Source organism: Euleptes europaea, chromosome 1, assembly GCF_029931775.1.
Source record: "Euleptes europaea isolate rEulEur1 chromosome 1, rEulEur1.hap1, whole genome shotgun sequence".
Classification (NCBI taxonomy): Eukaryota; Metazoa; Chordata; class Lepidosauria; order Squamata; family Sphaerodactylidae; genus Euleptes; species Euleptes europaea.
This window is the reverse complement of record NC_079312.1, coordinates 1,650,555-1,722,165: the sequence shown is the minus strand read 5'-3', so window position 1 is coordinate 1,722,165 and position 71,611 is coordinate 1,650,555. Positions and strand designations below refer to the sequence as shown.

At 47.8% G+C, this 71,611-nt stretch overlaps 2 protein-coding genes across 2 annotated transcripts; both read left to right on the top strand.

Moving 5' to 3' along the window:
- Nucleotides 1-15,736: 15,736 nt before the first annotated feature.
- Nucleotides 15,737-21,391, top strand: LOC130493315 (gastrula zinc finger protein XlCGF57.1-like; the record flags this gene model as incomplete). Its single annotated transcript, XM_056867029.1, has 4 exons — nt 15,737-15,934; nt 16,461-16,575; nt 17,047-17,117; nt 20,534-21,391. Coding segments are annotated over exons 1-4 (1,242 nt in total), but the record flags the coding sequence as incomplete, so codon positions are not given.
- Nucleotides 21,392-26,412: 5,021 nt separating this feature from the next.
- On the top strand, nt 26,413-63,224 carry LOC130493314 (gastrula zinc finger protein XlCGF57.1-like; the record flags this gene model as incomplete). The annotated part of the gene is made up of 7 exons (XM_056867027.1): nt 26,413-26,480; nt 26,566-26,692; nt 56,197-56,311; nt 56,785-56,855; nt 60,025-60,083; nt 62,051-62,358; nt 62,509-63,224. Coding segments are annotated over exons 1-7 (1,464 nt in total), but the record flags the coding sequence as incomplete, so codon positions are not given.
- Between the last annotated feature and the right edge of the window lie 8,387 nt (nt 63,225-71,611).

The window sequence follows — 71,611 nt, the reverse complement described above, 5'->3', positions numbered from 1 at the left end:
GGATCCAGAGACCTTAGGCAGATCATGAGAGGGAGGGCACCTTGCCCATCTTCTGCCCATGGAATATGGGTCACTGGGGGTGTAAGGGGGGGAGGTAATTTGGATTTCCTGCATTGTGCTGGGGGTTGGACTAGATGACTCTGGTGGTCCCTTCCAACTCTGATTCTCTAGAATCTGGAATCTTCCGTACATGAAGCCAACGCTTGACCACTGAGCCACAGGCTCACCCCTCCCTTGCCCTCCTAACCCAAGCGTTTTTGGTGCCCTTCCCTACTCTTTCAAGTCAGAAAAAGAATGAGGATTCAAGAACGAACCTTTATTTACTTCACATAACATAAGAAAAGCCATGCTGGATCAGGTCAATCAAGTCCAGCAGTCTGTTCACACCATGGCCAACCAGGTGCCTCTAGGAATGACTGCATTGTCCGGCCTGTGTTCCACAGCACCTAATATAATAGGCCTGCGCCTCTGATCCTGGAGATAACAGGTATGCGTCATGACTAGTATCCATTTCTACTAGTACCGTGAGATATCATTCAAAATGGAAAAAAAAATTAACTGACTTTTTAAAGTCAGGCTTAACTCCCATATACTGAACACAGTATACTGCACATTAGCTACGTTTTAATGGTTTTCAGCTGTTAAAAGTGTTTAAATGGATTCCTGCAAAGCAACTACTTTGGGGAAAGCTATAAAAGCCCACCCCCCACCCCGGATGAATAGGGTTGACTGAAGTCCTGCTCCAGCCTCCCAGTACGTGCAAGGCTACTGAGTCAGACAGTATGGCGATTTGACACAAGGTTATCTATATCCAGTTTGTGGTTTTTCACACACACGCCCTTGACTCCCACCTGCCTTGCTCAATTCAGCGGAAGGCCACAGTGGATGAAAAGTAAACCAATGGAAGATGGATCAGTAAGACTGTGATACAGATAGTCATTTGGCCTCGTAAACAGGGCAGGACGAAGGGAAAAAATATTTGTAAATGATTGTTAAGAGTCAGTCTACCAGTTCCATGGAAGATACTTCTTACAAGTGTAGATATGCATTACATACATGGATTTAAATCAAGCAGAGACCCTGGGACCCGCTTCTTCTCCAGTTGTCATGCCTGTGCAGACAGTTTGTCATTCTGAAATGACAGCAGGTTCCCATATTTTGAGTAAAAACAGTGCTTTGAGAAAGCCACCTTTCTTTACTGGTGCTGTTTTTGTTCCTGAGTCTCCATACTAAACAAACTGAAAAGTAGTTTGCAAACTTATCAATACAGAAAACATAATCATGAAGAAAATAATAAGAAGCTAGCATGTACAGGTCGCTGCCTTTTACAATCTCACAGGTGTGAAGCATTGACATGGTGATGTGTCCCCTCATTTACATAGAGTCCAATGGAGTAAATGAAGACAAGGAGGTTGGGTTGGGCTTCATGGTTGATTTATTGGGCCAATACGTCAGACCGGGTGATCCAAGAAGCAGACTGATGTTAGCCCTGCAATCTTGTCACACCGAGGGGGGTCAATACAAGAGGTTATATAGACATTTCACATTCCGATGACATTTGGTGTGGCTTGTCATTACCACGTCATTACTTTCTACAGAGTGGGTGGGCATTGCTACATTTCTGAACAGAACTCTATTGTTCCTAGCAGTGAGGAGAAATGAAACAAAGCAAGGGGATGGGGGGTGAAGGCTATCGGAGCTTTCCGTTAGCAGACAATGGCATCTGTGTGCATGTTTGGTTGCTATGCAAAAGGCAGGAAAGGAGGGGCCATTGGGAAGCTGCTTCTTGTAAGACTTCAGCACCTCGTTGTACACGTGTAGCCTGTGTGTCTGAACGTGGTTACTCAATCACAACAATGGTTCCCATGACCCCGCTTCCCTCGACTTCAGAGTGCTTCAGATGGGTGAATCTCTGTGTACAGCTGCAAGGAAAACTTTAGATACTATCATATTGGCCAGGGATCCTGGAGGTTTTTTGCCTTCCTCTGGGCACAGAGAGGAGTCACTGGGCAGGGGGGGGGAGAGGGGTGTGAATTTCCTGTGTTGTGCTGTGGGCTGGACTAGGTGACCTTGGAGGCCTCTTCCAACTCGATGTTTCTATTTGGTGTATGGCTATCACCTACTTGCCTAGTCCCTTTAACTGGAGATGCCGGGGATTGAACCTGGGACCTTCTGCATGCCAAGCAGATGCTCTACCACTGAGCTACGGCCCTTCCTCTACTCAGACTGGCAGTAGTTGTCCCAAGTTTTCTAACACAGATATTCTTTAATCCGGTTTGCAGCAATTCTTCTTGAACTGGAAATGCCAAAGGTTGAACCTTTGGTAGTATCTTGAACCGAGGGTGGGTGAGAATGGGTGAGAATGAACGTGAGTGCAATAATAATGGGAAGGTGGGGACGATGTGCCTTGTATACAGGAATGCAACTGCTGTCTTTTGAATTGGTTAGAAAGCTGCATGAAGCTTTGGTATTTGAAGAGGGATTTGACAAAAGGGACAGCAGCTTCCCAGAGAGATGCATTTGTGCATCTCCTGGGATTTCCCCTGCTTGTCTCTAATTTTTCCCAAATCTGCTTGGCCGCAAATTTGTGAGAAAGATCTCAGCAAACCCTGGATGGCTGTGATGTGAGTAGAATTTTGCCAGGCCCACCCACACAACAGCCATGTTATCTTCCCCTGTCCCCGGAAGCAGTAGTTCACTCCCTCTGGCACCATGACTCTTCTTATCAGCACATGGACATCGTTATACAAATCTCATATAACAATGTCTCTAGCTGATTCTCTGAATTTCCAGTTTCATTTTTAACAAGTCTCTAGCCCGTTTCACTGCAGAGATATAAGTGGAAAACATATTTCCAACAAAAGTGGCAGGACACTTTAAAAAAAAAAGACATCTGGGAATTTGGAGAATCAGAGAGACACACTGTCATATCATAATGATATATTCAACTGCTATTTTAAAAATGAAAGATGAACGTTCTAGGGGCATTTTGACCCAGAAAGGGTTAATAAATGCATAAAATTTCTGAGTATTAGTTTCTAAATATTGTTCTGGAGGGCTTTCAACACATCCCACAGTTTTTTGTGGTCCTGTTATTTGTTTAATGTCCGTTTTGGGCAGTTCCGGAGGCAATTTGGCTTGGAGAGGGTTAATAAATGTGCGCTCCCTCTCTCTCGCTCTCTCTCCACTTTTTGATTTCTAAAATATTGTTCTGGAGCCCCTGCAAGGCATGCCACTGTTTTTTGCTGTGGTAGGATTTATTTAATGCCCATTCCGGGCCGTTCCGGGCTGTTCTGAAGGCAATTTGGCTTGGAGAGGGTTAATAAATGTGCGCTCCCTCTCTCTCCCTGTTTGGATTTCTAAAATATTGTTTTGGAGCCCCTACAAGACATGCCACTGTTTTTTGCTGTGGTATTATTTGTTTAATGCCCGTTCTGGGCCATTTTGTGCCGTTCCAGAGGCATTTGGGGCCTTTCCGGAGGCATTTTGACCCGGAAAGGGCTAATAAATGTGCGCTCTCTCCGCGTTTTGATTTCTAAAATATTGTTCTGGAGCCCCTGCAAGGCTTGCCACTGTTTTTTGCTGTGGTATGATTTGTTTAATGCCCGTTCCGGGCTTTTACCCTGTCGCTCTGTGCTTTGCATCTGCGGTGGAGAGCTGATGCTTGGGCGGGGGGGGGGGTCTCTCTCTGCTGGCTGTCTCCGCCCCACAGAAACTACGGTTGTCGAGTGTGACGTCCTAGACTCAGAGAGTCCCACGTGAGAACGCGCCCTTCGTTGCCCTGGCGTGTAGAAAAGCAGCGGCGGCGCCTCCCGAGTGAGGCAAGGGTTCAGGGGCTCGAGGCTGAGGAATGCGGGGTGGGTGGAAGGGAGATGCCAGGGAGGTCAGAGGCGAGCCCGGCCTGGGCAAGGGAGGGCGAGACCCCCTGGGGGGGGCTGCTCTGTCTGGATCTCCTCTTTCCTCCCCCCTCTCTGCAGAAGGCTGGGGGGGGTGAGATGCAGCCCCCTCCCCTTGATTGCAAAGGCCTTGCGAGTGGTCCAGATTTGCAGGGAGGGTGGGAGGAGCGGAGGGCCTACATGGGTCATCTGCGGGGTGGGGGGACTGTGAGTCAAGGAAAGGCAGGGGGAAGAGGGGGCTGGATTTGTGTGTGGGGGGAGAGTGTTTGGGGTCAGACCCCCGGCAGGTTTTCTGCAGGGCGAGGGGCTGATTGGAGAGGAGGAGGAATTGGACTCTGGCCTGTTCCGGTTGTACCCTGAGCCAGTAATTGACACCCCCCCCCATAAGAATAAAACCCACATGCTTTTGCACGCAACTGAGGCATAGCATTTCCATAATCTTTCGGGCCCAATTCCTCTCTGTAGGACACCCAATAAGGTGGGGCTGGGGGGGCGGGGGGGAGAGAAGGGCAACATCTCGTCTTGCTGGAGGAAATTCAGGGGGGGTAGGCGAGGGGGGGCCTCCTTCCCTTTCCCCTTGCAGTGTCTCAGTCCTATTTCTGCCAGCCTCTGAAGCAGACTGGCTGTGAGTGGGTCTAACATGGGGGGGGGGGCTTCCCCTTAGCAGGAGAGAGTAAAGTCCTGAAGCAGCGAGGGGCCTCTGCTGCCAGCCCCCCCCCCCACCTCTGGGGATCTAAGAAGCCCAGGGAATCTGTGCGGGGGGGGGGACAGGTGAGCTGGATCTTGCATAAGGTGGGGTTTTGGGGGGGAAGAGAAGGGCAACATCTCGTCTTGCTGGAGGAAATTCAGGGGTGGGGGTGGGGGGGCTCCTTCCCCAAATGTCTCTGGTCTCTTCCAGCAATTCCCCCTCCCCCTCCCCCTCCCCCAGCAAATGCAAAGCCCGTTTTGCAGAGAGGAAGGAGGGGGGGTCTGGGCTTTGCACCCCCGGTGGAAGGGGGCGAGGCTTGGGCGGGGGTCTCCCCTGCTGGCTGTCTCCGCCCCACAGAAATGAAGGGCAGCGAGTCTAAACTCCTAGAGAGGCCTTTGTGGTTCTGACTCCTGGAAAATCAGCAGCAGCAGCAGCAGCTCCTCCTCCCCAGTGAGTCCGGGGGGGTCCCGGGGCTGGGAAGTGTGGGGTGGGGAGGAGGGAAATGCAAGGGGGGGGGGGTCAGAGGCGGGCCCCAATCCGGGGGAGGGAGCGATGCCCACCACACCCAAAAGCCTGGGGGGACCCCCCTGCTCCGTCGTGCTCTCCTCTGTCCTCCCCCCTCTCTGCATGAGGCTGGGGGGGAGATGCAGGCCCCCCTTCCCTTGCATCGCCTTTGCGAGGGGTCCAGGTTTGCAGGGAGGAGGGGGGGGAGGGAGGGGCGGAGAGCCTGGGTGGGTCATCAGCTGGGGGGGGATGGTGAGTCCTGGGAGGGGGGTCGTGAGTCAGGGAAAGGCAGGGGGGAGAGGGGGCTGGATTGGGGGGGCGGGGGTGTTTGGAGTGAGACCCCCAGACAGGTCCTCTGCAGGGCTGCTGCGGAGGCATTTTGGCCGGGAAAGGGTCAGCAGAGGCAGGCCGTTTCCACGGTGTGGTTTCCAAAATGTTGTTTGGGGGGGGGTTTTGGGAGGTTTGGGGTCTTTAATGCCTGCCCCTGCTTTCTGCAGCCCCGTTTTTTATTTAAGGCTTTTGCTCTGGCCCCTTCCAGCCGGTTGCAGCTTTTCCCCATCGTTGACCCTCCTCGGAATAAAACCCAGTTTATTTCCTGTCTCAGATTGGGGGTGGGGGGCAGGAGGACAGGATGCCCCCCGAGTGGTTAAACTAAAGGGTGTCCACAGTCCCAGAGAGGCACATGAGCATGGGGGGGGGCAGGTTTCCTGCCCCATCCAGAAGGGAGGATGAGGCTCTTCATGGCTACTAGTCCAGACGGAGACTAGGTATGAACACCTGTTCTCTCCAGCATCAGAGGGGCAGGCCGGATGTCTCAGGTGCTGCGGAGCGCAGGCAGGACGGTGCTGCTGCTGTTTGGGGGCACCTGGTGGGCCACTGCGTGGGAACAGACTGCTGGACTTGCTGGGCCTCCTGGGTCTGATCCGGCAGGGCTTTTCTTATAAGCCATGTTTTGGTGCCGTGGCAGTGCCACAAAGCGGTGGATGCCTGATGACTTTAGTGTGGCCTGACACAAAAGGATCCACGAGGATTCCTGCTTTGTTGGGAATTTCTTCTTTGTGCCGTGGCAGCACCATGCGGCAGTGGGTGCGGGATTTTTGTGGTGCTGCCTGTGGACTAAGACATGATCTACAACATGACAGTGGTTTTCTTTTCTTTCAGTGCAAAAATCACATGATTTAATGAGGATCCGTTGAAATTCTTTTACACGCAACTGCAACTCAGGTGTGGTATTTCTATAATCTTTTTCGTCCATTTCCTCTCTGTAGGGCACCCAAACAGGGTGTGGATTGGGTAGGGGGGCTACCTAGGTATGCAGAAGAGTTTGGGAATTGAAAGAAAAGGATCCTCCCCACCCCAAAGCACCCCAGCAATGAGGCCTGAGCATGCTTCTCACTCTCCAGGAGCTGTGGAAGATGGAAATCAGTTGAGCATTATTTAATGCGCACGGAAAAGACAAAGGAAGAAGTAGCACGGAGACAGTGGGCACCCTTGACCTCAACTCCCCACTCCAGAGGCTGACTCTCCCCCACACACAAACACATAAACACCAAGGATGCTTTGTGGCAAAGATGGCAGAGACCCCTGTGCTCCTTGTGTAACCCCGAATCCACTGGGGGAGGTGGGGGGCTAACAAACTGGGTACTTCACAGAAGGGGAAAAAGGCGCAATCTTCCCAGAGCGATTGGAGGGCCTGAAGTTGCAGGTAGCTTAACTCAGAAAGACTTCAGCCCTTTAAACTTATTTTTATGTATTGATTTGATTTGATTTCTCTTATAAAACTGCACATTAATATTCTAGGCATGAGAATTTCTTATACTGATTACTGGAAGGAGAGTTGTGTTAATGTTATTAATTGCCTATTAGTCTGTATGGTGGTGGTGGGGGTTGAGAATGTTTGCAATGGATGTTCTGTGAACCTTCCCAGAGTGGTTGGAGGGCCTGAAGCTGCCGGTCGCTCCCCTCAGAAGGACTCTGGCTTTTCAATAAAGCTGCACGTTGGTATTCGAGCTCAGCTCAGCTACTCCCTCAGTTCTTTCATTAGGGAAAAAAAGCAATTCTTTGATATCCTTCTTTGATTTAAATAGAAGCTATATTTGGCTGGGGGTGACCTCAGAGTTGGGAGGGTGGACATGGTGAAACACAATTCCTCACCCTCCCCAGAAATGCCCTCTTCCTTCCCCCCCACAAGCTTGGGGGTGTCATGGTCTCTGACATAATTATGGTATTTTGTGTACATGTGCAGAATTAATTCCATGTAGAGCTTGAACACAACATACAAACTGAACCACAAACTGCAGAGGTGTGAGGGTTCCCAACCTCTCTGTGCAAACTCCATAAAACCACTTGCTCAGACAGTCATGCAGAAACAAGGATCTTTATTGGAAGCTTCAGAAGGTATAAGCCATACACTGGTAAAGTTGCAAGTGACTACGATTACACAAAGACAGAATTATAACCCCTACAGGGCAGCAGATGTCAAACGTATGTTATGGGAAGCGTGCATGGTACAACTGTGCATGGTACAAACATCAAAGAGCCCAGGGAGCTTGTTAGTACTATCTACTGCCTCCAAGGAGGAGGAAGGGAGTCAGTAAAAGGTTGGGAGGGACGTGGGAAGGAGGGAGAGACATTCCGACCTGGGCCATGTCAGACGCCCCGCCTGAACCAAGGAACGGCCAGAGACCAGGACTGCTTTTACGAGTCCAGAGAGAGGGGGGGGGAAACCAGACAAGGCCAAGGCCTTACCCAAGACAAAGGCATACAGACCCTCACATTCTGCCCCCCTTAAGGCCCCCCTCCCCTGAGTCCGGGCGGATGAGGTTTGTCCGGATAGGCAGAGTGAAATTCTCAAACCAGGCGGGGAGCCGTCACATGGGGAGCGGCCACCCATTCATCCTGGGCGGACCCCAGGTGCTTCCAGCGGATCAAATAGAACAGTTTCCCCTTTTTCAGCTTAGAGTCTAACACTTTAGAAACCTCAAGATGTGATTCCCCTCCCACAACTGTAGGAACTTCAGACTTAGGGAGGGGGTGAAACTGAGGGGCAGCGACGTACGGTTTAAGTAAACTGATGTGGAACACCGGATGCACCCCTCGAAGAGACTTGGGAAGTTCCAACTCCACCGTGACGTCATTGATCACCCGGGTGATGGAGAAAGGACCTACATACCTGTCACTAAGCTTTTTGCAAGGCCGAAGTGACCGTAGGTTCTTGGTGGAAAGGTAAACCTGCCCTCCCACCTTGAGTTCCCACCCTGGAGACCGATGTTTATCGGCCTGGTCTTTGTATTTGCGCTTGGCCCTTTCCAGGTTTTTCTGCAGCTAGGGCCAAGTGGTCTGCACTACTTGTACCCAATCCTGGACCTCCTGCACCCCTTCGAGTTCAGGAGTGATGTTGGGGCAACCAAAGGGCCCAAAGTCCTTTCCATAAACCACACGAAACGGACTGAAACCTGTGGAGGAATGGGGGGCATTATTATAGGCATAGTCAGCAAAAGGCAACAGGTCTACCCAATCATCCTGGTGGTAATTGACATAACACCTGAGATAGCATTCTACAGCATTGACACGTTCGGTCTGGCCATCAGTCTGGGGGTGATAGGCTGAAGAAAGTCCTTGCTCTTCCACCCCCATGACTTTCAGGAAGGCTCTCCAGAATTTGGCTACGAATTGGGCCCCTCTGTCGGAGAGGACCTTCCTCGGGACCGAATGATGCTTCACCACGTGACTAATAAACAGTTTAGCCAATTTCTGGGCCGATGGTAGTCCTGCACAAGGAACAAAGTGAACCTGTTTAGAAAATAAATCTGTTATCACCCACAGTACAGTCTTTCCCCGACTTGGGGGTAAATCAGTGATAAAATCCATGGCGACCACTTCCCAGGGCATGGTTGGGGTCTGTAGAGGCTTTAAGAGTCCGGGGGGCTTTCCCATCCGTCTTTTGGCCGTGGCGCAGATGGGGCAGCTGCGCACATACAATTCCACATCGGCCCTCATACCTGGCCACCAAAATTGACGTCGCAATAGATGCAAAGTCTTGACAAACCCAAAATGCCCCGCAAGCTTGGCCCCGTGAACCAGTCCCAACACCTCTTTTCGGAGTGCTTCGGGGACATAAGGCTTACCCCCCTGCAGCCACAAGGAGCCCTGTTGATCGAGATTTACGGGGAGGACCTGCAAATCCGCCTCCCTCTGAGAAGTGTCCCGGAGCCGCTGTTGAAAAGCCTCCGGGATTCCTTTAAGGGGGGGAACCTCCTGGCGGTGGGACTGGGATCGGGTGGTCACTGCAAGTCCCGAGACCTCCCCTCTCTGTTCAGGGGTAAACAAGGAATCCACCGGACGGTCAAAGTCATTGCGGTATTGGGGAAGCCTAGAAAGAGCATCCGCTAACGCATTGTCCTTCCCTGGCACATGTTTCAGAACAAAGCGGAATTTGGCAAAAAACTGTGCCCAACGAATTTGTTTAGCGGTGAGCTTTCTAGCCCCTTTTAAAGCCTCTAGGTTCTTGTGATCGCTGCAAACCTCAAAAGGGATCTCTGCCCCTTCCAGGAAATGCCTCCAAATGGTGAGGGCATGTTTAACAGCAGTGGCCTCCTTCTCCCAAATGGCCCAGTTGATTTCGGATTGGGAGAATTTTTTTGAAAAATAGGCACAAGGTCTCAGCAGACCGTTTTCGTCCCGTTGCAAGAGGGCCCCTCCCATGGCAACGTCAGAGGCATCGACCTGAACCACGAAAGGCTTTTCACAATCAGGGTGCGCAAGAACGGGTTCGGACGAGAAAAGCAGCTTGAGCGTATCGAAAGCCTGCTGGCAGTCCGAACTCCATTGCAACCGAGGCGAGGGCAAGGCGGCTCCCTCCCCTTTCCCTTTCGTGCGCAGAAGCGAAGTGAGGGGGAGCGCTACTTGGGCAAAATTGGGGATGAAGTTTCGGTAAAAGTTAGCAAAGCCCAAAAATTGCTGTAAATGTCTGCGCGTGGTGGGGGGGTCCCATTCCATTACTGCCCGAACCTTTTCGGGATCCATTTCTAAGCCTTGATGGGAGATCACGTACCCCAAGAAGGTGATGGATGGTTGATGAAAATCACATTTAGAAACCTTAGCAAACAGTTTGTGCTCGCGCAGCCGCTGCAGCACTTCGCGCACCAATTGTACATGCTCCTTCCTGGTTTTCGTATAAATGAGAATGTCGTCCAAGAAAACCACCACCCCGCGGAACAATAAATCATGAAGCACTTCATTAATTAATTGCATGAACACACTCGGAGCCCCCGAAAGTCCGAACGGCATCACTAAATACTCAAACATTCCAAAACAACTGGAGAAGGCAGTCTTTGGCTCGTCCCCTTCTCGTATGCGAACTCGGTGGTAGGCCTCCACCAAATCCAATTTGGTGAAGATTCGGCCCTCTTTCAACTGTGCGAGAAGGTCTGGAATGAGAGGGAGGGGGTATGCATTAGACTGAGTGACTGCATTCAGTCTACGAAAATCAATACACAGTCTCAAGTCTCCCGTCTTTTTCTTGACAAAGAAGGCGGGGGCCGAGTATGGAGCTTTAGACGGGCGAATGAAACCCCGCGCCAAATTGGTGTCCAAATACTCCCGTAGCACTGCCTTTTCATTTGGACTCATGGGGTAGACCTTTCCCTTGGACAATTTGCCATCCCCCACTATCTCAATGGCACAGTCCGTTTCCTGGTGGGGGGGTAGCTCGTCGCATTCCCGCACGTCAAATACATCGGCAAACTGGGAATACTCACTGGGAAGCTGGGGCAGCGGAGTCCCAACAGAAGGGGCCCCTACGAGGGCGGCTGCGGGGGTGTGCAGTACCCGGTCTCTATCATGAAGTTCACATGGGTTGCGGGGAAAGGTGAGCGTCCGCTCAACCCAGTCTATGGAGGGATTGTGCCCCAGTAACCAATTCATCCCTAACACGATAGGTGCGACGATGGGGGCAATGGTAAAATAAAGGCGTTCCCAATGCTCCCCTATAGCCATGACGACTGCTGCGGTGCGGTGAGTTACAGGTCCCTTCTTAAAGTCACTGCCATCCATCTGAGAAAAGCGGATGGGTTCGGGTAACCGCTTCCGCTTAACGCGCAATAGTTGGGCAGCCTCTTCGCTTATCATGGTGCGGGCACAACCCGAGTCCACTAGGGCCGTAAATTCTAACGTGGGCCCCCCTTTAGGCAGTGAGAGTTTGACCTTTACATATACATTGTCTTCCTGAGCGCTTACCATTAGTGGAGCTCCTTGCACAACGTTCGGAGCGGTCTGCTGAGGAGCCCCCCTTACAGCAGACCGATGGCGTTTTTTGCCGGCAGGTCCCAGTCCTCCTCCTCGCTGGAGGAAGCAGTTGCGGTATTTGTAATCCGTGACTCCAATGAGTCAAAGGCTTCATTTGTAATCCGTGACCCCGATGGGCCGGTAGAATCCGAGGCTGCGACCTCGGTGCGTGCGTGCAAGGCCGAGGGTGCTCTTCGTCGGCTTGGTGCGCCACTCCGGCGGCGAGGTTGCCCCTCGGGAGGGGGCTTCTCAGGCTCGGTCGTTGCCGGACGAGGCGGTCCCGGACGTCCGGGTCGTGAAGGGCATTGAGAAGCAAAGTGTCCTTTTCCTCCGCAAACGAGATAGACCCCGCTCTCAAAGCGTTTGCGGCGTTCGGTCATGGAGGGTCCTCCCCCCGAGGGGGGACGAGAGTCCTTCGGACCGCCGGGCCTGTCTCCACGGGTCTTGGTCTCCCGTCCGGTGCGCTGTCGGGACAGAAGCAGCAGTTGCTTTCGGTTTTCGATGTCAGCGGCGTGGTGAACCCAGCCTTCAACATCAGGAGGGTTGCCCTGCATGAAGGCCCAGTGTTGCAAATCCGGGTTCAAACCTTCGCGGAAACACTGCACCCTGGTAGCTTCACTCCAGTCCAAGATACGGCTCGAGAGTGACTGGAATTCGCTTGCATACTGCGTGACAGATTTGGTCCCTTGGCGCAGTTGTTGCAAGGTGCTTTTTGCTCGCTCACCCAAATGCGGGTCCTCGAAACGGTGTCGAAGGGCGACCATGAAGTCATCGAGGCTTCGCAAGACCGGGGAGCGGAGCTCATACTGCTGTACCATCCAGGCGGCCGCCTCACCTAGCAGGAGGGACGCCACGTATTGGACCCGGGATTCCTCAGAGGTAAAAGTCCGGGCCTGTTCACGCATAAAAATGTCCACTTGCACCATGAAAAACGTCAGCTGGTCACTCGAGCCGTCATACGTGATCTTCAGATCTCGGCGGGCCGGCGGAGTGGGACGGACGGGAGGAGCGGGGACCACAGGCGGGCCTGGTGGTTGCTTTCTGTCCGCGGGATCTACGGGCGGGGCCTGCACCTTCAGGTCGTCCAAGGCCTGGGCCATCTCCAGCATCACTGCTTGCATAGTATCCATCCGTTGCTGTAACTCCTGGCGCTCTTCCTGCCAGCGCTGCCGCTCCTCATCCATCTGGTGAAGCAGCAGGGCTTCCTTGCGGGCGGGATCGTCCTCGAATCCCGACCCGTGAACCACAGTCCGTCTTGACTGCACGTCGCTCTGCGGGAGCGACCAATGCCGGGGAGTTTCCAGCCAGGTCTCCAAGCGGGTAGGCTTGGACTTTGCACCCAAACCCGATCCTGAGTTGGCTCCACTGGGCGTCTTCCCAGTCGACTTCCCTTCCGAAGGGGCCAGGTCGGGCTGTTTGGGTACAGCGTCGTCCTTCTTGTCGTCGTTATCCCCGTTGCCTGCCATAGCTGTCCAGGAACGGTACAGGAGCAGGACAACGAGGCAAAGACTTGCAACTTAATGTGAGGGTTCCCAACCTCTCTGTGCAAACTCCATAAAACCACTTGCTCAGACAGTCATGCAGAAACAAGGATCTTTATTGGAAGCTTCAGAAGTTATAAGCCATACACTGGTAAAGTTGCAAGTGACTACGATTACACAAAGACAGAATTATAACCCCTACAGGGCAGCAGATGTCAAACGTATGTTATGGGAAGCGTGCATGGTACAACTGTGCATGGTACAAACATCAAAGAGCCCAGGGAGCTTGTTAGTACTATCTACTGCCTCCAAGGCCAGACCCGGAGGAAGGGAGTCAGTAAAAGGTTGGGAGGGACGTGGGAAGGAGGGAGAGACATTCCGACCTGGGCCATGTCAGACGCCCCGCCTGAACCAAGGAACGGCCAGAGACCAGGACTGCTTTTACGAGTCCAGAGGGAGGGGGGGGGGAACCAGACAAGGCCAAGGCCTTACCCAAGACAAAGGCATACAGACCCTCACAAGAGGTTTGTGTAATGAAAAGCCTGTGTAATTCAAATGTCCTTAGAACAGGCTGACTGAATTCTCTCAAGGTCAGCTCTTTCAAGAGCTAACTAACTTGCCCTGGTCTTATCCTTGAAGGGAGAAGAGCAGAGTTCTTCTTCACTATCTGCCAGAAGGGTGTATCTGAAATTACCCTTTCTGACCCAGCTACCAGCTGTCAGCTGTTTATATCTCAAGAGCAGAAAAGTCCTGCCATCCTCAAGGTCTACTAAAAAGACCTTACTGCCCTGTAAGTGCAGTAATAACCTAAACCTTGCTTTTTATAACTTCCAAGGCAATAAGTTTCTTGCTTTCTGTGACCTTGCTGAAGGCTATGTTTCCTACTGACCAGATGGTTACATGTTACAATGTAAGCAATAATTGTGTTTTATGATTTATATAGTTATATATTGTATTTTAGATTTCTACACAGTCTCATTTAATGCTTATTGTACTGACGATGAGAATGGTATGAAAATTTAGTATATGGCGTGATCATGGAGCTCAGAAATGACCACGTGACCGTGGTCTTGGTATTTTCTTTCCTGACGTTTCGCCAGCAGCTGTGGCAGGCATCTTCCTTCAGTGTTACTCCTCTGAAGATGCCTGCCACAGCTGCTGGTGAAACATCAGGAAAGAGAATACCAAGACCACGGTCACACAGCCCGGATAACCTACAAGAACCAATGAACTCTGACCGTGAAAGCCTTTGACAATATTCAGAAATGATTGTTTATACTTCAAGCAAAATAGACTGAAAGGAAAGGAAGCCCATATTTGGTCATGGGGAGAAACTAATAACCTGAACAGCTGCAACGAAGACATTATTGCACTGCTCTTGTTATCTGAAAGTGGGGAGAAATATATCCCTCCTGATAGTAAAAGTGGGGCGAAATATATCCCTCCTGATGGTAAAAATAACACTCTTAATGAGTCTGAAACAGTATAAATATAGCTACAGTAAGCCCACAGAATCAGAACCTTCCAAAGGCTCTGAAGAAAAGGCTGACTGGTATGTATGGCTTAAATACATTACTCTAGAGTCTAGACTTTATGAATTAGATACTTTGAACTGAATCAGAATAATTTGACTGTTATATTTTAGAAGTTGGATTTTGAAACTGAATAGTATGTAAGACTTGCTTGCTTTTACTTCATACATTGTAAATACATACATTGTACTTTGACAAGAGTTTTTATAGAAGTGTTAAAGACTTGATAATCTGCATTTACACATATTATACTAGAAGTAAATCAATAAAAAGACTTGCTTTTAAAAAGTAGGTAAAGCTGTTGAGTCCTACTTACTCGATGACTGGCTGAATAAGATAACTTCACTTCTCAGTAAGTGATACCTTCTAAGAGCCTATCATCTAAACAGCACAACCCGCTTCAGGGGTTTCCGCCTTCTGATCTTCAGGTATAATTAATGATACAAGAGGTGCCCTTTCTTGAACCCCCAACTTTAAAATGGTCATTTTTATACCCTCAAAAGCCTCTGTGAGCAGAGAAGGCGGCCAAACCAAGATGCTGACCCTGCCACTCTAGGGAGAACAGTGACCCCCCCCCCAAAGTTCAATAAGAGGGCTCCTGAGTTCCAGGTGGGGCCTGGAGATTCTCCTGGGATTACAGCAGCTGATTTCCAGACCTCCGAGTTCAGTTCCCCTATGGAACACAGTAGCTTTGGAGGAGGGACATTATGATATACACTACAGAGTCTAGGAGAAGCTGAAGTCCCCTCAAGGCTCGGTCCCAAAAAGTCCAGGAATCCCCCGAGCAGGTGATGGCGACCCTCTCCAATAGGGCAGAGAATCACAAAGGAGTAATAGGGAGCGGTCTCGCTGGCATGTTGTTTAGAGGAACAGGGAAGATGCTACAGGAACACAGATGTTCAGTGCAGCCCTAAAACCATTTTGCTGGGAATGAGCACTATTGAATAGGAGGATTATGGGTGGGCCTGCTTTGGATTGCTTCAGGTGAGCTTGCTTTTTAGAGAGCCTGAGTTTTCTTCTCATCCCCAAAACCGTGTGGACGGATTGATGCAAAGTAGTCAGACACAAGCTTGTAGCATCTTTAAAGAGCCAGGGATACTTAACTTTCCCAGAGCACCTTACAGGCATCTCTAAAAAAAGCTTTCTATGTCACATAACAAAATGATATTACCAACCACAAGTGGCACTTTCATTCTGATCCATCATGTGTCTCCATTCTCTTTTGTTTTCCTTCTGTCACTTTGCTATCTGTCTCTCCCTCCTTCCCCGCAGGGAGAATCCTCTCTTCATAGCCAAGTGAGTAAAGGGACCTTTTCACAGTCGGAAGTGACCCGATAGAAGGGGAAGGAGATGGAAGGGCAGGACCCGGAAGGACCTGGACCTTCCAAGAGAGCAAGGAAAGGTCCCCTGCCCATCCAGGCTGGGAGTGGCATCAAATCCTGGGAGAGAGCTGTGCCAGAGATCCGGAATCAGGAGCCCCTGAACTCAGGAGTTTATTGCCAACGCTTCCGGCAGTTCCGCTATTGGGAGGCTGATGGGCCCCGGGAGGTCTGCAGCCAGCTCCATTTACTTGGCAAACAGTGGCTGAAGCCAGAGAAACACACCAAGAAGCAAATCCTGGACCTGGTGATCCTGGAGCAGTTCCTGACCATCCTGCCCCAGGAAATGCGGTGCTGGATAAGAGGATGCAGGCCGGAGACCACTTCCCAAGCAGTGGCCCTGGCCGAAGGTTTCCTCCTGAGTCAGGCAGAGGAGAAGAGGCGGGCAGAACAGGTGAGGGCTTTTCTTCCCAGGTATTCCAATTCAAGCAACAATGTAAGACATTACCCTAAATTTTCCCGCCCAATATTTGTCCAAGTGTTAATCATCCGAATGGAAGGTTTAGGTTTAACAACCTGATTCAGCAGCCACTTCTTCTAGGGAATTTCTTATCCATCCAGGTAATTCCACAGGGTCGGAGGAAAACCCTACCTGGTCTGCTGATAGAAAGGTGCCGAGTCTGGGAGTGGGGCAGGATCCATTCCTTGGTGTCTTCCATTCCATCTCTTACCTGTCTCTCTCACTGCTGTTTCAGAGATGGGCTCCATCCCTGAAGATGGAAGCTAAGTTCTGTGAGACGGAAAGAGCCCCTTCAGAGGAAGGGCAGTGGGCCCAATCCCAGGAGTATGCCCAAGGTGCCCTCTCATGCGGTAAGGACTCACTGTGCCTGGATGGGATTGGGGCATCCAGTGAATTTGATGGGTAGAGAGTTCTAGTCAGGAAAAAGAGAAACGGTCCTCCGTGCAACTTGTGGCACTCAGCGTTCACTAATTGTTATGCCAAGAAAAGGGGATTAGACAAATTCATGGAGGCCTTTGGTCTGATCCAGCAGAGATGCTGCCACGTTTTTGATCTCCACCATTCACAGAACAGGTTTCAAGGATCAGAGAAGTCTGAAACGTGTCAGCAGCTTCTTGAGTACCCGGAGAGGCTCATTGGTTCCTTGTGCTTCTCTACCTCTTCTCCCATAACTTACTACAAAGTGTTACCAATTTTTTGAGTATAGATAGGGTAAGGTTTCACATCCTTGGAAAAGGGAGGCATGAAGCATGCTTCACACAAGGAAAAAAAACAAGAAGTCAAGGCTAAAAACCTTTCTTCCACTTTTCTCTCCCTTGCAGGCAGCGAAGAGACAGTGTTGATCCGTCCTCTTTGCGGAAGTGTGGAGACAGCTGCTGCACTTCCAAACTGGGTAGGCGAGATGACTGGGGGGGGGGGAGCTAGGTCCCCCCTCCTTTTTCTGGGGTGGTTTTCTCCTGCAATTGTTGTTAAGGGGCCCAGAGAAGAGGCTCTGAACGCCACTCCTTTTATACAGGCCAAGCTCTCCATCCTGCACCCTCTCAGAATGCCCTCTTCCAGAGAGTTGCCTCTGCCTTGAATCATAGAATAGAATTGTAGAATCACAGAGTTGGAAGGGACCACCAGGGTCATCAAGTCCAACCCCCTGCACAATGCAGGAAATTCATAACTACCTGCCCCCCTCCACACCCCTAGTGACCAGAAAATGGCCAAGATGCCCTCCCTCTCATCATCCGCCCAAGGTCCCACAATCAGCATTGCTGACAGATGGCCATCCAACCTCTTCTTAAAAACCTCCAGGGAAGGAGAGCTTACCACCTCCCGAGGAAGCCTGTTCCACTGAGGAACCGCTCTAACTGTTAGAAAATTCTTCCTAATGTCTAGACGGAAACTCTTTTGACTTAATTTCAACCCGTTGGTTCTGGTCCGACCTTCTTGGGCAACAGAAAACAACTCGGCACCATCCTCTATATGGCCCTCAAGTACTTGAATGTGGTGATCATATCCCTCTCATTCTTCTCCTCTTCAGGCTAAACATACCCAGCTCCTTCAACCTTTTCTCAGAGGACTTGGTCTCCAGACCCCTCACCATCCTCTGGACACGTCCCAGTTTGTCTAAATCTTTCTTAAATTGTGGTGCCCAAAACTGAACACAGTACTCTAGTTGAGGTCTAACCAGAGCGGAGTAAAGCTATACCATCACTTCGCGTGATCTGGACACTATACTTCTGTTGATGCAGCCCAAGACTGCATTTGCCTTTTTAGCTACCCCATCACACTGCTGACTCATGTTCAGTGTTCGGTCTACCCCAAGATCCTTTTCACACACACTACTGCTCAGACAAGTCTCCCCAACCTATAATTGTACATTTGTCTTTGTTGAAGTGCATTTTATTAGTTCTAGCCCACTTCTCCAGCCTGTCAAGATCATCCTGCCTCTTGGCTTTGTCTTCTACCGTATTTGCTACCCCTCCCAATTTAGTATAATCTTCAAATTTAATAAGCATCCCCTCTATCCTTCATCCAAATCATTTATAAAGATGTTGAACAACACAGGGCCCAGCACAGATCCCTGAGGAACTCCACTAGTCACTTCTCTCCAAGTGGATGAGGCACCATTAACTAACACTCTTTGGGTACGATCTGTCAACCAGTTGCAGATCCACCTTGCATGATGTCTGACGAAGGAATCTGCTTTTTCTTTCAGTCTCCAGTTACCTTTGAGGAGGTCACCGTGTATTTCACTGAGGCAGAGTGGGCCCTGCTGGATCCAAGCCAAAGAGCTCTCTACAAGGAAGTCATGCTGGAGAACCACGGGAGCGTGGGGTTTCTGGGTAAGATGTCAAAGGTGCAAATTGCTGCCATTAGGATTGTGTCATGGGGCTGATGTGTGAATCAAAATCTTAACAGCAATACCTTGTTTTGAGGCCTTCTTTGTTACTTGATCCCTTTTGGGAGCCTCGAGGTTGTGGGGTGGCAGTGAAAGCAATATTCAGCATGGCCGGGTAGAGTGACCCGATTGTCCTGGCTGGCCCAGGGACAACAGAGGCCAGTGTCCTCTCAGAACTTTCTCAGCCCCACCTACCTGTCAAGATGCCTGTTTTTTAGAGGGTAAAGGAATTGTATTTATAAGCCTCTTTGAGACTCTTTAGGGTAGAGGAAAGCAAGGCATAAAAGCCTTCTCTTCTTATTCTCTTCTATTTAATAATCAATAGCAGAAAAAATATATTGCTGCACAACAGGTCAAATATGAACAGTGGGTTGAACAATTCTTTGCCACTCTAAGGAGAAAAAGTACATAGGAGGAGGAGGAGGGAAGGAATAGGCAGAATATGAAAACTGCTCTCCTGGGAGGTCTGGCTGGGAATAAGGTGTGACCAGCAGTTCAGTTGGGAGGGTGGGGGGAAAGGTCTGATCAAAGAAATGCACACTCATTAGTGAACAGTGCCTGATGGGTGGCTTGACTTCTTCAGTAGATGCTGATTGGATGTCTTTCTTTATTGCAGAAGCACATGTAGAAGAGACTGTTGGGGGATTCCAGGGGTTCTCTCTGGAAAAAACCAAGAATACCGATTCCAAAGGAAACTTTGCAGACAGAGGTGGACCCCAGAAGCAGGAGGGAAGCCACGCAGACAAGAATAGGGATAAGCCCACTCCATTCCAAGGAGGGGTTTTGCATGAAATCCCAGTCCAAGAAGAAAGGTCAACCAAAACAAGAAGGAACAAAGGCCTCCGTGCTAACCAGACATTCCGCACCAGAGAAATCAACAATAAAAGTGAGGCCTTTGGAAAGACCTTCATTAAGAACATGAGTATTATTTCCAAGATTCAAATTCCCTCAGGAGAGAAACCATATGATTGCAAGGAATGTGGAAAAACCTTCCATCGGAAATCAACCCTTACTTCCCATCAAAGAATGCACCCAGGTGAGGAGCTGTATAAATTGTTAGATTGCAAACCAAGCCTTTCTGATGCAGAAGGCTTTCATGTCCCTTTAAGGTGTATTTTCATGTACTTTTCAATGTACAGCAGGGAAAAGCCACTGAAATGTTTTGTGTGTGGGTGATCTGACCTCCTTGCATGGGTGCTAACGGAATCTGTCTTTTCATTCCAGCAGGGAATGATCAGTGGAATGAATGTGATCGGGAAGTGCATCAGCTATTGCCAGATAAAGTGAAGAAGGACTATTTGAAAGGAAACTCTGGGAGTCAAGGCAAACTAAAGAGGCAAAAAGAAAGTCACATGGTCGAGAAGAGAGATAAACTGATTCCTGGCCTAGAGCAGGATGTCCATAAACTAGTCCACATGGTAGAGGTGGCATGCAAGTGCTTAGAGTGTGGAATGAACTTCTCGGATCAAGCTCAATATGAGAGCCATTTGCAAATACACAGTGGAAAGAAGACCCATCAATGCATGGAGTGTGGCAAGAGCTTCCTTCGCAGAGCAGAGCTCCTTAGACATCAAAGAACACATAAACCTTATAGCTGTTCAGATTGTGGCAAGAGTTTCTCAGAGAAATCAGACCTTTTTCAACACCAAAGGATTCATTCAGGAGAAAAACCATTTATCTGCATGGAGAATGGAAGGATGGTCTCTCGTGGAAGAAAGGGAAATGTACTTTTTCGAAAGCCTAGTGTAATGGGGGTACATAAATGCTTTCCTTGTGGAAATTACTTCAGATACAGATCACACCTCCTTGTGCATCAAAGAATCCACACAGGAGAGAAACCTTTTGAATGCTCAGAGTGTGGAAAGAGATTTACTAGCAGTGGCAATCTTCAAAGGCATTTAAGAACCCACACAGGGGAGAAACCTTGTGAATGCTCCGAGTGTGGAAAGAGATTCAGTTGCAGTGGCACGCTTCAAAGTCATGTAAGAACCCACACAGGGGAGAAACCTTTTGAATGCTCCGAGTGTGGAAAGAGATTCAGTTGCAGTGGCACTGTTCAAAGTCATGTAAGAACCCACACAGGAGAGAAACCTTTTGTATGCTCTGAGTGTGGAAAGAGATTCAGTTGTAGTGGCAGTCTTCAACATCATCGAAGAATACACACAGGGAAGAAACCTTTTGAATGCTCAGAGTGTGGAAAGAGATTCAGTTGCAGTGGCAATCTTCAAAGTCATGTAAGAACCCACACAGGGAGGAAACCTTTTGAATGCTCAGAGTGTGGAAAGAGATTTTCCTTCAGTAGCAATCTTCAAAGGCATTTAAGAACCCACACAGGGAAGAAACCTTTTGAATGCTCAGAGTGTGGAAAGAGATTCAGTTGCAGTGGCAATCTTCAAAGGCATTTAAGAACCCACACAGGGGAGAAACCTTTTGAATGCTCTGAGTGTGGAAAGAGATTCAGTTGCAGTGGCCATCTTCATACGCATCTAAGAACCCACACAGGGGAGAAACCTTTTGAATGCTCAGAGTGTGGAAAGAGATTTACTAGCAGTAGCAATCTTCAAAATCATGTAAAAACCCACACAGGGAAGAAACTTTTTGAATGTTCACAGTGTGGAAAGAGATTTACTAGCAGTGGCAATCTTCAAAGGCATTTAAGAACCCACACAGGAGAGAAACCTTTTGATTGCTCCGAGTGTGGAAAGAGATTTACTAGCAGTGGCAATCTTCAAAGGCACTTAAGAACCCACACAAGGGAGAAACCTTTTGAATGCTCAGAGTGTGCAAAGAGATTTACTAGCAGTGGCACTCTTCAAAGTCATGTAAGAACCCACACAGGGGAGAAACCTTTTGAATGCTCAAAGTGTGGAAAGAGATTCAGTCAGAGTGGCAATCTTCAACGGCATCTAAGAACCCACACAGGGGAGAAACCTTTTTAATGTTCAGAGTGTGGAAAGAGATTCTGTAAGAGTGGCAGTCTTCAAAGGCATCTAAGAACCCACAAAAAGGAACAACCTCTTTGAATGCTCAGTGTCAGGCCCTGTTCCCTCCTCAGTTGAGACACTCCTATTTAATCCCCAATCTTTTCTTAGTTTTTTTGAAGTCCACCCCATTGAAAGTGTAATGTGCAATGGGCGGATTTTTGGGATAGATTTGAGAGAGTGAGCCTCTCTGCTATGTCCAGAGCACATTTCCTTCACAGAGGCAGGGTGTCACTCAGCCTTCTATATAACCTCCCTCCAGCCCCAAGGCTTGAGAACAGCCATATCTCTACTTCAAGAGAATTTTAAAAAAACTTTTATTGAAGTATGCAAAATATTACAGAATATGCCAAAATATGCAAATAAAACCAGTACTTTCATCTTAGAAAATATATTTTAAAAAAGTGAAGAAAAGAACGAAAAAGTGAAATATAAAACAATGCAGAAACCGACTTCCAACTCGCCTCATACAGAACAGAATATTATATATATTGTTCCTTTTGTGAATAGCACTTTTATCTGTTTTAACTTTAGTTATTATTTAGCTATTTTCATCTTAATCTACAATGTAGTATGCTTAGGTTCCAAAATCTAGGGGCATTTTTCTGTCCCTAAAATACTGATTTATATGTATTGACCATACCTTCCAGGAGTGGCATTGGAGTAGTGTACAAACCTTTAGCTTCTTTAAATGAAACGAAGTCCTCAGGGCCAGATGAATTGCATCCAAGGGTACTTAAAGAACTTGCAGATGTAATTTCTGAGCCTCTGTCCATTCTTTTTGAGAATTCTTGGAGAACAGGTGAGGTGCCAGAAGACTGGAGGCGGGCAAATGTCCCCATCTTCAAGAAGGGGAAAAAGGAGGATCCGTGTAACTACTGACCCATCAGCTTGACTTCTATACTGGGAAAAGTTTTTGAACAAATCATCAGTCGGTCCTTGAGCATTTAGAAAGGATGAATCTGATTACAGAGCCAGCACGGGTTTCTCAAGAACAAGTCAAGAACAATCTTATCTCCTTTTTTGATAAAGTTGCTACCTTGCTGCATCAGGGAAATGCTGTAGACATAATTTATCTAGATTTCAGTAAGGCTTTTGATAAGGTTCCCCATAATGTTCTTGTAGACATATTGTGTAGAAAATGTGATTTACATCCTGTTATTGTTAGGTGGATCTCTAATTGGTTGACAGATCGCACCCAAAGAGCGCTTGTTAATGGTTCCCCATCCACTTGGAGAGGAGTGACTAGTGGAGTACCTCAGGGATCTGTGCTGGGCCCTGTGTTGTTCAACATCTTTATAAATGATTTGGATGAAGGAATAGAGGGGATGCTTATTAAATTTGCAGATGATATTAAATTGGGAGGGGTAGCAAATACGGTAGAAGGCAGCCAAGATGCAGGATGATCTTGACAGGCTGGAGAATTGGACTAAAACTAATAAAATGCACTTCAACAAAGATAAATACAGTTCTGCATTTAGATAGGAAAAATCAAAAGCATTATTATAGAATGGGGGAGACTTGTCTGAGCAGTAGTGTGTGTGAAAAGGATCTTGGGGTCTTAGTAGACCAAACACTGAACATGAGTCAGTAGTGTGATGCGGTAGTTAAAAAGGCAAATGGGATCCTGGGCTGTATCAACAGAAGTATAGTGTCCAGATCACGCAAAGTGACGGTATTACTTTGGTCTGGTTAGACCTCACCTCAGGGGTGGGGAACCTTTTTCCTGCCAAGGGCCATTTGCATATTTATAACAGCAATCGGGGGCCATACGGGACATTGATCTCCCCACGAGGGGGGGCTATTTGTGCAAATATCTATTTATAACTACACATTAACTCTAATTCTATAATGTTCTTGATACAAATATTATGGTCACAAACTACTTGCTTTGGAGTGTGTGCCCATGGTCAAATTACATCACAATGGAATAAACAGCAATAGCAGAATCTTGTGTCAGGACCAACTAAAACCAACCACGGGGGGTGGGGGGCGGAGGCTAGGGTTGCTAAGTTCCTCTTCACCATGAATGGGAGGTTTTTGGGTGGCGCCTGAGGAGGACGGAGTTTGGGGAGGGACTTCAGTGCCATAGAGTCCAATTGCCAAAGTGGCCATTTTATCCAGGGGAACTGATCTCTATTGGCTGGAGATCACTTGTAATAGTAGATCTCCAGCTAGTACCTGGAGATTGGCAACCCTAGTTCCTTACTATTTTCTCAATACATATCAATACAAATGGAAAGGTGTTTGGAGGGTGGCTTGTGGGCAGTTCAATGGTGGAATAGGACTGCACGCCCCTCCACCCGAGGGTGCTGGAGAAGCCACCAGAAAGAGGGAAAGAAGGGAGAGAGGGAGAGAGAGAGGGAGAGAAAGAAATGGCGCAAGGGAGAAAAAGAAAAGTAGGGAAAGAAAAGGACGGAGGGAGACAGAAAGAGGCTGGGAGAGGGCAGCTGTCAGCGGGGCAGGACACTGAGCCTCCGCGGGAAGGGAAGGGTCTCCCGGTGCCCTGTGTGCTGTGGCCTGTTTTGCGCACCCCCCCCCCACTTCTCTGCTTAGGGGGGAGGAGGCGGGGGACCGTATGTCTGCATGGAGGCTTATTGATGAGTTTTGAGAATTTGGAGGGGGGGAAATGTGCATCTGGAGAGCAGTAAATCCAAGGCAAAACTTCCCGTGCATGAATGGCCAGAGACAGAAAAAGCCTTCCCGCTTTTTCCAAACACACACACACGGCCTCCTGCCTCCTCCCCTCTCAGCAGAGAAGTGGGGGGGGGGGCACGCAGAACAGCCCGCAGTGCACGGGGTGCCGGGAGACCCTTCCCTTCCCGCGGAGGTTCGGCGTCCTGCCCAGCTGACAGCTGCCCCCTCCCAGCCGGGCCCACCGCCAGCAAGGGGGGGAGGGTGGAGGGAGCCCAGCCCAGCGCCCCTCTCTGTCTGCCTGGCTGCCTGACTTGCCCAGGCCCCTAAGCCCCCCCGCCGAGGGGGGGTTGACCGACCTGACCTGAGGGGGGGCTCTTTCCTACCCACTTGCGAGAGGGGATGTGGCAGTGGGGAACAGCTTCAGGCTTGTGGGAGGCAAGCGAGGTGGGGCAGAGCCTCCTTCGCGCCCACCCGCCAGCCACGCCCCTCCGCTCGCACAGGCCCAGAGGGTGCCGGAGAAGCCACCGGCCATTCCGAGTGCTGGCGCTTGTCTTCTGTTCCCCACTCGCTCCAGTGGCGGCAATGGCGGCAGCTTCTGCAGGAGAGTCCACGGGCCGCTGCCAATGATGTCGTGGGCCGGATCCGGCCCGCGGGCCGGAGGTTCCCCACCCCTGCCTCACCTAGAGTATTGTGTTCAGTTTTGGGCACCACAATTTAAGAAAGATGTAGACAAGCTGGAACGTGTCCAGAGAAGGGCAACAAAGATGGTGAGGGGTCTGGAGACCAAGTCCTATGAGGAAAGGTTGAAAGGGCTGGGTATGTTTAGCCAGGAGAGGAGAAGACTGAGAGGGGACATGATAACCATCTTCAAGTACTTGAAGGGCGAGTAGTGCCGAGGAGGGTGCCGAGTTGTTTTCTGTTACCGCAGAAGGTCGGACCAGAATCAACGTGTTGAAATTAAATTAAACGTTTCCGTCTAGACATTAGGAAGAATTTTCTAACAGAGCAGTTTCTCAGTGGAACAGGCTTCCTCGGGAGATGGTACGCTCCTCTGGAGGTTTTTAAGAAGAGGCTAGATGGCCATCTGTCAGCAATGCTGATTTATAATCTTAGGCAGATCATGAGAGGGAGGGCACCTTGTCCATCTTCTGGGCATAAAGTATGGGTCACTGGGGGTGTGGGGGGGGAGGTAGTTCAGAATTTCCTGCATTGTGCAGGGGTTGGACTAGATGACCCTGGTGGACCCTTCCAACTCTATAATTCTATGAGATGAAACACACAAGAGGGATAGCGCTTCCAAAGCGGAGGCCCCAGTTCCTGGGGGAAGGTCTCAAAACCTTCCCTTGCAGCAAAGTTGCTTGGAACAATCTCCCTGCCCTAACTCAAACCTCCCTTCCATTTCGCTTTCAGATAGTTAATTTGAGATTGTAGTTGTGATGTATTAAATACCCACAGTATGCAGGAAATCGACAAAAGTGTTATTCAAACTGACCCCACCTGAAAGTTTTCAGTCTGGTGAACATACATCCCCTGAACCCAAAGGTTGCAAACGGGGGCCTATTCTGGCTCTCTGGACAGGGAGAGTTGGATGAGCAGGGGGGAGGGGGCTCTTCAGGCTGTCCCAGCAGTGGGGACTAATGGGAGGAAATCAAACGAAAAAAATCTCCCTTCTCAGGGGCCCCTTCTCAAACTGCCCTCTTCCACTGCATACTCCACTGCATACTTCTCTCTGCTTTCTGTGCTGGCAGAAAAAGCATCAGATGCCTTCTGATAAATGAGAAAGGAAAGTTTATTGAGTCCATCATAAGGCCTGAGAGGGCAGCAAGATCCACAGGCAGGAAACCATTCTCAGGCTCAAAGGGTCCCGATCCCCAGCTGTCTTCTTTAAGACTGGGAGTTGAAATGGGGGAAGGGGCTCAGCTGAATCGGGGCCATGGCACTAAAGAATGAGGCAGGAGACTTGCGTTGCTCCTGACAGCTGGTGCTAGATTTCCCCATGCCAGATTCATGGCCATTCAGGCACTGTCTCGGGGTGTGTGTACAAAATCCCTCTGAGCACATGCAGAGTGTCGTCGCCATACCATGAGTTCAGAATTTCCTGCATTGTGCAAGGGGTTGGACTAGACCCTGGTGGTCCCTTCCAACTCTATGATTCTATGAGATGAAACACCACAAGAGGGATGGCGCTTCCAAAGCGGAGGCCCCAGTTCCTGGGGGAAGGTCTCAAGACCTCAACCAGACCCAAAGGGTAGGAATAATTGGAGCAGCCACAAAGTCCCCTCTTGTGCTCGTCTGTCCCCATAACTGCCTCTCTTCCCCCCCCCCCATTGCAGCTCCCTTCACGGGATGATCCACACGATCTCTGCTGAACCTCTTAGCAACTCCCAATCGGACCAAGCCAAAATCCCCACCCTCTCGGAGTTGCTGCAGGAAAAAGGCTTCTATGGTTCGACCCTGGCAGTTTTTGTTGTTCAAAATAGCATTTATTTCTGAAAGGAGCTACACACTGCGATGTTGCAGCAGCACCCTCTGGTGTCCGAAGGGGACGGGGCCTTTTCTTCACACTCTCCTGATTTCCTGGACAGGGCAGCGCCTGGCACTCGGCTCAAAGCACGCAACAGAGACACCAAAGCTCTGTTAAACCGGAGCGTCTCCATAGCAGCACGCAGTCCAAATCGCTGCTCAGGCTGCCTCTCTCTGTGTCCCAGCAGAGCTGGGGAGGGATTTCCTACTTCTGTAGCCATGCCCTTTTCACAGCGATGGGGTGGAGGGTGGCTCTTCTTCCATGCTGGGCCCCTGGACGTTGGAACACAGGCAGGAGAGGCAGAAATTCAGCAGGGGCAGCTTTCCCAGCGATGGGGCTGCATCTGTTGGATTTCTTCCCTATTGTGCACTGTGCTTCCCACCACATTTTTCCTGATCCAGCAAAGACAGTCTCAGATGCTTCCCAAGGAATCCTCATCAGGCCCTAAGGTGTCCAGATCTGGGTTGGGCAATACCTGGAGATTTTGGGGTTGGAGCCAGAGGAGGGTGGGGTTTGGGGGAGGGGAGGGACCTCAGCAGGGTGTAATGCCATAGAGTCCACCTTCTTTTTTTTTTATAATTTTTTATTGATTTTTATAATAAATCCAAAAAAAAGAAAAAAATAATAATAGTAAAATAAAAAGACAAAAAATAATACAAACATAGATAGAGCGTACAATTCTGTTACACATACGTTGTTATACATATAGAAATATATATTACGCCCTACTTCAAAAATCCACCACCCACCACAGTGCCCATCACCAATGGACTTCCGATGGGGTGTAGTGACTAATAAAAGAAAATCACATTATTATACATTAATTAAAATCACGTTATACTATAATTCGTTAATTAAATTTTTAAAATCCGTTTTTGCCGATTTATCCCAATATGCAGCGGCCTTTGACCACATAATTTTAAATTCCTCCATGTCTTTACCATGTAAAGATGCTGTAATTTTGGCCATCCGCATATATAACCATAGTTTTTCTCTCCATTCTCTAATTGAAGGTTTAATCGTTTGCTTCCACTTTTTTGCAATTATAATTCTAGCTGCTGCAAAACTATATTGGCATATGACTCTATCACCTTTATCCAATTCTCTATTTGGAATGCCCAATAAACAAAAAGCGGGATCTCGCTTGATTTTTACTTTAATAAGATTGTTAGTTTCATTCATAACTAATTGCCAAAATCTTCTAATTTTTTTACATAACCACCAACTATGCATAAACGTTCCTATATCAGTACCACACTTCCAGCATAACGCTTTGTCATCTTTTTTCATTTTACTCAATAGAACTGGGGTTATATACCATCTATAAAGCATTTTATATAAATTTTCCCTTATTTCATTCGTAATAGTAAACCTAAATTCATTTTTCCAAAGCTTTTCCCAAATTTCCAAATCAATATTATATCCTAAATCTCTCATCCATCTCAACATGACTGGTTTAATCCTTTCTTGTTCTAAGTTCAATTCTATAAGTACTTTATAAATCCTACCAATCAATCCTTTATTACCTTTCAATAATACTGTCTCAAAATTAGATTTGGTGTGATTAAATCCCAATCTATTATCTTTAATAAAAACATCATTTAATTTATAATACATAAACCAGTCTTTTAATTGGAGTTCTTCACGTGTTTTCAATATCCATACCCCATCTCTATAGTCTATCAATTCTCTATAAATATCACAGTCCAAATTTAAATGTGCACCTCTTTGCATAAAAGCTTCTATAGGATTTATCCAACCGGGAGTTTTACTTTCTAAAGCATCTTTATATTTATTCCATACATATAATAAATTTTTCCTAATAATATGAAAATAAAATTCCTTATTCACTTTCTGCTTCTCATACCATAAATAAGCATGCCACCCAAATCGTAGCTTATATCCTTCTAATTCTAATAACTTTGGATTCTCCAAGAGAATCCAATCTTTAATCCAGGTGAAACATGCCGCTTGGTAATACATTTTTAAATCCGGTAATCCCAGTCCTCCCGTCTCCCTTAGTTCTATTAAATTATTATATGCAATCCTGTGTCTCTCTTTACCCCAAAGAAATCTCAGAATATCTTTTTTCCATTCCTCAAATGTCTGTACGCCTGCCACTATTGGTAAATTTTGAAACAAAAAAAGCATCTTGGGCAATAACATCATTTTAATTGCTGATATTCTTCCCCAGAGTGATAAAGGAATCTTTTCCCAACTTATCAAATCTTTTTTTAATTGTTGCCATTGTTTCACATAATTATCCTGAAATAAATTAAGATTATTATTTGATAACCATATTCCTAAATATTTAACTTTATGTTCAATATTGAGTCCCGACTTTTTGGTCAATGTTTGTTGCTGTGAGAGAGTCATATTTTTAACCAAAATTTTTGTTTTTGCCTTGTTAATTTTAAAACCTGAAAGCTTTCCATAAACCTCCAGTATTTTGTTCCATTTGTCAAACTGTTCATTCGGGTCAATCAAAAAACATACTAAATCATCCGCATAAGCTTTAAGTTTATAATGATTTCTCCCTATTCTTACCCCTACTACATCATTAGATTTTCTAAGATTATTCAATAAAACCTCTAGTACTAAAATAAAAAGTAAAGGGGAAAGAGGACAACCCTGTCTCGTTCCCCTTTGAATTTGAATCTTTGGTGATAAAGATCCATTCATAATCAAATTAGCTGTTTGATGTGTGTATATACTTTTTATGGCAGTTTTAAAACTATCACCAAAACCCATATATTCTAATACCTTAATCATAAACTGCCAATTAACATTATCAAAAGCTTTTTCAGCATCCAAAAATATAAAAGCAATTGGTGTTGTGTCTTGTTCCGCATATTCTAAAAGATCTATTACCACCCTAACATTTTGACTAATCAATCTCCCTGGTAAAAATCCAGCTTGATCATCATGTATTAATTGATTCAATACTCCTTTTAGTCTAGTAGCTAAAATTGCTACAAATAATTTATAGTCAATGTTCAACAATGAAATCGGTCTATAGTTTTTAACTTCCAATATATCAGAATTCACCTTTGGTATTAAAGCTATATTTGCTTGCTTCCATGTCTGAGGAATAATACCTTTTGTCATCCCTAAATTCATAACTTCCAAAAGATAGGGGATTAATTGTTCTCTAAATGTTTTATAATAATATGCTGTAAAACCATCTGGTCCAGGAGATTTATTCAGTTTGGTTTTTTTTATAGCCTGCTCCAATTCATCCTTGGTTATTGGAGAATCTAAAAGTTCTTTATTTTCTTGTGTTATTTTCCGCCAATCCCATTTAGCAAGATATACATCCATTTCTACCTCTGAAACTAACTTTTTTTTATATAAATCTATATAAAATTTCACAAATGTATCTACTATCTCCTCTTTAGTTCTTGTTATCTTGCCCTCCCTTCTTATTTGAGTTATTGGTATTTTTTTATCTTTCTGTTTAATTTGCCAAGCTAACATTTTACCTGGTTTGTTAGCATGTTCAAAAAATCTTTGTTTAGTATACGTAACTTTTCGTTCAATTTCCTCAGCAAGTAAGAATTCATATTGATGTTGGCAGTTTCTAATCTTATTTTGTTGTTCTTGTTTAGCCTCTTTATCTTGCAATCTACTTAAATATCTCTCCGCTTGCTTTATTTCATCTAATATGCATTTTTTCTTATTCTCCCTTTCCCTATAGTATCTTGTGTTTTGTTGAATTAAAAATCCCCTAATTACTGCTTTACCGGCATCCCAAACTATGTCTTCACTGGTACCTTTATCCATATTTTCTATGAAATAATTTGATATTTCAGTTTTCAATTTATCTACAATTTTTTTATTTTTTAAAAGAAAGTCATTCATTCTCCAGGGTTTGTAACCTCTATTTCCCATTTCAATTTTAACTGAAACCGCGTTGTGGTCTGACAGCACCCTAGGTAGAATCTCACATTTTTCTAACTTCTGTACCAGACCCTCTGACATCCATATCATATCTATCCTGGAACACGTGAGATGTCTCTGTGAAAAAAAAGTATATTGCTTCCTATTACCATGTGTCAACCTCCAGACATCAAACATATCCCACTGATCTATAAGAACATCAAAAATCCCTGGTAACTTTCCTTCATTACTTGCTTTTTTCTTTTTCCCAGATCTATCTAGCTTAGGTACCTTAACTCCATTAAAATCCCCCATCCATATCATTTTTTCAGTAGCATATTCAGCTAATAATAATGCTAAGTTCTCATAAAATACCTTTTGATTTGTATTAGGTGCATATATTCCCACAAGCAATACCTTTTGGAAACCAATTATTACCTCCAACAACAAAACTCTTCCCTCTATATCTTGATAAATAACTTTTGGTTGTAATAAAGCAGATATATACATAGCTATACCATTAGTTTTTTTAGTGCTATTACAAGCTGTAAATAAAGTACCCAACCTAGCATGTTCCAGCCTCACAACATCCTTTGGGAGTATATGCGTTTCCTGTAAGCAAATAATATTAGCATTAGATTTTCGTAAATGATGAAATATTTTCCTCCTTTTGTTGGGAGAGTTCAATCCATTAACATTCCAAGATATAGCCTGTAACATATCAAATTATCAGTTAGATTCCATATATTTTCACAGTAAATACATACTTGACTCCTACTACCACAACCCCCCTCTACCCCCCATCTGTTCGATCTTCAGTCTTCAGGTTCATCATTTAGAGAGTCCTCTGATGAAGCTACTGGCAAATCTCCGCCACCAGAAGCTTCAGGTGCCTTTTCTTCTTCTGTAGATTCTCTAGTTGGAACTTGTTTAGCTGACTTGAAAGGTTTAACCAGTTCTGCATCATATCTTCTTAAAAACTGGTCTGCCTTATCCACTTCTGTGTACTTGAACCTTTTCTCCTTAAAAATAAAAGAGACACCCTGCGGATATTCCCATCTGTATTGAATTCCACTGAGTCTTAAGCGCTGGGCAATCTCCATGAAATCCTTCCTCTTCCTCAGTAGTCTTGCAGGTATTTCTTTCATCAGCCTCAGAGACTCACCTCCAACCTTCAGTGGTGTTTTATAATGAGTATTAAGTATTAAGTCTCTGTGGCTTCTAGAAAAGAGTTGAATCAGGCAGTCCCTCGGTACTTTATTCCTGGTTGCATATGCTGAATTTATTCTGTAGGCTGTCACAATCATCCCTGCAGTCACCTCCTCAGATTCTTGCAAAAAATCTGCCAAGAGAACCGACAGATATTTGCGCAAATCCCGCTCCTCAATTTTCTCTCGCAATCCACGAATACGTAGGGAAGATTCTTTTATCTTGAGCTCCATCATTGCCATCTGATCATTTTGGGTCTCCTGTCTGTCAGCTACAGATGTTATTGACATCTCCAGGGTATCCACCTTCTTCTTAGTTTCTTTAGTATCCTGTGAATTTTTTTTGAGCTTGGTTTCTACCCTGTCTTGCCTGACAGCCAAAGATGAGATTGTATCCTGCAAGGCAGCTATTGCAGCTGAGTTCTGAGCTATAGTAGCTGTATTCTGAGATAGCTCCTGTTTCATTTCAGTGACATCCTGATGGGTCTTAGTTAGCAATTCAAAAACAGAAGTCAAAGTCACTTCAGGTTTAGTTTTTAAAGGCATCTTGGCAGCAATAGATGTTGTTGCAATTGGAGAAGTTGTCTGTTTGGTTGTTTGAGTTATTTGAGTCACAGAGGACCGTCTAACAGGAGGCTGTACCACCAACTTTGTGTCTTTTAAAATGTCCTTAGTGTGTTTCTCTTTCTCACCCATTGGTGAGGCAAAAAAAAAACTGGAGACTGAAGTTACAAATCCATTATAATCCAAGGGAAGGAAGGGGGGGGCAGAAAGTTTCTTTTATTTCATTTCATTTAGAACAAACCACTTTGGAAAAAACAATCACTGTGACCACTATAAAGTTTCTATGCCATGTCACTTGATTATCCTCCAATTCTTTTCTCTTAGCTCAATGGTCTTTAGTTTTAAAAGAAACTTTTTTTTTTGTGAGTGCGTCACTCAACTGGCAAAAAGCCAAAAAAAGAACAAAAAAGCGTAACTGAATTATAGATAGTTTCAGAACTGTCCTTCAAGAAAGAAAGCTGCCACACACCCCAAATAGTGATTTTTAAAAGTCAGAAAAAAACTTTATTAATAATCCATAAAAGAAAAAGTCAGGTCCCACCTCGCTCTCTCCTGCCGCCTTCTTTAAGATGGCGCCGGCTATTTGGTGGAATCTGCCAGAGCGACTGCCGCCGATTTCTCGGCGGCTATCGCTCCCATGGCAGCTCCCACCCAGGACTGCATCCCCTCTTGTCCCGAGGGGTGCCGCTTGCAGGCTCTTCCCGGGGCTAATTATGTGCCCCGTAGCAGCGGACGGCAGGAGCGCGGCTTTCGCGCTTGCAACGGGGGGGTCACCTGACCCGGAAGTGGAGAGAGAGTCCACCTTCTAAGGCAGCCATTTTTCCCAGGTGAACTGAAATCACCCGGGGATCAGTTGGAACAGCAGGAGATCTCCAGCTACCTCCTGGAGGTTGGTAGTAGAAAAAGAGGACACCGACCACTGTACTAATACTGAACAGGTAGAAAATAAGCACAGGAGCGACACAACAATTTTACAAAGTGCAAAAATTATTCTATTGAAAAGCTACCAAAAAGTGAACTATATCAAGACAAAAACAATGTATACAATACAATCCTATATCTATACAATACAATCCTATATCTACAAAGTCCAAGAGATTGTAATAGTTATATCTTCAAAGTCATGTAATCAATGTAACGTTGCTTAAATGTAACGTTGCTTAAATGGATGGTACGGGGATACGGCTGTTTCAAATTTCTTCAGTTCAGTCCATCAGTCCCCTAAACCGTCAAATAAGCTCTATTTAAATAGTAAGGTGCTACTGGACTCTTGCTGTTTTCTACTTCTGCAGACAGACTAACACAGCTACCCACTGTGAATTTAAATAATTTGTGAATGCAGATAGAAATACAGGATAGTCACCATGTTCCTCGTCGGGATACAACAATTGCAGTCAAAATTATTTAAATTGAGCTTATTTGAAGTTTTAGGGGACTGATGAAGGATTGAATTGAAGAAATTTGAAACGGCCGTATTCCCGTACCACCTGGAGGTTGGCAACCTTATCAGGACCATTTGAGCCCTTCATGGCCAGAGGCAGCAGCCATCATCGATACAGAATCGAAACCAAATAAATCCCGGCAGGTGGCCATACCCGAGAAAGGTGACTCCAGGCTGATGGTTAAGAAGCAATCGTGAAAACCTTGTCAGAGGCAACACCACAGATTTTATTTGATCTGTTCAGGAGCATGCAGGCTTTCATGTACCACAGAACTCTTCTTAAAGCCTGTCATGCTAGGTAGCAGGAATAGGCAGACGTGTCCATCCTGGTCGGCCCTCTTGGGTTCCTGCTGAGGGTTTTAAAGACACTGAAAGGCTTTAACTGGTTGGTTCTTGTAGGTTATCTGGGCTGTCTGACCGTGGTCTTGGTATTTTCTTTCCTGACGTTCTGCTGGCGAAACGTCAGGAAAGAAAATACCAAGACCACAGTCACACAGCCCAGATAACCTACAAGAACCAATGAACTCTGACCATGAAAGCCTTCAACAATATTTTGCTTTAACTGATGTTTGGCCAGCAAATGGGCAGAGTTGCCTTCTGATGCGCCCCCCCCCTTAGCAAAAAACGAGATTTGCCGTGACACTGCGTTATTCTGATTTTAGTGCCTTATTCTAGGAGGCTGAAGTTGGTTCCTTATTCCCAGTTCGTTCCCTATTCCCAGTTCCTTATTCACATTTCCTAGTTCCTGAATGATTTTGAGGACATTACAAAAGCTCTACACCCCAAGATATGGATTGGACCACCACATATCATACACCCCCAAATTCAGGGGACTGTGCCCTTCGAGATGGCATATGCTGGGTCCTGGTCCAAAGTCCGGTTCTTGTGCCAGCGGCTCCCAAGTGAGGTGCCCCCAGGACCAAGGCACATGCAGACCCTACACCCCAAAATAATCTTTGGACCACCCCAAATGACACATCCCCACACTCCAGAGACTGTCCCCTCCAAGAAGACATACAGCAGTGCCCGGTCCAAACACTGGTTCTGGTGCCATTGGCTTCTTTTTGGGTCCCCCCCCCAGAAACCTGTATTGCAAAGAGGTTTTGAATAAGGAACTGGAGCTCTGCGCCCCAGAATATGGATTGGACCACCACATATCATACACCCCCACATTCAGGGGACCGTGCCCTTCGCGATGGCGCATGCTGGGTCCTGGTCCAAAGTTCAGTTCTTGTGCCAGCGGCTTCCAAGTGGGGTGCCCCCAGGACAAAGGCACATGCAGACCCTGCACCCCAAAATAATCTTTGGACCACCCCAAATGACACATCTCCACACTCCAGAGACTGTCCCCTCCAAGAAGACATACAGCGGTGCCCGGTCCAAACACTGGTTCTGGCGCCATTGGCTTCTTTTTGGGTCCCCCCCCCCAGAAACCTGTATTGCAAAGAGGTTTTGAATAAGGAACTGGAGCTCTGCACCCCAAAATATGGATTGGACCACCACATATCATACACCCCCACATTCAGGGGACCGTGCCCTTCGAGATGGCGCATGCTGGGTCCTGGTCCAAAGTTCGGTTCTTGTGCCAGTGGCTCCCAAGTGAGGTGACCCCAGGACCAAGGCACATGCAGACCCTGCACCCCAAAATAATCTTTGGACCACCCCAAATGACATATCCCCACACTCCAGAGACTGTCCCCTCCAAGAAGACATACAGCGGTGCCCGGTCCAAACACCGGTTCTGGTGCCATTGGCTTCTTTTTGGGTCCCCCCCCCAGAAACCTGTATTCCAAAGAGGTTTTGAATAAGGAACTGGAGCTCTGCACCCCAAAATATGGATTGGACCAGCACATATCATACACCCCCACATTCAGGGGACCGTGCCCTTCGAGATGACATATGCTGGGTCCTGGTCCAAAGTCCGGTTCTTGTGCCAGCGGCTCCCAAGTGAGGTGCCCCCAGGACAAAGACACATGAAGACCCTGCACCCCAAAATAATCTTTGGACCACCCCAAATGACACATCCCCACACTCCAGAGACTTTCCCCTCCAAGAAGACATACAGCAGTGCCCGGTCCAAACACTGGTTCTGGTGCCATTGGCTTCTTTTTGGGTCCCCCCCCCAGAAACCTGTATTGCAAAGAGGTTTTCAATAAGGAACTGGAGCTCTGCACCCCAGAATATGGATTGGACCACCACATATCATACACCCCCACATTCAGGGGACCGTGCCCTTCGAGATGGCGCATGCTGGGTCCTGGTCCAAAGTTCGGTTCTTGTGCCAGCGGCTCCCAAGTGGGGTGCCCCCAGGACCAAGGCACATGCAGACCCTGCAACCCAAAATAATCTTTGGACCACCCCAAATGACACATCCCCACACTCCAGAGACTGTCCCCTCCAAGAAGACATACAGCGGTGCCCGGTCCAAACACTGGTTCTGGTGCCATTGGCTTCTTTTTGGGTCCCCCCCCCCAGAAACCTGTATTGCAAAGAGGTTTTGAATAAGGAACTGGAGCTCTGCACCCCAAAATATGGATTGGACCACCACATATCATACACCCCCACATTCAGGGGACCGTGCCCTTCGAGATGGCGCATGCTGGGTCCTGGTCCAAAGTTCGGTTCTTGTGCCAGCGGCTCCCAAGTGAGGTGACCCCAGGACCAAGGCACATGCAGACCCTGCACCCCAAAATAATCTTTGGACCACCCCAAATGACATATCCCCACACTCCAGAGACTGTCCCCTCCAAGAAGACATACAGCGGTGCCCGGTCCAAACACCGGTTCTGGTGCCATTGGCTTCTTTTTGGGTCCCCCCCCCAGAAACCTGTATTGCAAAGAGGTTTTGAATAAGGAACTTGAGCTCTGCACCCCAAAATATGGATTGGACCACCACATATCATACACCCTCACATTCAGGGGACCGTGCCCTTTGAGAAGGCGCATGCTGGGTCCTGGTCCAAAGTCCGATTCTTGTGCCAGCAGCTCCCAAGTGAGGTGCCCCCAGGACCAAGGCACATGCAGACACTGGGGCTCAGCTGCACCCCAAAATAATCTTTGGACCACCCCAAATGACACATCCCCACACTCCAGAGACTGTCCCCTCCAAGAACACATACAGCGGTGCCCGGCCCAAACAACGGTTCTGGTGCCATTGGCTTCTTTTTGGGTCCCCCCCCAGAAACCTGTATTGCAAAGAGGTTTTGAATAAGGAACTGGAGCTCTGCACCCCAAAATATGGATTGGAACACCACATATCATACACCCCCACATTCAGGGGAACGTGCCCTTTGAGAAGGCGCATGCTGGGTCCTGGTCCAAAGTCCGATTCTTGTGCCAGCAGCTCCCAAGTGAGGTGCCCCCAGGACCAAGGCACATGCAGACACTGGGGCTCAGCTGCACCCCAAAATAATCTTTGGACCACCCCAAATGACACATCCCCACACTCCAGAGACTGTCCCCTCCAAGAACACATACAGCGGTGCCCGGCCCAAACAACGGTTCTGGTGCCATTGGCTTCTTTTTGGGTCCCCCCCCAGAAACCTGTATTGCAAAGAGGTTTTGAATAAGGAACTGGAGCTCTGCACCCCAAAATATGGATTGGAACACCACATATCATACACCCCCACATTCAGGGGAACGTGCCCTTCGAGATGGCGCACGCTGGGTCCTGGTCCAAAGTTCGGTTCTTGTGCCAGCGGCTCCCAAGTGGGGTGTCCCCAGGACAGATGCCCATACAGACCCTGCACCCCAAAATAATCTTTGGACCACCCCAAATGACACATCCCCACACTCCAGAGACTGTCCCCTCCAAGAAGACATACAGCGGTGCCCGGTCCAAACAACGGTTCTGGTGCCATTGGCTTCTTTTTGGGTCCCCCCCCCAGAAACCTGTATTGCTAAGAGGTTTTGAATAAGGAACTGGAGCTCTGCACCCCAAAATATGCATTGGACCACCACATATCATACACCCCCACATTCAGGGGACCGTGCCCTTCGAGATGGCGCATGCTGGGTCCTGGTCCAAAGTTCGGTTCTTGTGCCAGCGGCTCCCAAGTGGGGTGCCCCCAGGACAGATGCCCATACAGACCCTGCACCCCAAAATAATCTTTGGACCACCCCAAATGATACATCCCCACACTCCAGAGACTGTCCCCTCCAAGAAGACATACAGCGGTGCCCGGTCCAAACACCGGTTCTGGTGCCATTGGCTTCTTTTTGGGTCCCCCCCCCGAAACCTGTATTGCAAAGAGGTTTTGAATAAGGAACTGAAGCTCTGCACCCCAAAATATGGATTGGACCACCACATATCATACACCCCCACATTCAGGGGATTGTGCCCTTCGAGATGGCGCATGCTGGGTCCTGGTCCAAAGTCCGGTTCTTGTGCCAGCAGCTCCCAAGTGGGGTGCCCCCAGGACAGATGCCCATACAGACCCTGCACCCCAAAATAATCTTTGGACCACCCCAAATGACACATCCCCACACTCCAGAGACTGTCCCCTCCAAGAAGACATACAATGGTGCCCGGTCCAAACACCGGTTCTGGTGCCATTGGCTTCTTTTTGGGTCCAACCCCCCCCCCGAAACCTGTATTGCAAAGAGGTTTTGAATAAGGAACTGGAGCTCTGCACCCCAAAATATGGATTGGACCACCACATATCATACACCCCCACATTCAGGGGACTGTGCCCTTTGAGAAGGCGCATGCTGGGTCCTGGTCCAAAGTCCGATTCTTGTGCCATACAGTGGACATACAGTGGTGCTCGGTCCACACACTGGTTCTGGTACCACCTGTTTCTATTTGTGGATGGCCCCTGAAAATCTTGTATTGTGAAGAAATGTTTTGGACATTTGTGAGCCTTCTGCACCCCAAAATTAAGTTTTGAGCACCACATATCATACACCTTATATCATACATTCAGAGTACTGTGAACTTCAAGGGGGTATGTGCTGGGTCCTGGGACAAAGGCCGATTCTTCTGCCAGCTGCTCTTAAGTGTGGTGGCTCCAGGACAAATGAGAAGTTATCAGCCCCCTTAGCATATGTGTTAAAGGTCCACTTGCAGGTGACTTAGTAACTGACAGCAGTTACCTAAGTAATTACTATTCTATTCAGGGATCTTGGAATCATTCCTTCTTCCTGGGAAAACACCACCCAAAACCATTTCACTCATCTGGAAATGTATAGCTAATACTTAACAGTACTTTTTCCGAATAATCTGGGTATTCTGCGTCTCTGTTTCTATCACCTGTCCTTTCTAACTAAATGTTCAAAGGTAATATAAAAGTTCATTGTCCCTGGCAATGTTTAGTTGCCAGTGAAGGTTGTGTTAGAACCGTCGCAATGTCTAGAGCAGTGATTCCCAACCTTTTTTTGACCAGGGACCACTAGGACTTTTAGGTTCGGTGCAGGGACCCCAAGGTTCAAAATAAAAATTCTGAGAATTTGAAAATAAACTTTATCAATAACTGTTAGTTAAACATTAAACTTAGAATAATATCTGAATATATATTTTTATGGTAGAGAACTTTTAATTGAAAATATTAATTTATTATGGGTTTAGAACTTTGTTTCGGGAACCTTAATTTCGTTCTCGCGGACCCCTGGGGTCCACGGACCCCTGGTTGGGAACCAGTGGTCTAGAGTGAAAAGCTCTGTCTCTCAGCTTTCCTATCCTCAAATGTAGTTCCCTCAGTGGTTTAATGTGGTCCAATTCATATTTTGGGGTGCAGAGCTCCAGTTCCTTATTCAAAACCTCTTTGAAATACAGGTTTCTGGGGGGGGGACCCGAAAAGAAGCCAACGGCACCAGAACCAGTGTTTGGACCGGGCACCGCTGTATGTGTTCTTGGAGGGGACAGTCTCTGGAGTGTGGGGATGTGTCATTTGGGGTGGTCCAAAGATTATTTTGGGGTGCAGCTGAGCCCCAGTGTCTGCATGTTCCTTGGTCCTGGGGGCACCTCACGTGGGAGCCGCTGGCACAAGAACCGAACTTTGGACCAGGACCTAGCATGCGCCATCTCGAAGGGCACAGTCCCCTGAATGTGGGGGTGTATGATATGTGGTGGTCCAATCCATATTTTGGGGTGCAGAGCTCCAGTTCCTTATTCAAAACCTCTTTGCAATACAGGTTTCTGGGAGGGGACCCAAAAAGAAGCCAATGGTACCAGAACCGGTGTTTGGACCGGGCACCGCTGTATGTCTTCTTGGAGGGGACAGTCTCTGGAGTGTGGGGATGTGTCATTTGGGGTGGTCCAAAGATTATTTTGGGGTGCAGCGGAGCCCCAGTGTTTGCATGTTCCTTGGTCCTGGGGGCACCTCACTTGGGAGCTGCTGGCACAAGAACCGGACTGTGGACCAGGACCCAGAATGCGCCATCTCGAAGGGCACAGTCCCCTGAATGTGGTGGTGTATGATATGTGGTGGTCCAATCCATATTTTGGGGTGCAGAGCTCCAGTTCCTTATTCAAAACCTCTTTGCAATACAGGTTTCTGGGAGGGGACCCAAAAAGAAGCCAATGGTACTAGAACCGGTGTTTGGACCGGGCACCGCTGTATGTCTTCTTGGAGGGGACAGTCTCTGGAGTGTGGGGATGTGTCATTTGGGGTGGTCCAAAGATTATTTTGGGGTGCAGGGTCTGTATGGGCATCTGTCCTTGGGTCACCCCACTTGGGAGCCGCTGGCACAAGAACCGAACTTTGGACCAGGACCCAGCATGTGCCATCTCGAAGGGCACTGTCTCCTGAATGTGGGGGTGTATGATATGTGGTGGTCCAATCCATATTTTGGGGTGCAGAGCTCCAGTTCCTTATTCAAAACCTCTTTGCAATACAGGTTTCTGGGGGGGGGGACCCAAAAAGAAGCCAATGGTACCAGAACCGGTGTTTGGACCGGGCACCGCTGTATGTATTCTTGGAGGGGACAGTCTCTGGAATGTGGGGATGTGTCATTTGGGGTGGTCCAAAGATTATTTTGGGGTGCAGCGGAGCCCCAGTGTCTGCATGTTCCTTGGTCCTGGGGGCACCTCACTTGGGAGCTGCTGGCACAAGAACCGGACTGTGGACCAGGACCCAGAATGTGCCATCTCGAAGGGCACAGTCCCCTGAATGTGGTGGTGTATGATATGTGGTGGTCCAATCCATATTTTGGGGTGCAGAGCTCCAGTTCCTTATTCAAAACCTCTTTGCAATACAGGTTTCTGGGGGGGGGGACCCAAAAAGAAGCCAATGGCACCAGAACCGGTGTTTGGACCGGGCACCGCTATATGTCTCCTTGGAGGGGACAGTCTCTGGAGTGTGGGGATGTGTCATTTGGGGTGGTCCAAAGATTATTTTGGGGTGCAGGGTCCGTATTGGCATCTGTCCTGGGGGCACCCCACTTGGGAGCCACTGGCACAAGAACCGAACTTTGGATCAGGACCCAGCATGTGCCATCTCGAAGGGCACGGTCCCCTGAATGTGGGGGTGTATGATATGTGGTGGTCCAATCCATATTTTGGGGTGCAGAGCTCCAGTTCCTTATTCAAAATTTCTTTGCAGTACAGGTTCCTGGGGGCGGGACCCAAAAAGAAGCCAATGGCACCAGAACCGGTGTTTGGACCGGGCACCGCTGTATGTCTTCTTGGAGGGGACAGTCTCTGGAGTGTGGGAATGTGTCATTTGGGGTGGTCCAAAGATTATTTTGGGGTGCAGCGGAGCCCCAGTGTCTGCATGTTCCTTGGTCCTGGGGGCACCTCACTTGGGAGCTACTGGCACAAGAACCGGACTGTGGACCAGGACCCAGAATGCGCCATCTCGAAGGGCACAGTCCCCTGAATGTGGGGGTGTATGATATGTGGTGGTCCAATCCATATTTTGGGGTGCAGAGCTCCAGTTCCTTATTCAAAACCTCTTTGCAATACAGGTTTCTGGGGGGGAGGACCCAAAAAGAAGCCAATGGCACCAGAACCGGTGTTTGGACCGGGCACCGCTATATGTCTTCCTGGAGGGGACAGTCTCTGGAGTGTGGGGATGTGTCATTTGGGGTGGTCCAAAGATTATTTTGGGGTGCAGGGTCTGTATGGGCATCTGTCCTGGGGGCACCCCACTTGGGAGCCACTGGCACAAGAACCGAACTTTGGACCAGGACCCAGCATGCGCCATCTCGAAGGGCACAATCCCCTGAATGTGGGGGTGTATGATATGTGGTGGTCCAATCCATATTTTGGGGTGCAGAGCTCCAGTTCCTTATTCAAAACCTCTTTGCAATACAGGTTTCTGGGGGTGGACCCAAAAAGAAGCCAATGGCACCAGAACCGGTGTTTGGACCAGGCACAGCTGTATGTCTTCTTGGAGGGGACAGTCTCTGGAGTGTGGGGATGTGTCATTTGGGGTGGTCCAAAGATTATTTTGGGGTGCAGTGGAGCCCCAGTGTCTGCATGTTCCTTGGTCCTGGGGGCACCTCACTTGGGAGCTGCTGGCACAAGAAACGGACTGTGGACCAGGACCCAGAATGCGCCATCTCGAAGGGCACAGTCCCCTGAATGTGGGGGTGTATGATATGTGGTGGTCCAATCCATATTTTGGGGTGCAGAGCTCCAGTTCCTTATTCAAAACCTCTTTGCAATACAGGTTTCTGGGGGGGACCCAAAAAGAAGCCAATGGCACCAGAACCGGTGTTTGGACCAGGCACCGCTGTATGTCTTCTTGGAGGGGACAGTCTCTGGAGTGTGGGGATGTGTCATTTGGGGTGGTCCAAAGATTATTTTGGGGTGCAGTGGAGCCCCAGTGTCTGCATGTTCCTTGGTCCTGGGGGCACCTCACTTGGGAGCTGCTGGCACAAGAAACGGACTGTGGACCAGGACCCAGAATGCGCCATCTCGAAGGGCACAGTCCCCTGAATGTGGGGGTGTATGATATGTGGTGGTCCAATCCATATTTTGGGGTGCAGAGCTCCAGTTCCTTATTCAAAACCTCTTTGCAATACAGGTTTCTGGGGGGGGGACCCAAAAAGAAGCCAATGGCACCAGAACCGGTGTTTGGACCGGGCACCGCTATATGTCTTCTTGGAGGGGACAGTCTCTGGAGTGTGGGGATGTGTCATTTGGGGTGGTCCAAAGATTATTTTGGGGTGCAGGGTCTGTATTGGCATCTGTCCTTGGGGCACCCCACTTGGGAGCCACTGGCACAAGAACCGAACTTTGAACCAGGACCCAGCGTGCGCCATCTCGAAGGGCACGGTCCCCTGAATGTGGGGGTGTATGATATGTGGTGGTCCAATCCATATTTTGGGGTGCAGAGCTCCAGTTCCTTATTCAAAACCTCTTTGCAATACAGGTTTCTGGGGGGGGGTGGACCCAAAAAGAAGCCAATGGCACCAGAACCGGTGTTTGGACCGGGCACCGCTGTATGTCTTCTTGGAGGGGACAGTCTCTGGAGTGTGGGGATGTATCATTTGGGGTGGTCCAAAGATTATTTTGGGGTGCAGGGTCTATATGGCATGTGTCCTGGGTCACCCCACTTGGGAGCCGCTGGCACAAGAACCAGACTTTGGACCAGTGACCAGCATGCGTCATCTGGAAGGGCACAGTCCCCTGAATTTGGGGGTGTATGATATGTGGTGGTACAATCCATATTTTGGGATGCAGAGCTTTTGAAATGTCCTCAAAGTGATTCAGGAACTAGGAAATGTGAATAAGGAACTGGGAATAGGGAACGAACTGGGAATAAGGAACCAACTTCAGCCTCCTCCTTATTCTCTTATTTTGGTCACCCCCATTTCATTGCATTGTCTACAAAAACCTTGGGGAGGGTGTGCAGATGGACAGGCAACCACCCACAATTCCCTGTCTAGTCCTTCAAAGTATGTAGCAGCTGTTAAGAAACTCACATTCTCCCTTCAAGTAGCATCAGCTGAAATATTGTCTCAGCCTTTCCTTGTCAACATTAACAGTGGCAGCTGGATTTTAAATGATCCCTAAACGGACCAGACGTCCCCCTGGAGCTGGCTAGTGTCTTAGCTCTATTTCCACCAGGCCATCTCTGGCTGGGTCTAACGTGGGGGGAAGGGGCTTCCCATTTGTAGGAGAAAATTAAGCCCCGAAGCAGAGAGGCGTAGGCTTGCCAACCTCCAGGTACTAGCTGGAGATCTTCCGCTATTACGACTGATCTCCAGCCGATAGAGATCCCAGTTCGCCTGGAGAAAATGGTTGTTTTGGCCATTGAACCCTATGGCATTGAAGTCCCTCCCCAAACGCTGCCCTCCTCGGACTCCGCCCCCCAAATCTCCCGCCAGTGGCGAGGAGGGCCCTCCGATGCAAGCCCCCCAGCCTGGTGAACCTATGTCAGGGAACAGGTGGGCTGGATCCTGCTTGGGAAGGGGAAAGGGCAACACCTCCTCTTGCCACATGTATAGCAGGGGCTGGCGGCGGGTCCGACTCTTCTCCAAATGTATCTGGTCTCCTCCCACAATTCGTTCCCTGTCTCTCCCAGTTCTCCCCGCCCTCCGCCCCCCAAGCAAATGCAAAACCCATTTTGCAGAGAGAAAGGGGAGTTGGGGGGGGAGATAGTCTGTGCTTTGCATCTCGGGTGGAGAGGCAACGCTTGGGCGGGGGGGGTGTCTCTCTCTGCTGGTGGTCTCTGCCCCACAGAAACTACGGTTGTCGAGTGTGACGTCCTAGACTCAGAGAGTCCCCACATGAGAACGCGCCCTTCGTTGCCCTGGTGTGTAGAAAAGCAGTGGCGGCGCCTCCTGAGTGAGGCAAGGATGCGGGTTCAGGGGCTCGAGGCTGAGGAATACGGGGTGGGTGGAAGGGAGATGCCAGGGAGGTCAGGGGCGAGCCCGGTCTGGGCAAGGGAGGGCAAGACCCCCTGGGTCTTCTCTTTCCTCCCCCCTCTCTGCATGAGGCTGGGGGCGTCGCGTGAGATGCAGCCCCCTTCCCTTGATTGCAAAGGCCTTGCCAGTGGTCCAGATTTGCAGGGAGGGTGGGAGGAAGGAGCGGAGGGCCTGCATGGGTCATCTGTGTGTGTGTGGGGGGGGGATTGTGAGTCAAGGAAAGGCAAGGGGAACAGGGAGCTGGATTTGTGGGAGGGGAAAGAGTGTTTGGGGTCAGACCCCCGGCAGGTTTTCTGCAGGGTGGATTGGAGAGGAGGAGGAATCAGACTCTGGCCTGTTCCGGTTGTACCCTGAGCCAGTAATTCTCACCCCCCCCATCAGAATAAAAACCACATGCTTTTGCACGCAACTGAGGCATAGCATTTCTACAATCTTTTGGGCCCAATTCCTCTCTGTAGGACACCCCAACAGTGTGTGGGTTGAGGGGGGGGGGCTTCCTAGGTATACAGAAGAGTTTGGGAATTGAAAGAAAAGGATCTTCCCCCAAACCATCCCAGCAGTGGGGCCTGAGCATGCTTCTCACCCATGGAAGATGGAAATCCCTGGAGTATTATTTCAGTGGGAGAGAAAGGACAAAAGGGGGGGTACCCCCTGACCCCAACTCCCCACTCCAGAGACTGACTGCCCTCCCACACACACCAAGCATGGTTTGGGGCAAAGGGGGCAGAGACCCCTATGTTCCTTGTGTACCGGGAGAGTCTACGGGGTATTCCATGAAAGCAGGGATGGGGAACCTCAGGCCCGGGGGCCGTATGCGGCCCCCAAGGTAATGTTTTGTGGCCCTTGGGAGCTCTGGGGCCCTACCGTGGAGGCGGGGTGCAGGGCGGCCCTCCCCGAGGGTGTTCCTGGGGCTATGGCTTACAGGGGCACTATGGCGCCCTTTGACCTCCTCTCGCTGACTGTCGGCTGTTGGTCAGCGAGAGGAGAGGAGAAGGATGCGTCCCCCAAGGCTGCCCCCTACAGCTGAGGTGTGCAGGAACTCTGCGGCACATTGTAAGCCCCTCTCACTGCCTGTCGGCTGTTGAGCAGCGAGAGGGAAGTGGGGGGGGGGGGAAGAGGTTGGCGGCTCCTAGCAGCCGAGCATGCAGGAGGGAGCCGATCGGGCTTCAGGTGGGGCTTTTGTGGACTCTGGGGGGGAGGGCATGAAGACTGGGGACTGGTCGCGGGGCTCCATGCGCCGCAGGGTGTGTGTGTGGGCCCACCGCTGGCTGCCCTCCCACCTGCAGGCCTTCTCTGTGTGGCCTCCCCTGAGGTTGCCAACCTTCAGGTGGTGGCTGGCGAACTGGCAACCCCAGCCTCTCCCCCCGCCCGCCTCCCGGGAGATCTATACCTGGTATGGCCCCTGAATGATGTTATAAATGTGCAAATGGCCTTTGGCAGGAAAAAGGTTCCCCACCCCTGCATGAAAGGGAAAAAAGGCATAATTTCCCCCAAAGTAATTGGAGGGCCTGAAGCTGCAGGTAGCTTGCCTCAGAAGGACTTCAGCCCTTTAAATTTATTTATATTTATTTATTAGGTTTGATTAGAGAGGCCAAATAAGTAACGGGGGAGACAAAAAGAGGAAAAGGCTCCTTTCCTATGGGGGGTGGGAAGGGCTTGCCTCTGCACTTCCCAAGAGAACAGGAAGAGCCCCACCGCACAAGGAAAAAGTCTTGCTGTTGGATCCTGGAAGGTTTACTTGGAAGTAAGTCATTGGGAGGACCACTGTGGCTTTGGGTGACACACCTAGAAGCCCTCTAAAGCACCGAGGACGGATTGATGCAAAGTAATCCAACACAAGATTGTAGCGCAGTGGTTCTCAACCTGTGGGTCGCAACCCCCAAGGGGGTCGCGACGTGTTTTCTGGGGGGTCGCTGCCACTGTCCTGGGACAGCCCCCATCCCGGCGAGGAACCGGCCAACCGACAGCCGGAAGGAGAGAGGCAAGGAACAGGCCGACCGACAGAGAGGCGAGGCGAGGCACCGGAGAGAGAGAGGCGAGGAGAGAGGCGAGGAACCGGGCAACCAACAGCCGGAAGGAGCCGGGCTGCAGAGACGCATCGCCGCACACCAGCTGTAGCCCTGCAGCCCAGGGCCTGCCCGCCTGCCTCGTCTCTGCAGCCCAGCTCCTTCCGGCTGTTGGTTGTCCGGTTCCTCGCCTCTCTCCTCACTTCTCTCTCTCTCTCTCTCTCCGGTGCCTCGCCTCGCCTCTCTGTCGGTTGGATGACACGGCGGGATGTGTAGGAGGCCGAGGAAGCTCCCCTGGCTCAGCCCATTCAGGTCTCGGAGGAGAAGAGGGCGGTCCCCCTTGAGGTCCCCCCCCAGCCCTCCTTGAGCTCCATTTCCCGGCCGCAGTGCTTGGTGAGCTGCGGCCGGAGGGTCTCCCCCAGCCCTCCCTGTGTACGTGTGTGTGTGCTCGAGATCCCCGGCCACTGGCGAGTGTGTGTGTGTGTGTGTGTGTGTGTGTGTGTGGAGCCTCACTCCCTCTCTTTCCTTCCTTTTTTCGTTTTTCCCCTTCTTTCTTTCCTTCCTTCCTTTCCTTCTTTCCTTCATTTCTTTCCTTCTTTTCTTTCCTTCCTTCCTTCTCTCCCTCCCCTGCATAGCCTCTGCTAGGTTTGCAAACCTCCAGGTGGTGGCTGGAGACCTGGCAACCCTAGCCTCTTCCCCCCCACACGCCAGGAGGTCAATGTCTGGTATGGTCCTCGAATGATGTTATAAATGTGCAAATGGCCCTTGGCAGGAAAAAGGTTCCCCACCCCTGCCCTAATGTAATCAGGTAAAACCACCCCAAAGCATAAAAATGTCACCATGCTCGCCTTTCGAGTTTTAATTCCATTTGCCTCTACATATCTCTGCGAGAGTGGATTTTCAACGCTTCTTCATATCAAAACACTCTTCTATACTATCCCTGCCTGCTTCTCTCCTGCTTTGAGCTTGCCTTTTTCTTTCCATACCCTGATCCCTAGGGTTGCCAATTCCAGGTTGAGGAATTCTTGCATATTTTGGGGGGTGGAGCCTAGGGAGGGCAGGGTTTGGGGAGGGGAAGGAGCCCAGTGGGGTATGATACCATAGAGTACACTCTCCAGGGGAGCTGATCTACGGCATCTGGAAATCAGTTGTAATTCTGGAAGATCTTCCCACCAGGAGGTTGGCAATACTACATATTTATTTGCTCAAAGACAAGAAACAGACTAAATGTTGAGGATGACATGAGGTTGGCTTTAACAAATACTCAGCCACGACTTTTGAAGCTGGTTAACCAGATGCAAGCACAACCATCACATTAAATATTAATTATTTAATGAAATTAGTTAATTAAATATTACGTTGGAATTATATTCTGAAAAATCTATTTGTATTGTGTTTTCTTTATTATGCAAATGTCATTTATGACTTTATTATGCAAATGTGATGGGGGTCGCAGGTTACTTGGCAATTGTAAAAGGGGGTCACGACTCAAAAAAGGTTGAGAACCACTGTTGTAGCGTCTTCCAAGAACCTAACAAGCATCTCTAAAAAAGCTTGGTATATCATATAACAAAAAGTGTGTCTCCATTCTCTTTTCTCTTCCTTCTGGCACATTGCTGTCTGTCTCACCCCCCCTCCCCCACAGGGAGAAGCCTCTCTTGGTTGCCAAATGAGTAAAGGGGTCTTTTCATAATCAGAAGTGATCCAATAGAAGGGGAAGGAGATGGAAGAGCAGGACCTGGAAGCACCTGGACCTGGCAAGAGAGCAAGGAAAGGCCCCCATCCCGTCCAACCTGGGAGTGGCGTTGAACCCTGGGAGAGAGCTGTGCCGGAGATCTGGGACCAGGAGCCCCTGAACTCAGAAGTACGTTGCCGACGCTTCCGGCAGTTCTGCTACTGTGAGGCCAGTCACACCCTCTCAGCCTAACCCACCTCACAGGGTTGCTGAGAGGATAAAAATGGAGGAGGCGAGACAGATGTAAGCAGCTTTGGATCCCCAGTGGGGTGGAGGCAGGGTATAAATGAATTAAGTAAGCAGATATCGGAAATGGCCCCAAGTGACTCTTTGGGGACTCCTGACTGGGCCAGTGCACGTCTTCTGGAAATCAAGCTCCAAGCACACAACTTCCCAGAACAAATCTATCACGGGACCTGGGACAGACCTGGAAACGAGGCATCGTGTAGTGGGGGCCCTTGTATGGTTTCTGACACCAGGGTGGACGGGGATCCAGGGGAGAAGGGGAGGCCTTCATGGGTCCCCAGATCTTGCCAAGGTTAATAATGGGAGCAGCATTTAAATGACCTCTGAATTGACCACGCGTCCTTGACCCTTGCAGTGTCTCAGTCCTATTTCTGAAGCAGACTGTCTGTGAGTGGGTCTAACGTGGGGAAAAGGGGCTTCCCATTGGCAGGAGAAAGGAAAGTCCTGAAGCAGCAAGGGGCCTCTGCTGACAGCCCCCCCCCACCTCTGGGGATCTAAGCAGCCCAGGGAATCTGTGGGTGGGGGGGACAGGTGAGCTGGATCTTGCATGAGGTGGGGTTTGGGGGGGAGAAAAGAGCAACATCTCGTCTTGCTGGAGGAAATTCAGGGCTGGGGGTGGGGTGGGGGGCTCCTCCCCCCTTCCCCAAATGTCTCTGGTCACCTCCAGCAATTCCCCCTCCCCCTTCCCCTCCCCCTCCCCAAGCAAATGCAGAGCCCGTTTTGCAGAGAGGAAGGAGGGGGGGGTCTGGGCTTTGCATCCCCGGTGGAAGGGGGCGAGGCTTGGGCGGGGGGGGGGTCTCCCCTGCTGGCTGTCCCCGCCCCACAGAAATGAAGGGCAGCGAGTCTAAACTCCTAGAGAGGCCTTTGTGGTTCTGACTCCTGGAAAAGCAGCAGCAGCAGCAGCAGCTCCTCCTCCCCAGTGAGTCCGGGGGGGTCCCGGGGCTGGGAAGTGTGGGGTGGGGAGGAGGGAAATACAAGGGGGGGGGTCAGAGGCGGGCCCCAATCCGGGGGAGGGAGCGATGCCCACCACACCCAAAAGCCTGGGGGTGGGACGCAGCTCCGTGGGGCTCTCCTTTTCCCTCCCCCCTCTCTGCATGAGGCTGGGGGGGAGATGCAGGCCCCCCTTCCCTTGCATCGCCTTTGCGAGGGGTCCAGGTGTGCAGGGAGGAGGGGCGGGGAGCCTGGGTGGGTCATCAGCTGGGGGGGGATGGTGAGTCCTGGGAGGGGGGGTCGTGAGTCAGGGAAAGGCAGGGGGGAGAGGGGGCTGGGTTGGGGGGGCGGGAGTGTTTAGAGTGAGACCCCCCCAGGCGGGTCCTCTGCAGGCTGCTGCGGAGGCATTTTGGCCGGGAAAGGGTCAGCAGAGGCAGGCTGTTTCCGCGGTGTGGTTTCCAAAAGGTTGTTGGGGGGGGGGGGTTGGGGGGTCTTTAATGCCTGCCCCTGCTTTCTGCAGCCCCGTTTTTTATTTAAGGCTTTTGCTCTGGCCCCTTCCGGCCCGTTGCGGCGTTTCCCCATCGTTGACCCTCCTCAGAATAACAACCAGTTTATTTCCTGTCTCGGATTGGGGGTGGGGGGCAGGAGGACAGGATACCCCCCGAGTGGTTAAACTAAAGGGTGTCCACAGTCCCAGAGAGGCACATGAGCATGGGGGTGGGGTGGGGGGGCAGGTTTCCTGCCCCATCCAGAAGGGAGGATGAGGCTCTTCATGGCTCCTAGTCCAGACGGAGACTAGGTATGAACACCTGTTCTCTCCAGCCAGCATCAGAGGGGCAGGCCGGATGTCTCAGGTGCTGCGGAGCGCAGGCAGGATGGTGCTGCTGTCGCCGTCCTGTTTGGGGGCTTCCTGGAGGCACCTGGTGGGCCACTGCGTGGGAACAGGCTGCTGTCCAGCAGGGCTTTCCTTGTGTTCTTCGCCATGTTTTGGTGCCGTGGCAGGGCAGCAAAGTGGTGGATGCCTGATGGGTGGATGCTTTTAGTGTGGCCTGACACAAAAGGATCCACGAGGATTCCTGCTTTGTTGGGAATTTCATCTTTGTGCCGTGGCAGCACCATGCGGCAGTGGGTGTGGGATTTTGGTGGTGCTGCCTGTGGACTAAGACACGATCTACAACATAACAGTGGTTTTCTTTTCTTTCAGTGCAAAAATCGTATGATTTAATGAGGATCCGTTGAAATTCTTTTACACGCAACTGCAACTGAGGTGTGGTATTTCTATAATCTTTTTCGTCCATTTCCTCTCTGTAGGGCACCCAAGCAGGGTGTGGATTGGGGGGTGGGCGACCTAGGTATGCAGAAGAGTTTGGGAATTGAAAGAAAAGGATCCTCCCCCACCCCAAAGCACCCCAGCAGTGAGGCCTGAGCATGCTTCTCACGCTCCAGGAGCTGTGGAAAATAGAAATCAGTTGAGCATTGTTTAATGGGCACGGAAAGGACAAAGGAGGAAGGGGCACGGAGACAGTGGGCACCCCCTGCCCTCAACTCCCCATTCCAGAGGCTGACTCTCCACACACACAAACACATAAACACCAAGGATGCTTTGTGGAAAAGGGGGCAGAGACCCCTATGCTCCTTGTGTAACCCCGAGTCCACTGGGGTGGGGGCGCTAACAAACTGGGTACTTCACAAGGGGGAAAAGGCGCAATCTTCCCAGAGCGATTGGAGGGCCTGAAGTTGCAGGTAGCTTAACTCAGAAAGACTTCAGCCCTTTAAACTTATTTTTATGTATTGATTTGATTTCTATTATAAAACTGCACATGAATATTCTAGGCATGAGAATTTCTTATACTGATTATTGGAAGGGGAGTTGTGTTAATGTTATTCATTGCCTATTAGTCTGTATTGTGCTGGTGGGGGTTGTGAATGTTTGCAATGGATGTTATATGAACCTTCCCAGAGTGGTTGGAGGGCCTGAAGCTGCCGGTCGCTCCCCTCAGAAGGACTCCGGCTTTTTAATAAAGCTGCACACTTACTCCCTCAGTTCTTTCATTGGGAGCAAAAACCAAATTCTTTGATACCTTTTTTTTTTTTTAAATTTAATTAAATTTTTATAACAAGAAAAATAACAATAAACAAAAATAACAAAAAAACAGGAGTGTCTATACATATTCATTAATACAATTTTAGATATATCATTGTTAAATCTCATAAGATACCCCCTTACCCTTTATCCACCACCAAATGTGACCCTTCACCTGACTTCCGCCAAAGTGTCTTAACAGTTTTAAACGTATTTGTTACTAATAAAATGTAAAAATGTTAACAAAAAAACCCCTAATTTCTATAACTCACTAAGTAACTTAGTAAAATCCATTTTTGCCCATTTATCCCAATATGTGGCGGGCTTTTTCCACATGTTTTTAAATTCTTCCATATCCTTTCCATGTAGGAATTCCGTTAATTTGGCCATCCTCATATAAGTCCATAATTTCTCTCTCCAGTCATTTATTAAAGGTTTATTCACTTGCTTCCAAATTTTTGCAATTACAATTCTTGCAGCAGCAAAACTATATTGACAAATGAGGGTAAGCTACCAGGTACTTTTAATCATCTTACAGAACAATGGGAAATGTTTGATATATGGAGACTGATAAATGGTAAGAAAAAGGGATATACTTTTTATTCATCTGGACACTCTTCTCATTCAAGAATAGATATGTTTTGGCTTTCTAAGCATATTACAGGATGGTCGGAAACTCCTGAAATTTTACCTAAAGTATTGTATGATCACAATGCGCTTTTGATTAGAATTAATTTTGGAGATAGAAGAAATAAACCATGGTTTATAAATGAATATTTACTGAAAAATAAGAAAATAGTGGATAAATTAAAAGTAGATATACAGAATTATTTTTTAGAAAATGTAGATAAAGGAGTATCAGATGAAATAGTATGGGATGCTAGTAAGTCAGTAATTAGAGGATTTCTGATGCAGCAAAACTCAAGATGGTTTAAAGAGAAGGAGAGGTAAAAGAAAAAGATCTTAGAGGAAATTAAACAAGGAGAGAGGCAGCTTAGAAAATTGCAAGATAAATTACAAAAAAAAGATCAGTTGGAAAGGCTAAAAAAACTACAATATCAATATTAATTTTTATTAACTTCGGAAATGGAAAAAAATAATATTTAACAGACAGAAAATTTTTGAACATGCCAATAAACCGGGTAAACTACTAGCATGGCAAATTAAATCCAAAGAGAGGAAATTACCAATACTAAAAATCAAGAGGGATAGGAAAATAATAACTGATAAACAGAAAATTATGGAAACATTTAGAGATTACTATTCAAATTTATATAAACAAAATGTTGATTTAGAAAGGGAAATGGATACCCTTCTTTGATTTAAATAGAAGCTACATTTGGCTAGGGGTGACCTTAGAGTTGGGAGGGTGGACATGGTGAGACAAAATTCCTTCCCCTCCCCAGAAATGCCCTCTTCCTCCCCTCCCCCCCAGCTTGGGGGTTTCCGCCTTCTGATCTTCAGGTATAATTAATGATATAAGAGGTGCCCTTTCTTGGATCCCCAACAAAAAATGGTCATTTTTATACCCTCAAAAGCCTCTGGGAGCAGAGAAGGCGGCCAAACCAAGATGCTGACCCTGCCACTCTAGGGAGAAGAGTGACCCCCCACACACACACACAAAGTTCAATAAGAGGGCTCCTGAGTTCCTGATGGGGCCTGGAGTTCTCTTGCGATTACATCAGCTGATTTCCAGACCTCCGAGTTCAGTTCCCCTATAGAAAACTGTAGCTTTGGAAGTCGGACCTTACGATATAACTACAGAGTCTACGAGAAGCTGAAGTCCCCTCAAGGCTCTGTCCCGAAAAGTCCAGGAATCCCCCGAGCAGGTGATGGCGACCCTCTCCAATAGGGCAGAGAATCACAAAGGAGTAATAGGGAGCAGTCTCTCTGGCATGTTGTTTAGAGAAACAGGGAAGATGCTACAGGATCACAGATGTTCAGTGCAGCCCAAAAACCATTTTGCTGGGAATGAGCCCTATTGAATAGAAGGATTATGGGTGGGCCTTCTTTGGATTGCTTCAGGTGCGCTTGCTTTAGAGAGCCTGAGTTTTCTTCTCATCCCCAAAACCGTGAGGACGGATTGATGCAAAGTAGTCAGACACAAGCTTGTAGCATCTTTAAAGAGCCAGAGACACTTAACTTTCCCAGAAAACCTAACGGGCATCTCTAAAAAAGCTTGGTATGCCACATAACAAAATGATATTACCAACCACAAGTGGCACTTTCGTTCTGATCCATCATGTGTCTCCATTCTCTTTTGTTTTCCTTCTGTCACGTTGCTATCTGTCTCTCATAAGAACGGCCCTGCTGGATCAGACCAAGGCCCATCAAGTCCAGCAGTCTGTTCACACACAGTGGCCAACCAGGTGCCTTTAGGAAGCCACAAACAAGACGACTGCAGCAGCACCATCCTGCCTGTGTTCCACCGCACCCAAAATAATAGGCATGCTCCTCTGATACTAGAGAGAATAGGTACGCAGCATGACTAGTATCCATTCTAACTAATAGCCATGAATACCCCTCTCCTCCATGAATATGTCCACTCCCCTCTTAAAGCCCTCCAAGCTGGCAGCCATCACCACATCCTGGGGCAGGGAGTTCCACAATTTAACTATGCGTTGTGTGAAGAAATACTTCCTTTTATCTGTTTTGAATCTCTCGCCCTCCAGCTTTAACAGATGACCCCGTGTTTTAATATGGGAGAGGGAGAAAAACTTCTCCCTGTCCACTCTCTCCAAACCATGCATAATTTTATAGACCTCTATCATGTCTCCCCTTAGCCGCCTTCTTTCCAAGCTAAACAGCCCTAAGTGTCCTAACCGCTCCCCATAGGACAGTTGCTCTAGTCCCCTAATCATTTTGGTTGCTCTTTTCTGCGCCTTCTCAAGCTCTGTAATATCCTTTTTTAGGTATGGTGACCAGAACTGTACACAGTATTCCAAGTGTGGTCTCACCATAGATTTGTACAAGGGCAGTATGATATCAGCAGTTTTATTCTCTATTCCTCGTCTAATTATGGCCAGCATGGAATTTGCCTTTTTTACAGCAGCCACACACTGGGTTGACATCTTCATTGAGCTATCCACTACCACCCCAAGATCCCTTTCTTGGTCTCTCGCTGCCAGCACAGATCCCATCAGTGTATATGTGAAGTTGGGATTTTTTGCCCCAATATGCATCACTTTACACTTGCTCACATTGAATCTCATTTGCCATTTTAATGCCCATTCTTCCAGTACGCAGAGATCCTTCTGGAGCTCTTCACAGTCCGATTTTGTTTTAACCACCCTAAATAATTTGGTGTCATCTGCAAACTCCAGGTCATTGATGAACAGGTTGAAAAGCACCGGTCCCAACACAGATCTCCCTCCTTCCCCGCAGGGAAAATCCTCTTTTCATAGCCAAGTGAGTAAAGGGACCTTTTCACAGTTGGAAGCGACCCGATAGAAGCAGAAGGAGATGGAAGTGCAGGACCCGGAAGGACCTGGACCTTCCAAGAGAGCAAGGAATGGTCCCCTGCCCATCCAGGCCAGGAGTGGAATCGAATCCTGGGAGAGAGCTGTGCCGGAGATCCGGAATCAGGAGCCCCTGAACTCAGAAGTACATTGCCAACACTTCCAGCAGTTCCGCTATTGGGAGGCTGATGGGCCTCGAGAGGTCTGCAGCCAGCTCCATTTACTTTGCAAACACTGGCTGAAGCCAGACAAACACACCAAGAAGCAGATCCTGGACCTGGTGATCCTGGAGCAGTTCCTGACCATCCTGCCCCAGGAAATGCGGTGCTGGATAAGAGGATGTGGGCCAGAGACCAGTTCCCAAGCGGTGGCCCTGGCCGAAGGTTTCCTCCTGAGTCAGGCAGAGGCGGACAGGTGGGCGGAAAAGGTGAGGGCTTTTCTTTCCAGGTATTCCAATTCAAGCAACAATATCTGACATTATGTCAGGAGCAGGCCATGAGGATGGTATGCGATTGTGCTGCTTGCAGGTGCTGTTGTGCTATTCTGTCCAAGGCCAGTCTATGTCCCGTGTTTAGTCTTCATAGATTCCCATACTGTGGGAATCGCCAAGTAATCTTTCCTGCCTCTTGGAGGGGGATTGCCTGGGTAACCAGTTATCTCCTTTTGCTCTTCCATATATGCTATGTATCTTGCCTTTGACCCTCACTAGTGTCCTTTTGAATATGGCTTCTGAAACCTGTCGATTCTAACCAATAAAACTGCTTTCGTGTATTTGCCGTCTGCTGAAATCTGTTTATGGGTTTGCCGCAGGGCTAGAGCTTACACATTACCCTAAAGTTTCCCTGCCCGATATTTGTCCAAGTGTTAATAATCTGAATGGAAGGTTTAGGTTTAACAACCTGATTCAGCAGCCACTTCTAGGGAATTTCTTATCCATCCAGGTAATTCCACAGGGTCGGAGGAAAACCCTACCTGGTCTGCTGATAGAAAGGTGCCGAGTCTGGGAGTGGGGCAGGATCCATTCCTTGGTGTCTTCCATTCCATCTCTTACCCGTATCTCTCACTGCTGTTTCAGACAGGGGGTCCATCCGTGAAGATGGAAGCTAAGTTCTGTGAGATGGAAAGAGCCCCTTCAGAGGAAGAGCAGTGGGCCCAGTCCCAGGAGTGTGCCCAAGATGCCCTCTCATGCGGTAAGAACTCACTGTGCCTGGATGGGATTGGGGCGCCCAGTGAATTTGATGGGTAGAGAGTTCTAGTCAGGAAAAAAAGAGAAACGGTCCTCCATGCAACTTGTGGCACTCAGAGTTCATTAACTGTGATGCCAAGAAAAGGGGATTAGACAAATTCATGGAGGCCTTTGGTCTGATCCAGCAGAGATGCTGCCACGTTTTTGATCTCCACCATTCACAGAACAGGTTTCAAGGATCAGAGAAGTCTGAAACATGTCAGCAGCTTCTTGAGTACCCGGAGAGGCTCACTGGTTCCTTGTGCTTCTCTTCCACCTCCCCCACAACTTACTACAAAGTGTTACCAATTTTTTTAGTATAGATAGGGCAAGGTTTCACACCCTGGGAAAAGGGAGGCATGAAGCATGCTTCACACAAGAAAACAAAACAAGAAGTCAAGGCTAATAACCTTTCTTCCACTTTTCTCTCCCTTGCAGGCAGCGAAGGGACAGTGCTGATCCGTCCTCTTTGCGGAAGTGTGGAGACAGCTGCTACGCTTCCAGACTGGGTAGGCGAGATGGCCGGGGGGGGGGGGGGCTAAGTCCCCCCTCCTTTTTCCGGGGTGGTTTTCTCCTGCAGTTGTTGTTAAGGGGCCCAGACAAGAGGTCACTCTGAATGCCATTCCTTTTATACATGCCAAGCTCTCTATCCTGCACCCCTCAGAATGCCCTCTTCCAGAGAGTTGCCTGTGCCTTGAATCATAGAATAGAATCATAGAATCATAGAGTTGGAAGGGACCACCAGGGTCATCAAGTCCAACCCCCTGCACAATGCACAACTACCTTCCCCCCCCCACACCCTTAGTGACCAGAAAATGGCCAAGATGCCCTCCCTCTCATCATCCGCCCAAGGTCACAGAATCAGCATTGCTGACAAATGGCCATCTAAGCTCTCTTAACAACCTCCAGGGAAGGAGAGCTTACCACCTCCCGAGGAAGCCTGTTCCACTGAGGAACCGCTCTAACAGTCTAGACGGAAATTCTTTTGATTTAATTTCAACCCGTTGGTTCTGGGCCGACCTTCTTGGGCAACAGAAAACAACTCGGCACCATCCTCTATATGACAGCTGCTCAAATACTTGAACATGGTGACCATATCCCCTCTCAGTCTTCTCCTCTTCAGGCTAAACATACCCAGATCTTCAACCTTTCCTCATAGGACTTGGTCTCCAGACTCCTCACCATCTTTGTTGCCCTCCTCTGGACACGTTCCAGCTTGGTCTACATCTTTCTTAAATTGTGGTGCCCAAAACTGAAAACAGTACTCTAGTTGAGGTCTAACCAGAGTGGAGTACAGCGATACCATCACTTCGCTTGATCTGGACACTATACTTCTGTTGATGCAGCCCAAGACTGCATTTGCCTTTTTAGCTATCTCATCAAACTGCTGACTCATATTCAGTGTTTGGTCTACAAGACCCCAAGATCCTTTTCACACACACTGCTGCTCAGACAAGTCTCCCCCATCCTATAACTATGCAATTGATTTTTGCTACCTAAATGCAGAACTGTACATTTGTCTTTGTTGAAGTGCATTTTATTAGTTCTAGCCCACTTCTCCAGCCTGTCAAGATCATCCTGCATCTTGGCTTTGTCTTCTACCGTATTTGCTACCCCTCCCAATTTAGTATCATCTGCAAATTTAATAAGCATCCCCTCTATTCCTTCATCCAAATCATTTATAAAGATGTGGAGCAACACAGGGCCCAGCACAGATCCTTGAGGAACTCCACTAGTCACTTCTCTCCAAGTGGATGAGGAACCATTAACTAACACTCTTTGGGTGCAACCAGTTGCAGATCCACCTTGCATGATCTCTGACGAAGGAATCTGGTTTTTCTTTCAGTCTCCAGTTACCTTTGAGGAGGTCACCGTGTATTTCAATGAGGCAGAGTGGGCCCTGCTGGATCCAAGCCAAAGAGCTCTCTACAAGGAAGTCATGCTGGAGAACCACGGGAGCGTGGCGTTTCTGGGTAAGATGTCAAAGGTGCAAATTGCTTCCATTAGGATTGTGCCATGGGCTGATGTGTGAATCAAAATCTTAAACAGCAGTACCTTGTTTTAAGGCCTGCTTTGTTACTTGATCCCTTTTGGGAACCTCGAGGTGGTGGGGTGGCAGTGAAAGCAATATTCAGCATGGCCGGGTAGAGTGATCCAATTGTCCTGGCTGGCCCAGGGGCAACAGAGGCCAGTGTTGTGGCCGTCGCCCAAGCCAGATAGGATGTCCTGGCCTAAGACCAATGCAGGGCCAATGCAGGGCTGAGAGGCCCACAGGAAGACTCTGGAAGGGGCCCCCATCCTAATCCCTCAGTTGCCAACACACTAGTCCACCAGATGGGATTATCGTCATCCGCTCTGACTGTGATCTGAAATGCAGCCATCCCCTTTACACTGGTTGGGATTGTGGACTGTAATTCTGACCAGGTTTCCCTTCTTCCTTGGATTTCTTTTCCTTCCCCATTTAAGAACCATCTCTCTCTGTCTCTCTATCTTCTTGCGGAGAGACAGCTTGGTGTATTGATTAAGAGTGGAATCTGGAGAAAAGGATTTGATTCTCCACTCTTCCACATGAAGCCAGCTGGGTGGCCTTGGGCCAGTCATTGTTCTCTCAGAACTTTCTCAGCCCCACCTACCTCTCAAGATGCCTGTTGTTTAGAGGGTAAAGGAATTTTATTTGTAAGCCTCATTGAGACTCTTTAGGGTAGAGGAAATCAAGGCATAAAAGCCTTCTCTTCTTATTCTCTTCTATTTAATAATGAGGAGCAGAAAAACAATAGAGCTGCACAACAAGTCAAATATGAACAGTGGGGGGAACAATTCCTTGCCCCTTTAAGGAGAAAAAGTACATATGAGGAGTAGGAGGAGGGAAGGAATAGGCAGAATATAAAAACTGTTCTCCTGGGAGGTCTGGCTGGGAATAAGGTGTGACCAGCAGTTCAGTAGGGGGGGGGGGAGAAGGTCTGATCAAAGAAATGCACACTCATTAGTGAGCACTGCCTGATGGGTGGCTTGACTTCTTCAGTAGATGCTGATGGGACATCTTTCTTTATTGCAGAAGCACATGTAGAAGAGACTGTTGGGGGATTCCAGGGGTTCTCTTTGGGAAAAACCAAGAATAATGATTCCAAAGAAAACTTGGCAGACAGAGGTGGACCCCAGAAGCAGGAGGGAAGCCACGCAGACAAGAATAGGGATAAGCCCATTCCATTCCAAGGAGGGGTTTTGCATGAAATCCCAGTCCAAGAAGAAAGGTCAACCAAAACAGGAAGGAGCAAAGGCCTCCGTGCTAACCAGACATTCCGCTCCAGGGAAATGGACAACAAAAGTGAGGCCTTTGGAAAGACCTTCATTAAGAACATGAGTATTATTTCCAAGATTCAAATTCCCTCAGGAGAGAAACCATATGATTGCGAGGAAAGACCTTCCATCGGAAACCAGCCCTTACTTCCCATCAAAGAATGCACCCAGCTGAGGAGCTGTATAAATTGTTAGATTGCAAACCAAGCCTTTCTGATGCAGAAGGCTTTCATGTCCCTTTAAAGTGTATTTTAATGTACTCTTCAATGTACAGGGAATGTACATTGCTTCAACAGCAGGGAAAAGTCACTGAAATGTTTTGCGTGTGGGTGATCTGACTTCCTTGCATGGGTGCTAATGGAATCTGTCTTTTCATTCCAGCAGAGAATGATCAGTGGAATGAGCGTGATCGGGAAGTGCATCAGCTATTGCCAAATAAAGTGAAGAATGAATATTTGAAAGGAAACTCTGGGAGTCAAGGCAAACTAAAGAGGCAAAAAGAAAGTCACATGGTCGAGAAGAGAGAGAAACCGATTCCTGGCCAAGAGCAGGATGTCTGTAAACTAGTCCACATGGTGGAGGCGGCATGCAAGTGCTTAGAGTGTGGAATGAACTTCTCGGATCAAGCCCAATATGAGAGCCATTTGCAAATACACAGTGGAAAAAAGACCCATCAATGCATGGAGTGTGGCAAGAGCTTCCTTCGCAGAGCAGAGCTCCTTAGACATCAAAGAACACATAAACCTTATAGCTGTTCAGACTGTGGCAAGAGTTTCTCAGAGAAATCAGACCTTTTTCAACACCAAAGGATTCATTCTGGACAGAAGCCATTTATCTGCATGGAGAATGGAAAGATGGTCTCTCGTGGAAGAAAGGGTAATGTACTTTTTCGAAAGCCTAGTGTAATGGGGGCACATAAATGCTTTCCTTGTGGAAATTACTTCAGATACAGATCACACCTCCTTGTGCATCAAAGAATCCACACAGGGGAGAAACCTTTTAAATGCTCAGAGTGTGGAAAGAGATTTACTAGCAGTGGCAATCTTCAAAGGCATTTAAGAACCCACACAGGGGAGAAACCTTTTGAATGCTCAGAGTGTGGAAAGTCATTTACTAGCAGTGACAGTCTTCAAAGTCATGTAAGAACCCACACAGGGGAGAAACGTTTCGAATGCTCAGAGTGTGGAAAGAGATTCAGTCAGAACAAAGGTCTTCAACATCATCAAAGTATACACACAGGGGAGAAACCTTTTGAATGCTCCGAGTGTGGAAAGAGATTTACTAGCAGTGACAGTCTTCAAAGGCATGTAAGAACCCACACAGGAGAGAAACCTTTTGAATGCTCAGAGTGTGGAAAGAGATTCAGTCAGCGTGACAATCTTCATAAGCACTTAAGAACCCACACCGGGGAGAAACCTTTTGAATGCTTAGAGTGTCGAAAGAAATTCAGTCTGCGTGACAGTCTTCATAAGCACTTACGAACCCACACAGGGGAGAAACCTTTTGAATGCTCCGAGTGTGGAAAGAGATTCAGTCACAGTGGTAGTCTTCAACAGCATCGAAGAATACACACAGGGAAGAAACCTTTTGAATGCTCAGAGTGTGGAAAGAGATTTACTAGCAGTGGCAATCTTCAACGGCATCTAAGAATCCACACGGGGGAGAAACCTTTTGAATGCTCAGAGTGTGGAAAGAGATTTTCCTGCAGTAGCAGTTTTCAAAGACATTTAGGAACCCACACAGAGGAGAAACCTTTTGAATGCTCAGAGTGTGGAAAGAGATTTACTAGCAGTGGCAATCTTCAAAGTCATGTAAGAACCCACACAGGAGAGAAACCTTTTGAATGCTCAGAGTGTGGAAAGAGATTCAGTCTGAATGGAGGTCTTCAACAGCATCAAAGAATACACACAGAGGAGAAACCTTTTGAATGTTCAGAGTGTGGAAAGAGATTTACTAGCAGTGGCGATCTTCAAAAGCATTTAAGAACCCACACAGGGGAGAAACCTTTTGAATGCTCAGAGTGTGGAAAGAGATTTACTAGCAGTAGCAGTCTTCAAAGCCATGTAAGAACCCACACAGGAGAGAAACCTTTTGAATGCTCAGAGTGTGGAAAGAGATTTACTAGTAGTGGCATTCTTCAAAGTCATGTAAGAACCCACACAAGAGAGAAACCTTTTGAATGCTCAGAGTGTGGAAAGAGATTTACTAGCAGTGGCAATCTTCAAAGGCATTCAAGAACCCACACAGGAGAGAAACCTTTTGAATGCTCAGAGTGTGGAAAGAGATTTACTAGCAGTGACAATTTTCAAAGGCATCTAAGAACCCACACAGGGGAGAAACCTTTTAAATGCTCTGAGTGTGGAAAGAGATTCATTTGCAGTGGCACTCTTCAAAGTCATGTAAGAACCCACACAGGGGAGAAACCTTTTGAATGCTCCGAGTGTGGAAAGAGATTCAGTCGCAGTGGCAGTCTTCAAAGTCATGTAAGAACCCACACAGGGGAGAAACCTTTTGAATGCACAGAGTGTGGAAAGAGATTCAGTCAGTGTGGCAGTCTTCAACAGCATCAAAGAATACACACAGGGAAGAAACCTTTTGAATGCTCAGAGTGTGGAAAGAGATTTACTAGCAGTGGCAATCTTCAACGGCATCTAAGAATCCACACAGGGGAGAAACCTTTTGAATGCTCAGAATGTGGAAAGAGATTTTCCTGCAGTAGCAGTTTTCAAAGACATTTAGGAACCCACACAGAGGAGAAACCTTTTGAATGCTCAGAGTGTGGAAAGAGATTCAGTCTGAATGGAGGTCTTCAACAGCATCAAAGAATACACACAGAGGAGAAACCTTTTGAATGCTCAGAGTGAGGAAAGAGATTTACTAGCAGTAGCAGTCTTCAAAGCCATGTAAGAACCCACACAGGAGAGAAACCTTTTGAATGCTCAGAGTGTGGAAAGAGATTTACTAGTAGTGGCATTCTTCAAAGTCATGTAAGAACCCACACAAGAGAGAAACCTTTTGAATGCTCAGAGTGTGGAAAGAGATTTACTAGCAGTGGCAATCTTCAAAGGCATTCAAGAACCCACACAGGAGAGAAACCTTTTGAATGCTCAGAGTGTGGAAAGAGATTTACTAGCAGTGACAACCTTCAAAGGCATCTAAGAACCCACACAGGGGAGAAACCTTTTAAATGCTCTGAGTGTGGAAAGAGATTCATTTGCAGTGGCACTCTTCAAAGTCATGTAAGAACCCACACAGGGGAGAAACCTTTTGAATGCTCAGAGTGTGGAAAGAGATTCAGTCAGTGTGGCAGTCTTCAACAGCATCAAAGAATACACACAGGGAAGAAACCTTTTGAATGCTCCGAGTGTGGAAAGAGATTCAGGTTTAGTGGCAGTCTTCAAAGTCATGTAAGAACCCACACAGGGGGGAAACCTTTTGAATGCTCAGAGTGTGGAAAGAGATTCAGGTTTAGTGGCAGTCTTCAAAGTCATGTAAGAACCCACACAGGGGAGAAACCTTTTGAATGCTCAGAGTGTGGAAAGAGATTCAGTCAGTGTGGCAATCTTCAACAGCATCAAAGAATACACAACAGGGAAGAAACCTTTTGAATGCTCCGAGTGTGGAATGAGATTCAGTTGCAGTGGCAGTCTTCAACAGCATAAAAGTATACACACAGGAGAGAAACCTTTTGAATGCTCAAAGCGTGGAAAGAGATTCTGTAAGAGTGGCAGTCTTCAAAGGCATCTAAGAACCCACAAAAAGGAACAACCTCTTTGAATGCTCAGTGTCAGGCCCCTGTCCCCTCCTCAGTTGAGACACTCCTATTTAATCCCCAATCTTTTCTTAGTTTTTTTGAAGGCCACCCCATCGAAAGTTTAATGTGCAATGGGCGGATCTTTGGGATAGGTTTGAGAGAGTGAGTCTCCCTTCCATGTCCAGAGCACATTTCCTTCACAGAGGCAGGATGCCACTCAGCCTTTTATATAATCCCCCTCCAGCTTCGAGGCCGGTGAACACCCATATCTCTACTTCAAGAGAATTTTTAAAAAGGTTTTATTGAAGTTTGCAAAATACTACAGGATATGCCAAAATATGCAAATAAAACCAGTACTGTCGAAGGCTTTCACGGTCAGAGTTCATTGGTTCTTGTAGGTTATCCGGGCTGTGTAACCGTGGTCTTGGAATTTTCTTTCCTGACGTTTCGCCAGCAACTGTGGCAGGCATCTACAGAGTAGTAACACTGAAGGACAGTGTCTCTGTGTCAAGTGTGTAGGAAGATATAGTCAGAAAGGGGTTGGGTTTGAGCTGAGTCATTGTCCTGCAAAAATAATGTGCTAATCATTGTCCTGTAAGTATCAAGATAATGTGCTAATGAGGGTGTGGTATGTTAATATGGAACCATTGTATCCTGAAGTGATCTGTTAATGTGTGAAGTCCAAAGCTAATCTGCATGGCTATTGCTGACTGTAGTCTTTGTTAGTCTGGAGGTTTTTAGGACAGGAAGCCAAGCCTTATTCATTCTTAAACTCTCTTCTTTTCTGTTAAAGTTGTGCTGATGTTTATGAATTTCAATGGCTTCTCTGTGCAATCTGACAAAATAGTTGGTAGAATTGTCCAGTCTTTCAGTGTCTTGGAATAAGACCCTGTGTCCTGTTTGTGTCAGTCCATGTTCAGCCACTGCTGATTTCTCAGGTTGGCCAAGTCTGCAGTATCTTTCATGTTTTTATCCTTGTTTGTATGCTGCGTTTTGTGGTCCCACAGTCAGCTCAAACCCAACCCCTTTCTGACTATATCTTCCTACACACTTGACACTGAGAGACACTCCTTCATTGTTACTACTCTGAAGATGCCTGTCACAGTTGCTGGCGAAACGTCAGGAAAGAAAATTCCAAGACCACGGTTACACAGCCCGGATAACTTACAAAACCAGTACTTTCATCTTAGAAAATATTAAAAAAAAGAAAGTGAAGAAAAGAAAGAAAAAGTGAAATATTAAACAATACAGAAACCGACTTCCAACTTGCCTCATACAGAACAGAATATTATATATATTGTTCCTTTTGTGAATAGCGCTTTTATCTGTTTTAACTTTAGTTATTATTTCGCTATTTTCATCTTAATCTACAATTTAGTATGTTTAGGTTCTAAAACCTAGGGGCATTTTTCTATCCCTAAAATACTGATTTATATTGACCATACCTTCCAGGATTGGCATTGGAGTAGTGCACAAACACCTAGCTTCTTTAAATGAAACTAAGTCCTCAGGGCCAGATGAATTGCATCCAAGGGTACTTAAAGAACTTGCAGATGTAATTTCTGAGCCTCTGTCCATTCTTTTTGAGAATTCTTGGAGAACAGGTGAGATGCCAGAAGACTGGAGGCGAGCAAATGTCCCCATCTTCAAGAAGGGGAAAAAGGAGGATCCGTGTAACTACTGACCCATCAGCTTGACTTCTATACTGGGAAAAGTTTTTGAACAAATCATCAGTCAGTCCTTGAGCATTTAGAAAGGATGGATCTGATTATAGATCCAGCACGGGTTTCTCAAGAACAAGTCATGTCAGATTAATCTTATCTCCTTTTTTGATGAAGTTGCTACCTTGCTGGATCAGGGAAATGCTGTAGACATAGTTCTAGATTTCAGTAAGGCTTTTGATAAGGTTCCCCATAATATTCTTGTAGACATATTGGGAAAATGTGATTTAGATCCTTTTACTGTTAGGTGGATCTCTTTTTTTATATATATATATTATTTTTATAACATATAACAAAATAAAGAAAAGAAAAAATACAGAAGGGTACATACAAAATTATTAAAATACCTTCTATAAACATTTACAATTATTCAAAGCACCCTTAAAACCTACCGTACAAGTGTCCCATCACCAAGACTTCCGGAGAAGTGTCATAACAGTTTAAAATTAAACATTATTCAAATTTCTAAACTTTTATCTATAACTCATTCACTATATTAGTAAAGTTCATTTTTGCCAGTTTATCCCAATGTGTGAAGGCCTTTGACCATGTCATTTTGAATTCTTCCATATCCTTCCCATCAAGGGAATCTGTTAATTTGGCCATCCGCACATAAATCCACAATTTCTCTCTCCAGTCTTTAATTAGAGGTTTATTTATTTGCTTCCAGGATTTAGCTATCGTAATCCTTGCAGCTGCAAAGTTATATTGGCATATGACTCCATCACTTTTATTCATTTTATCCTTAGGACATTATCTTGATACTTACGGGACAATGATTAGCACATTACCTTTAATACTTTGCAGGACAATAACTCAGCTCAAACCCAACCCCCTTCTGACTATGTATTACTCTTCCTACACACTTGACACTGAGAGACACTGTCCTTCAGTGTTACTCCTCTGAAGATGCCTGCCCCAGCTGCTGGCGAAACGTCAGGAAAGAAAATACCAAGACCACGGTCACACAGCCCGGATAACCTACAAGAACCAACAAAAAAAATCTCCCTTCTCGGGCCCCCCTTCTCCACTGCATAGTTTAAGTTCCCTTCTCTCTGCTTTCTGTGCTGGCAGAAAAAGCATCAGATGCCTTCTGAGAAATGAGAAAGGAAAGTGTATTGAGTCCATCACAGAAGGCCTGAGAGGGCAGCAACATCCACAGGCAGGAAACCATTCTCAAGCTCAAAGGGTCCCGATCCCCAGCTGTCTTCTTTAAGACTGGGAGTTGACATGGGAGAAGGGGCTCAGCTGAATCGGGGCCATGGCACTAAAGAATGAGGCAGAAGACTTGCGGTGCTCCTGACAGCTGGTGCTAGATTTCCCCATGCCAGATTCATGGCCATTCAGGCACTGTCTCAGGGTGTGTGAACAAAATCCCTCTGAGCACATGCAGAGTGTCTTTGCCATACCATGAGTTCAGAATTTCCTGCATTGTGCAGGGGGTTGGACTAGATGACCCTGGTGGTCTCCTCCAACTCTATGATTCTATGAGATGAAACACCACAAGAGGGATGGCACTGAAGTGCCCACAATAAAGGTATTTTTATCTGTGGCGCACTGAATGGCCTGTGTACATGAGCAGGAGCAGAAATCCTCCTTTTAACCATGACATGGGTGTAGATAAACCCGTGTCAAAATCAACCCCCCCTCTTCCCTCTTTCCTTCTTTGTTCTCTCTCTATTCAAACAGTTGCACAAAAGCACACAAACATTCTTAAGGTTACAACATTGCTTTGCTAGTGCGTTATCTCTATTACAAAGTGCTTTGTGTCCCAGCAAAAGACTGCTTTGCAGAAATGGCTGTTGATTCCAGTAGCTAAGAAATGACAGCTTATGGTGTGATTCTGAAAATGTAACTTTTCTTGCTAAAAATGTATAAAGCTTACTGCTTGTAGAACAGCAGGGTGATTAATTATGTGAGTCTGTAGTCTGACTTGTGTTTGCTGTTTGAAACTTAGTGCTATTAGATAGTGACCTGTTAAACTAACGTCTGATCTCCAGCGTTATCCTTTGATCAGACCTATCTTGGATAGCGTTTTCTAGGCGCAACAGCACTTCCAAAGCGGAGGCCCCAATTCCTGGGGGAAGGTCTCAAGACCTCAACCAGACCCAAAGGGTAGGAATAATTGGAGCAGCCACAAAATCCCCTCTTGTGCTCGTCTGTCCTCATAACTGCCTCTCTTTCCCCCCTTCTCAAATTGCAGCTCCCTTAACAGGATGATCCACACCGTCTCTGCTGAACCTCTTAGCAACTCCCACTCAGACCAAGCCAAAATCCCCACCCTCTTGGAGTTGCTGCAGGAAAAAGGCTTCTATGGTTCGACCCTGGCAATTTTTTTTTGTAAAAAATAGCATTCATTTCTGAAAGGAGCTACACGCTGCGACGTCGCAGCAGCGCCCTCTGGTGTCCGAAGGGGACGGGGCCTTTTTTCACACTCTCCTGATTTCCCGGACAGGGCAGCGCCTGGCACTTGGCTCAAAGCACGCAACAGAGACACCAAAGCTCTACTAAACCGGAGCATCTCCATGGCAGCATGCAGTCCAAAAAGCAAATCAGGCTGCCTCTCTGTGTCCCAACAGAGCTGGGGGAGGGATTTCCTACTTTTCACAGCGATGGGGTGGAGGGTGGCTCTTTTCTTCTTCCATGCTGGGCCCCTGGATGTCAGAAATACAAACTTGTTATAATATTGTGACAGACAGCTGATCAGTAAAGCTGTCAAGGAACTGTCAGATCAGAAGGATCTGGTCTGATGTAAGAGGCTGAAAGGGCCTGGAAGCAGCAGAATGAACTGGATTAAACCAGATATGGCTAGTAGGCTGATGTAACACTGTGGGTGTAACAGCTGGTGGCCTAATTAATATCTGGGGGTAGAGATGTATAAAACTAAACAGAAAGTGAAGCTCATTGTTCGGAAGCTATTGCTGGGAGTGACTGTTGTATTATACACTGCAAAAATAAACTAAGCACTTTTTTAGTAGCTGGAGTCTTGTGGCATGTTTTGGACCAACTGATAACCCGCTGGCTTCTGCGATAGGAACACAGGCAGGAGAGTCAGAAATTCAGCAGGGGCAGCTTTCCCAGTGGTGGGGCTGCATCTGTTGGATTTCTTCCCTATTGTGCACTGTGCTTCCCATTGTAAGCACTTGTTCCCATCTGTAGACCAATAGCCACATCCAGAGACAAAGAGTCCAAATAGAGAAGCTTTATTGGAGACATGGGCAAACAGAACTTAAGAAACCAATGGCAGCAATGGCGAACTAAGGAAACGTTACAAGTTATATGGAAAGCACAGAGTCTGTGGTAATGCAGTCACATCAGATAACATAGACAGTCTAAGAATGCAGTTTGGGAGTACTAAGCTAGTGGAAAGCTCCCCCAAGGTTCCCAGACCCGACGGAACAAAACGAAAGCAACTGGAGATAGGTTCAGAGAAACAACCTTGAAACAGAGACGAAAACAGAATTCAAAGGCAACCTGACATTCTGCTTCCCTCAAGGCCCCCTCCCACCCCGAGGGGCTGGCTTGTCAGGGTACGCCATATGGAAGGCGCGGACTAACCGGGGGGCGGCAACATCCCGAGCACGGACCCACTCGTCATAGGCAGGGGGGAAGTACTTCCAGCGAACAAGGTATTGAAGTGATCCATGATGCAGGCGGGAATCCAGGATCTTAGCAACTTCAAAATGTTCTTTCCCCCCCCCCCCACCATCACGGGTTGTTCAGGAGGCGGATCTGGATGCCATTCCGGGGCGGCTACATGAGGCTTAAGGAGGCCGACATGAAATACAGGATGAACGCGTCTCAGAGATTTCGGGAGGGCTAGTTCCACCGTCACGGGATTGATTATGCGAGCAATGGGATAGGGGCCCACATACTTGGCGCTGAGTTTACCACACGGTTGAGTAGATCAAAGATTTTTCGTAGACAGGTAAACTAAGTCGCCCACCTGAAAGTCAGGACCGGGGGAGCGGTGTTTATCTGCCTGAGCTTTGTATTTACGTTTAGCTCTGTCGAGATTTTTTACCAGCCAGGGCCAAGTGGTATGGATAGTTTGAACCCATGATGCCACATCCTCACCACCCTCCTCTTTCGAAAGATCACCCCGCTCTACAGGAGTGAAAACCTGGCCATAAACAGCATAGAAAGGACTAAACCCAGTAGATTGATGTACAGCATTGTTGTAAGCATATTCAGCAAAAGGTGTCAGGTCTGGGTTTCAGTTAGTTTCATTTTCCCATCGCTTTGCTTTCAACGATTGTTTTGCGTTTTCCCCTACCCTTTTTTTCCTTTCCTGTATTCCTACTCAATACTAGAAACCAATAAAAATATTTTTTTTTTAAAAAGGATTGTTTTGCATTCTTACCCTCTTTGAAGCCGACAGTAGTCCGTGGGAACGGAGACCTCTGTATTGTTTATAGTCTGTAATCTCCTGGAACTCTCAATGCTTTTATATTATCGACTGCAACCCAGTTCCCCCATTGCTGTCTTGGGTTTTCTATGCTCTGTTACCTATGCTACCAGTAAACCATCTTCGTTGGACTATTTCGTCTCCTGCTGTGGTTATTGGTTCTCAATAGGGCAAGTGCTGACATTAAGACAGCAATCCTCCTTTATTCTTGTCTACCCGGCTGGAGCTCAGGAGAGTTTGTGGGTGCTCGGATGGAGCCAGAATGGAGCTCTCCGAGTTAGTTACCCGGGCCTCAACCCCGTGCGGTTTGCCCGGTGTCCGGGTGGGAGCACGTACGCTCCCCAGTTGGAGGGATCTTTGTCGAAACTCTGGCAGGCCCTCATCCCTGGTTTCTTACTTTGGGGTCGCCGGGCGACAACCCTACTCTGGTGCAAGGGAAACATCCCCAGATGTTGCTATCAGGTCTTCTGATTTTAAAAGTGGTTTGTCTTTTTTAATGCAATTTTATTTCCTTTGGACCTTTAGGTTTCTACGTTATTCATAATTTTTGCTGCCTTTTCAGCAGGAGGTGGGACTTTCCCGAGGCTGAGACTGGCCTTTCCTGGCACCTCCTTCCCCAGGATCCAGAGACCTTAGGCAGATCATGAGAGGGAGGGCACCTTGCCCATCTTCTGCCCATGGAATATGGGTCACTGGGGATGTAAGGGAGGGAGTCAGACAGTATGGCGATTTGACACAAAGTTATCTATATCCAGTTTGTGGTTTTTCACACACACGCCCCGGACTCCCACCTGCCTTGCTCAATTCAGCGAAAGGCCACAGTGGATGAAAAGTAAACCAATGGAAGATGGATCAGTAAGACTGTGATACAGATAGTCATTTGGCCTCGTAAGCAGGGCAGGACGAAGGGAAAAAATAGTTATAAATGATTGTTAAGAGTCAGTTTACCAGTTCCATGGAAGACACTTCTTACAAGTGTAGATATGCATTACATACATGGATTTAAATCATGCAGAGACCCTAGGACCCGCTTCTTCTCCAGTTGTCATGCCTGTGCAGACAGTTTGTCATTCTGAAATGACAGCAGGTTCCCATATTTTGAGTAAAAACAGTGCTTTGAGAAAACCACCTTTCTTTACCCAGTAATGGGTGCTGTTTTTGTTCCTGAGTCTCCATACTAAACAAACTGTGAAAAGTAGCTTGCAAACTTATCAATTCAGAAAACATAACCATGAAGAAAATAATAAGAAGCTAGCATGTACAGGTCGCTGCCTGTTACAATCTCACAGGTGTGAAGCATTGACATGGTGATGTGTCCCCTCGTTTACATAGAGTCCAATGGAGTAAATGAAGACAAGGAAGTTGGGTTGGGCTTCACGGTTGATTTATTGGGCCAATACGTCAGACTGGGTGATCCAAGAAGCAGACTGATGTTAGCCCTGCAATCTTGTCACACAGAGGGGGGGTTATATAGACATTTCACATTCCGATGACATTTGGTGTGGCTTGTCATTACCACGTCATTACTTTCTACAGAGTGGGGTGGGCATTGCTACATTTCTGAACAGAACTCTGTTGTTCCCTAGCAGTGAGGAGAAATGAAACAAAGCAAGGGGATGGGGGGTGAAGGCTATCGGAGCCTTCCGTTAGCAGACAATGGCATCTGTGTGCATGTTTGGTTGCTATGCAAAAGGTAGGAAAGGAGGGGCCATTGGGAAGCTGCTTCTTGTAAGACTTCAGCACCTCGTTGTACACGTGTAGCCTGTGTGTCTGAACGTGGTTACTCAATCACAACAATGGTTCCCATGACCCCGCTTCCCTCGACTTCAGAGTGCTTCTGATGGTTGAATCTCTGTGTACAGCTGCAAGGAAAACTTTAGATACTATCATATTGGCCAGGGATCCTGGAGGTTTTTTGCCTTCCTCTGGGCACAGAGAGGAGTCACTGGGCAGGGGGGGGGGAGAGGGGTGTGAATTTCCTGTGTTGTGCAGTGGGCTGGACTAGGTGACCTTGGAGGCCTCTTCCAACTCGATGTTTCTATTTGGTGTATGGCTATGAGTCAAACCTTTACTACTAGTCGTAAA